Source organism: Papaver somniferum, chromosome 4 (assembly GCF_003573695.1).
Source record: "Papaver somniferum cultivar HN1 chromosome 4, ASM357369v1, whole genome shotgun sequence".
Lineage (NCBI taxonomy): Eukaryota > Viridiplantae > Streptophyta > Magnoliopsida > Ranunculales > Papaveraceae > Papaver > Papaver somniferum.
The window spans coordinates 135,683,616-135,755,704 of record NC_039361.1 but is presented as its reverse complement, the minus strand read 5'-3'; the positions used below and the strand labels follow the sequence as shown (position 1 = coordinate 135,755,704).

At 35.5% G+C, this 72,089-nt stretch overlaps 2 protein-coding genes, 1 long non-coding RNA gene and 1 pseudogene across 4 annotated transcripts; 1 reads left to right on the top strand and 3 right to left on the bottom strand.

The window, feature by feature from the left end:
- Positions 1–4,645: 4,645 nt before the first annotated feature.
- LOC113276676 lies at positions 4,646–4,745 on the bottom strand (annotated as a pseudogene).
- Positions 4,746–54,399: 49,654 nt separating this feature from the next.
- Positions 54,400–55,960, bottom strand: LOC113274292 (HVA22-like protein e). 2 transcript variants are annotated; one of them, XM_026523722.1, is made up of 5 exons: positions 55,944–55,960; positions 55,676–55,750; positions 55,291–55,413; positions 54,956–55,166; positions 54,400–54,636 (listed from the first exon to the last, which is right to left on the bottom strand). In XM_026523722.1, the coding sequence occupies exons 2-5, from the start codon at positions 55,720–55,722 to the stop codon at positions 54,619–54,621; spliced, it is 399 nt and encodes a 132-aa protein (XP_026379507.1). In that variant the 5' UTR covers positions 55,723–55,750; positions 55,944–55,960; the 3' UTR covers positions 54,400–54,618. The 2 variants fall into 2 exon arrangements, with proteins under 2 accessions (XP_026379507.1, XP_026379506.1); XM_026523721.1 differs by lacking the exon at positions 55,944–55,960 and adding an exon at positions 55,538–55,564 and having other exon boundaries at positions 55,676–55,756.
- Positions 55,961–58,529: 2,569 nt separating this feature from the next.
- On the bottom strand, positions 58,530–60,525 carry LOC113362744. The gene is made up of 4 exons (XM_026605232.1): positions 59,776–60,525; positions 59,407–59,647; positions 59,092–59,209; positions 58,530–58,986 (listed from the first exon to the last, which is right to left on the bottom strand). The coding sequence occupies exons 1-4, from the start codon at positions 60,399–60,401 to the stop codon at positions 58,895–58,897; spliced, it is 1,077 nt and encodes a 358-aa protein (XP_026461017.1). The 5' UTR covers positions 60,402–60,525; the 3' UTR covers positions 58,530–58,894.
- Positions 60,526–63,490: 2,965 nt separating this feature from the next.
- On the top strand, positions 63,491–66,454 carry LOC113274291. Its single transcript, XR_003322934.1, has 3 exons — positions 63,491–63,589; positions 64,175–65,201; positions 66,096–66,454. It is a non-coding gene; the product is annotated as an uncharacterized LOC113274291 (long non-coding RNA).
- Positions 66,455–72,089: the final 5,635 nt, after the last annotated feature.

Genomic DNA, 72,089 nt, shown 5'->3' with positions numbered 1-72,089 from the left:
GGGGATGAAAAACGTGTAGCATTCACAAACTATTTATTTATAGTGAATAGGTTAGCTTTCAAGCTACCTAGGGTTTAGGATATTTTCCTTTTTCAAGACTCTCCTAATTTTGGGAGTCTTTCCTAAGTTACAAATATTTTGCATAAATAATTATTAGCATATACTGTATTTATGTGAATAAATCACATTTTAACTTAGGCGGGAATTAAAAGTTATCACAAACACTTTAATATGGTAATCAAATATGTTTGGATTAATAGCCAACTTGCATAGATAAGGAAACATCACCAACTTGACTAAAAAAGACTTCTAGTCACGTAATTGGGCTCAAGTCCGTGAACCGTTACAAACAGTCCATGGATTTTTTCCTACTAACGAACTGTAACAATTACAACAACACTTATAATTGTTACTTTAATAAATCACTCATAACTTCATCGTTATAACTCGGAATTGAGTGATTCTTGGCTCGTTGAATTCGTAAGCTCATTCACTATAATATGAGAACCTTTCCAGGGATAAAGGTTATTGTCACAAAAGTCGTGGCTCAAATAACCTCGAGTATATATACATAAATGTACATTTATTGTCATAGGAATTGTTCCATAGAGTGAGCATTTGTTTCGATAGATTTAGAAAGGTAGAATTGAACAAGAATCCAAATGAAAACAATTACCACATACATTTTTTGATGAAGTCCTTGTTGATGTCTTCTTATAATCTTCAAACTTCATCCATCAAGGATAGCTTCGATTCTACTTCTTAGACTTAATCTAGTCTGAAACTATCTTTAGTATACAAAATCAAGAATGCATTTTGGCAACTAAAATTGACAACTAACTTGACATACCAACGCTAGTGGGTTCAACCGAGCAATGCTCTAACAATCTCCCTCTTTGTCAATTTTAGTGACAAAACCATTTTACATATGGATTGTACTTGTTAAAATCATTACAGCTCCAAAATCCGACATGCTTGATTTCCTTGGTTCATCAACTATGCATGTGTTCATCCTGTACTTGTTGAAGATCCACAATATTATTATCACGCAGCATCAAAGTTCAATCGTATCACAACTTTGACAATAATACTACGGTGATATGTATCACTCCCCCTTAGTCAATACTTCATCTCACAATGAAGACCACTCCCTCTTACATAATGATCCGTAAACCATATGTATTTGTAGTGTGAACTACACATTAATTCTCCCCCTTTTTGTCAATAAAATTGGCAAAGGTACGAAAACTAGTGGGATTCTAATGAAATTTTCATAAAGGTACTTCATGACCAAAAGAGAACATATCAACTTTACTTTAGATGATATCACAAAGTCGAAACTTAGTGATGATAGACGCATTTATATGTCTATTTTGATCTCGATTTTCTATTTTGTTAGTACCCATTTTTGTACTTATTTTGATATTTTATGTTTTTGTAGGTGTTTTTGGAGAAATAAGCTTTTGCGGGAAAATTGACTCGAAAAGTGGTATTTGCGCTCGTGGGAGAAAATTACTATTCGGACTCTCAGTTTGGATAAATGGTACTTCAATTACTAAGGGGCACTTACTGATAAGGGGTATCCTCTTTACTATTTGTTGTCGCATGTTATTTACACCCCATCAGAGGATAAAGGGAGGTCATCTTCAAGAATTCAAGTTCTGGCGGGAATTATTTTTACAGCGGAGCATATTTTAGGGTTTGATTTTGGAACGATTATGGAGAGATTCAACCGCTGAATTCTCTTGGGTTAGGCTTCAGTGGACTAAACAGGGCGTGTATGGGTATTTTATTCGATGAACTTGGGCTGGATTTTTAGTATGAAGCAAAACAGGAAAGTGATATAATCTCGGTTTTTTTTGGTGTTGAAAAGTTGCGTGGATTATGCTGGATATTTTCATGGATATGACTTAAATTAGCCCGTTGCTACAAAACATGGGTGGTAGTAGAGTTTGAATCGAACCAGGAGAAGTTGTGATGTGGTTCTCGTGAAAACAGGGCAAGAGAGAAATTATGGGAAGTTGATTTATTTTTAGTAAATACGTACAGAAAGGGAAGAGAATATCACCTGTTGGATTTGATTATATCCTAAGAAGAGGGTTGACGACGGAAACCAGAGAAGAAAATGGAAAAAATCCGTGACTTGCAGAGAAAAGAACGGGAAGATAATTGAAATCTTTCTCGAAATATCGTCACCTGTAGAGTATATATAAGTTGTTTCGAGTCTCATATAGGGGGTACGAAACCTTAGGAGAAGTTTAGAACACCACAGAGCTCCAGAGATCGAGTTGCAGGAAAATACAATATTCTGTTGCTGCTGCTGAAGAGGAAGAACACGAAGAACATTGACGCACAAGTATCTGTCGCAGAATACTATCGCTATTCAACAGAAGAACCCATCTATCGTTTATCAACAGTAATTGCATTAGGTCTTTAGCTACTGTTTCCTCTTTGTAACAGAGATTCTGCAACACCTTCACACTGTTGCGAATCGGCTGTGTTATCACTTTTTCACCTCCTTGTACACTTTTGAGCTATAAAAACATACTTTGATAACATGGTTAATATGAGGAGCTAAACCCCATCGCTGAGGCGCTGAAGGAAGCTATTTTTCCAACAAGAAGTGGTATATTCTCTTTTGTCTATTTATTGCAATTTTATTATGATTATTTTCCTTGAACTAATATCGAATACGATTTTTATTTGAGTAATTGTGATCTATTTTGATGGAGTATGCTTAGTTTAAGAATTTTGATGCTTCATACTTGGTATTTACAATTATTGCTTTTGAAAATCTACTTGTTGCAATAGTAGAATCAAATTGAACGAGAAAATTGCATGAATACAAAGATTGGATTAAATCACTTGAACTTGGAAAATAGTGGAATCTTAGCCTCAGTGTTCTTTTAATATTGATATCACTTTGATTGAGTTTGCTATAATTTTAGTGTGTTTTCTATTTAGTTTTGAATTTAAGTCTAAGTTATCCTTCACAAGTCTGAGAATCGAACCACTTTTACCACTATCTACAAACACATCAATTTTTGGCGCCGCCGACGCGGACTTGTTTTTAGGGTTTTAGATTATTTTATTTTTATTTTTTATTTGTTTTTTTTATGTTTTTGGGTATTTATCTTGTGTCTACAGGTTCTGGATCATAAAGAAAATTGAGCCAAAGAGTTTGGTGATTTCATAAAGACTTGGAGCTAAAGATTAAAGCAAAAAGAACAGAAAAGAAGACAATTTTATTTTAGACAATTTTAGTTTAGGGTTTGTTTATTTTCTTTTAGAAAAAAAAACTGTATTAGGGTTTATTATTTTTGTAATTTTTCTTTTCTTTTTGGACTTTTGGACTTTGGGACATTATTTTTTTATTACCCTGGAAGGGTACTTTAAATATAAACTGTTTGCAGAGAAGGAGGACAATTACGATATTGTCTCTGCACCTTGGGTTCGTACACTTGACATCGGAGTCAGTGGCCCGAGTCGACTACAACCGATTCATCCCCCGTCTGGAACGGGAGGTAAGATTCTAAACACTCGCGAATCCCCTGTCAGCGAGTTACTGGACTCCTTCGTATGCATATATGTTGAGGACTGAATACGGACATTTATTTTTCTAGTAAAGGGCAAGGCCTGGCCATACAAGATAAGGGTTCGGATTTCATCACCGTTCTCTTCTTGCCCGCTTTAGGAACACGTAACCTACGCGAACCTAAGCCTAAAATTTTGACTAGAACGAGACCGATAGGGTAACGAGCTTAACAGGAAAGTCATTCGAAAAATATTGGTTACTCTTTTAAGCATACTTCGAAGTTCTTGACGGTTTCTGTAAGTTGAATGCGTGACTGCGCCGCCTTGTAATACCGGTGAGGCCTTGGGTATCAAAGCTCCACCGAGCTTCCCTCGCCTCTATTCAACTTACTTTAACTCGGATTGATTCCAGAGGGGTTTGCTTAAATTGTAACGAATTCCCGTTCGAAGGATTAGAAGCTGGTCTAGAAACAATCTAAGTGGAGCCATCATGCTTTTTGTTTGCTAGAAATCAATAGGTTTGATTTGGTTGAGTCGGCCTTGATCTGTGTTTGCTTACCCTTCCAATTTAGAAAATTCTATTGTATGCCTGAACGTAAAAGAGACGCACTAGGTAGATTTGTTAAAGAGAAACCTAGTAGTTCGAAGCGTCTCGATTACCTTAATCTAGAGAGTCCGACTTTTGAAGAGTCTGTTTTTGAACGTCCTTTGACTGAGGAGAGAATCCTGTTGCTCCGATAGCGCCAGAAATGGCAACTTTGAAAGCTTTGTTGAATCCAACTAGGACTACTCCCCTCATGTATCAGGTTAGCTGAGACGGAAGCAACTTATGAACTTAAACCTGGGACCTTACAGCTGCTCCCAATCTTTTTAGGGAAAGAAAATGAAAACCCCTATTTCCATGTTAGGGACTTTGAGGAAATTTGTAGTACCCTCAGGATTAGAAACCTAGATGATGATGCTTTGAAACTTAGGTTATTCCCCTTTTCCCTGAAAGATAAAGCTAAATCGTGGCTATATAGTTTGGCTTCCGGGTCAATCGAAACGTATGAACAACTTACATCTGCCTTTTTGAACAAGTTTTTCCCTAGGCACAAAACATCGTCTATTAGGACGCAAATATGCACGTTTTCTCAACAGGAGGGAGAAACTTTGTATAGGTATTTGGAAAGGTTCAATGATTTATTAGACCAATGTCCTCATCATGGTTTAGAGAAGGTTAGGTTAGTTCAGATCCTTTATGAGGGTTTAGATTATCCCACCACAACCACAGTAGAATCTATGTGTACTGGTGGATTTGAGAACCAAACAGTTGATGATGCGATGACATATTTGCATGAAGTCGACGAAAAGACCAAACAATAGTAAAGTAGTAGGGGACCCCAGAAAACAATTCTTCTCGGCAGAGGAAACGTTAATAGGGTAGAAGGAGGCTATGAATCAGATGCCAAAATTGCTGCTATTTAGAAGTGGGTAACACTAGTGGTAGAGTGGAGCCTTTTTGGGAAGTCCAGAATAATGAAGAGCAAGCCAATGCTCTATATAATAACACTAGGTTTGATAATCGTCAGAAGTTTGACCCATATTCAGAAACCTATAATCCTGGTTGGAGAAACCATCCGAACTTTTCATGGTCTAAGGGCCAGAGTCAGGGTCAGTCTAATAATTCTAATGCTCCCCCAGGTTTTGGCTACACTAGGAATACATCAGGCCCAGAAAATAAAACGACTAGCTTAGAGGAATCTATTAAGATGTTAGCAAAAACTCAGGAAATGTTAGCACAGAGCCATGTTAGTTTTCAACAGGAAACCAAGCAGAATTTTCAAACTAATGCTCAGAGCCTTGCTAAGTTAGAACTTCAAGTCGGCCAAATAGCTAAGACCTTAAGTGAGAGAGATAATGGTAGGTTCCCTAGTCAGACTAATCCCAATCCTAGAGGAGTTCATGAAGTAGGTACAAAACCATCGAATCAATTGAATGCTATTAGAACCCTTAGGAGTGGTAGAATAGTAGACAATCAGGTAACCATGCCCGATAGTGAACATACTGTAGTTCACCCCTCAGGACCACTCTAGGAAACTAGGATGAAATTTCTGATGATGCCAACTCAGTTCCTGAGAGGTCTGATTTGTGCCTAGAGCCCCATTTCCTCAGCTATTAGTACCAACAAAGAAGGAATCGAACTTTAATGACATATTGGAGGTTTTTAAGCAAGTTACCATAAACCTTCCTTTATTAGATGCAATTAGGCAAATTCCTGCTTATGCCAAGTTCCTTAAGGATATGTGTACGCGAAAGCGAAAACTTAGCGTCCATAAGAAAGCCTTTTTAGCTAGTCACGTAAGTTCAATTATTCAAAACACTACAACTCCAAAGTACAAAGACCCAGGTTCCCTACCATTGCTTGTACAATAGGTAACCCGGGTAGAAAAAGCTTTACTTGACTTAGGAGCCAGTGTGAACCTACTTTCCATGTACTTACAGCTAGGACTTGGTGAAATGAAACCTACTCAGATAACACTGCAGTTAGCTGATAGGTCTGTTAAAATTCCTCGAGGTGTTATGAGGATGTCCTTATTGAGGTCGACAAGTTTATCTATCCAGTGGATTTCGTGGTCCTAGATACTCAACCTGTCCCTGACCCAGAGAACCAGATACCTGTGATTTTAGGTCGCCCGTTTTTAGCTACGTCGAATGCGATCATTAACTGTCGAAATGGTGTGATGAATTTATCTTTTGGTAATATGACTATAGAGATGAACATTTTTAATGTCAGTAAGCTACCTTATGAGCTAGATGACACATGTGTTGAAGAGGTGAACATGATAGAAGCCTTAGTTCAGAAGTCATTACCAAACATTTATTTGAAGACCCATTAGAAAGTTGTCTATCCCATTTTGGTTTAGATTTTGATGACGATAGCACTATTGAACAAGTGAATGCTCTATTAGATTCTACCCCTGTGTTAGACACTGATAGATGGAAAGCTAGGTTCGAACCGTTACCAGTTTCTGAGACTACCCTAATTCCTTCTTTAGAAGAGCCCCAAAGTTGGACCTTAAACCACTACCCGATACTCTAAGTATGTGTTTTTAGGCCCATCTGAGACTTTACCTGTGATTGTAGCTTCCGATTTGGATAGTGATCAGGAAAGTAGGCTAGTAAAGTACTTCAAGACAATAAGGAAGCTTTAGGGTGGACTAACAGACATTAAGGGTATAAGTCCTACTGTGTGTATGCATCAGATTCATTTAGAGGAAGACTCCAAACCTTCTAGGGAGATGCAACGTCGACTGAACCCTAACATGAAAGAGGTAGTTCGAAAAGAGGTGCTTAAGTTGTTAGATGCGGGTATTATTTACCCAATTTCAGACAGTAAGTGGGTCAGCCCTGTTCAGGTTGTCCCCAAAAATCAGGTATCACTGTAGTCCAGAATGATAATAATGAATTAATCCCAACCCGAGTGACCACGGGATGGCGTGTGTGTATTGACTATAGGAAATTGAACAAGGTCACAAGGAAGGATCACTTTCCCCTTCCTTATCGACCAAATGCTAGAGCGATTAGCTGGACATAGTCACTATTGCTTCTTAGATGGCTACTCCGGTTATAATCAGATCGTTATTGCCCCAGAAGACCAAGAGAAAACCACTTTTACCTGTCCCTTTGGTACCTTTGCGTATAGACGCATGCCTTTCGGGTTATGTAATGCCCCTGCGACTTTTCAGCGTTGTATGATGAGCATATTTCTGATATGGTAGATCGGTTTTTAGAGGTATTTATGGATGATTTTTCAGTGTTTGGTTCATCTTTTGATGAGTGCTTGCATCATTTGACATTAGTGTTGACTAGGTGTAAGGAAAAGAATTTAGTGCTTAATTGGGAAAAATGCCATTTCATGGTTGAATCAGGAATTGTCTTAGGGCACATCGTTTCTTCAAAGGGTATAGAGGTAGACAAAGCCAAAGTTGACCTTATTAAGACTTTACAGGTCCCAAAAACCGTAAAAGATATTAGGTCATTCTTAGGGCATGCAGGTTTTTACCATCGATTCATTAAGGATTTTAGCTTGATTTCTAGACCTCTTTGCAATTTGCTTGCAAAAGATGTTAAGTTTGTCATTTATGATGCTTGCTTAAAGGATTTTGATAAGCTTAAAACTTTACTCACTACTGCCCCGATAGTCCAGACACCTAACTGGAACCTACCCTTTGAAATTATGTAGGCATTGTGCTAGGTCAGCGAGAAAACAAATTACTCCATGTGATTTACTATGCTAACAAAACTCTGAATGATTCCCATATGAACTATACAACTACCGAGAAAGAATTTCTAGCCATCATGTTTGCCTTGGATAAGTTTAGATCCTATTTATTAGGTTCTAAGATCGTAATCTATATTGATCATGCTGCTTTGAAATACCTTTTTTTCTAAGAAGGATACCAAACCTAGATTGATTAGATGGATCCTTTTGTTACAAGAATTTTTTCAAGACATTAGAGAAAAAAAGGGTGCAGATAATGTAGTAGCAGACCACTTGTCTAGGCTAGTTGTTAGTTCCCCTAATAATTCCCTTCTTATAAGGGATAGTTTTCCTGATGAACAATTGTTCTCTGTTTCCCAATCACCTTGGTATGCAAATATAGTGAATTATCTTGTTACTGGTCGAATGCCTCAACATTGGGGTAAGCAAGATCGTTCTAGGTTTTTAGCGAGGTTAAGCATTTCTTTTGGGACGATCCTTATCTGTTTAAGTATTGTCCGGACCAGATTATTAGGAGATGTGTATCTGAGAGTGACCAGTCTAGTATTATCTACTTTTGTCATGAACATGCATGTGGGGGTTATTTTAGTTCTAAGAAGACTGCTGCTAAGATTTTGCAGTATGGATTTTACTGGCCTTCGTTGTTTAAAGATTCCCATAGTCATTGTGTTTCTTGTGAGCGTTGCCAGAAGTTAGGAACCATTTCCCGTAGAAATATGATGCCTTTGAACCCTATTTTAGTGATTGAGGTCTTTGATGTGTGGGGCATTGATTTTATGGGTCCATTTCCTATTTCGTTTGGTTATCTTTACATACTTATCGTTGTAGACTATGTGTCTAAGTGGGTTGAGGCGGTTCCGTGTAAAACGAATGACCACAGGGTCATAGTCCAGTTTTTGAAAGAGAATATACTTACACGTTTTGGTACGCCGCGAGCTATAATTAGTGATGGAGGTTCAAACTTTTGTAATAGATCGTTTTCTCTATTAATGAAACAATACAATATTACCCATAAAGTAGCAACCCCATATCACCCACAAACTAGTGGTCAGGTAGAGGTCTCCAATAGGGAAATTAAGCGTATTTTAGAGAAAACAGTTAATCCTAATAGGAAAGACTGGTCATCGAGGCTTACTGATGCCTTATGGGCTTATCGTACTGCGTTTAAGACACCCATTGGAATGTCACCTTACCGTGTAGTGTTTGGAAAGGCATGTCACCTGCCCGTTGAGTTATAGCATAGAACCTATTGGGCTATTAAGAACCTAAACTTTTCACTTGACAAGGCAGGAGCTCACAGAAAACTCCAGCTTAATGAGTTGGACGAGATTTGTAGAGATGCATACGATTGTGCTAAGGAGTATAAGAACAAAATAAAACTTGTACATGATAAGAATATTTTACGAAAGTCATTTTCTCCAGGTCAAAAAGTTCTTATGTATGACACTCGGTTGCATCTATTCCCCGTGAAGTTGCGTTCTTGGTGGACCGGTCCTTTTGTGGTCCGTACTGTTTTTCCTCATGGCGGTGTTGAGATTGAGACACCAGATGGTAGTAGTTCTTCGAAGGTTAACGGTCAGCGATTGAAGCCCTTTTTAGAGCCTTTTCCTACAGGTGATGTTGAGGAGGTCCCTCTGTAGTACCATGTTTACCTTGATTGACCATCGAGGCGATTTTGTATGTTGTATAATATTTTTGTAGGTTTTTGGTTACACTTCACCCAGGTACTATCTTTCCGACTTCTCTCTTTACTATTTCCTCATGTTACTTATATTTTTGGTATTGTTCTTTAATTAGAAACATTGAGGACAATGTTAGATTTAAGTTTGGGGGTGGTAGAACTTTTTGTTACCTTTTTGTTGCAATAAATAAACTCCACAGCCTAGAAATTTATCCCTATTCGGGATGGCACTAACCAATCTAAGTGGATGAAAGCATTTTGGTTGTAGGAGTTGAGGAACCAATCTGACTAGATGGCAACATCTAAAGAGTCTATTCATAAAAGCACAGAGCTCAGGTGTTAGAAATAACATGATAGTTTCACCATATCTCATTGAGTCCTTTTCACTTCTGTTTTTATTTTGTTTTGTTTTTAAACTATGTTTCTCTAAGTGATTAGGTGGGGCTCACTATTCAAGTTGTTACCAATGCTAGGGTGAATTAGAGTGATTGAGATGAAAAAAAAAAAGAAATTGAGACCAGACCATCAGACCAACTGGAATAAATTCAATAAAGTCGACCACTGGAACCCTTGTATATGCTAGTTGTGTTGACCTAGAGTTAGGATTATCGACCACTGGTACCCTTGTATATGCCAGTGTGTTGATATTAGTCAGACTAGTATCTCAGTCCATTAGGATAGGTTTATTTTGGCGGAGGCCTTCAGACAGATATGAGAAACACCGTTCACCTAGTAAACATCAAAACCATCTATGTTTTTCTCTGAAATCCATCTTCTTGATCTATCCATGTGATTAGTTTTGACTCCGGATATTGATGTCCATAGTGCGACTATCTGAGTAGAGCTCTGTCACTTCATATGAATTTTAGTATGCTTGAGTGCGAACTCGTGTACAGCAATTGTAATTTCGCATCAGGGTACTTCCTCCTGTAGTCAATAAGTATGCCAAGCAAGGAGATTCTTTAGTGCCTTCCAAAGTTCTGTGTAGATAGCTAGGGTTTGGAGTATAAAGGTTTTGTGAGTATACCTCTGGTAAGCCCTCCGGAGACAATACTCCGCCACTAGAGACACCTAGAGGTTTAAAGGCTTATTGCATACGCTAAATGCAATCGACGATGCCTGCGACAGTGAGTTAGGATTTTATTTTACTTGATTTGCTCGAGGACTAGCAAATAATAGGTTTGGGGGTATTTGATAGACGCATTTATGTGTCTATTTTGATCTCAATTTTCTATTTTGTTAGTACCCATTTTTGTACTTATTTAGGTATTTTATGTTTTTGTAGGTGTTTTTGGAGAAATAAGCTTTTGCGGGAAAATTGGCTCGAAAAGTGGTATTTGCGCTCGTGGGAGAAAATTACTATTCAGACTCTGAGTTTGGATAAGGGGCACTTCAATTACTAAGGGGCACTTACTGATAAGGGGTGTCCTCTTTACTATTTGCTGCCGCATGCTATTTACACCCCATCAGAGGATAAGGGGAGGTCATCTTCAAGAATTCAAATTCAAGTTCTGGCGGGAATTATTTTTACAGCGGAGCATATTTTAGGATTTGATTTTGGAACGATTATGGAGAGATTCAACCGCTGAATTCTCTTGGGTTAGGCTTCAGTGGACTAAACAGGGCGTGTATGGGTATTTTATTCGATGAACTTGGGCTGGATTTTTAGTATGAAGCAAAACAGGAAAGTGATATAATCTCGGCTTTTTTTGCTGTTGAAAAGTTACGTGCATTATGCTGGATATTTTCATGGATATGACTTAAATTAGCCCGTTGCTACAAAACATGGGTGGTAGTAGAGTTTGAATCGAACCAGGAGAAGTTGTGATGTGGTTCTCGTGAAAACATGGCAAGAGAGAAATTATGGGAAGTTGATTTATTTTTAGTAAATACGTACAGAAAGGGAAGAGAATATCACCTGTTGGATTTGATTATATCCTAAGAAGAGGGTTGACGACGGAAACCAGAGAAGAAAATGGAAAGAATCCGTAACTTTATGTGAAGAAAAGTCCGTGACTTGCAGAGAAAAGAACAAGAAGATAATTGAAATCTTTCTCGAAATATCGTCACCTGTAGAGTATATATAAGTTGTTTCGAGTCTCACATAGGGGGTACGAAACCTTAGGAGAATTTTAGAACACCACAGAGCTCCAGAGATCGAGTTGCAGGAAAATACAATATTCAGCTGCTGCTGCTGAAGAGGAAGAACACGAAGAACATTGACGCACAAGTATCTGTCGCAAAACACTATCGTTATTCAACAGAAGAATCCATCTATCGTTTATCAACAGTAATTGCATTAAGTCTTTAGCTACTGTTTCCTCTTTGTAACAGAGATTTTGCAACACCTTCACATTGTTGCGAATCGGCTGTGTTATCACTTTTTCACCTCCTTGTACACTTTTGAGCTATAAAAACATACTTTGAGAACATGGTTAATATGAGGAGCTAAACCCCATTGCTGAGGCGCTGGAGGAATCATTTTTCCAACAAGAAGTGGCATATTCTCTTTTATCTATTTATTGCAATTTTATTATGATTATTTGCCTTGAACTAATATCGAATACGAGTTTTATTTGAGTAATTGTGATCTATTTTGATGGAGTATGCTTAGTTTAAGACTTTTGATACTTCATACTTGGTATTTACAATTATTGATTTTGAAAATCTACTTGTTGCAATAGTAAGAATCAAATTGAACGAGAAAATTTTAATGAATACAAAGATTGGATTAAATCACCTTAAACTTGGAAAATAGTGGAATCTTAGCCTCAGTGTTCTTTTAATATTGATATCATCTTTGATTGAGTTTGCTACAACTTTTAGTGTGTTTTCTATTTTAGTTTTAGAATTTGAGTTTATATTTTATCCTTCGCAAGTCTGAGAATCGAACCACTTTTACCACTATCTACGAAACACATCAATTGACCTCATCAAGGAGTTTTTTATGATACAAGTTAACCCCTATATGTTCCACAACCGCTTCTCCCCACAAAGATTTGGAAATTAAGCACAAGTCCAATTAAGAACTCTTCTCCATAAAAAGTCATTCCCGAAAGAACAACAAAAGTGACCTTTCTCCAGGAAGAAGGATTTATAAAATGGATTTTAGAAATCCCACAAGGAGATACGAGCTAAGGTCCAATCATTAAAAGTTTCTCATGAGGATCAAGTATTGTGATCATCTTTTCTAAGATACAAATAAGAATTTATATGCTTAGAGGAAGAATAACCCTTTTCATAAGGATTTACACCAAGAATGGTTACATCCAATGATTTTGATTATTGCTTCTAACCTGTTATGCTTAAGATTTTTAATAACAAATCAAGTTAGGTAATTAAGAATCATACGTGTGGTATTTAGCCATATTCATCTTAACCATAACTAGTTCAAATGACTCAAATGAAACTAGTTAGAGAGTTGTTCAATTGCTTAGATATCATATAAGTATACAAGACACAATCGAAACAAAAACAGTTTTGATTCACTCGAATCAATTCATGAACATTATAGCCACGGTTTTCAAAGATTGCATTCCTAAATGTATAAATGCTTAGTTCACGAATTAAAATTTTTTTAGATAATAACCTACTTAAGTACGCATCCTGGTACGCGGACTTAAGTACCTGAAATAAGTTTGTTTTCAGTTCACAAACTCCAGCAGAAATTCACGGGATGTGAACTTTCGACGGTACGCGTACTGGTACGCGGACTTTAGTTCTGGTTATCCTGAGCAGCAAAGTACGAATACTTTGGTTCAAGGATATTGGACTTACACACATATGAGTTATCTCATAATGTTTATATCCAACTACGGTTATGTATTCTAAACTCTCATTTCAATCATTGAAACATTCTTAGAGAACGTTATATAGTTGTTGTTCACAAACTGTTTTTCGTCAAAGCGATTTTCAAGTGATTGAAACTAATATGACTTTCGTCACTAGTAAAGATGAACTTGGTCAAGCGAAAGCTTACCAACACATATTTCGAGAAATAGATAAGCAAGATAAACTCAGCTCGAAACAACAAATTGTTCCACATATTCAACAATTACCCAACATAATATGTGCGCCCCAATTCTTCTGCAATCCTCACCGTATTTACAAGGGCTTCTTGGTGAGAATGCAATTTCAACACAATCAGGTTGTGTTAAGGTGAACAGAATCTTGCTCACCACAGATATTCGAAACAAAATCATGCATGGACTCTAGGAATTTAACAACTTCCTCGAAACTTTCAATAACTGTTCCATACCTTTTTAAGATGTTATCCCTTGTCGAACCCTTGTCTGGGAGATCCTTTTTAATAGTACTCGTTGCTTTATTGGTCTTCTTTGGTACCCATCTCTGAGTATCTTTTGGAGCAACGTATTTATTTTTCTCCCCAATATAATTATTAAAGTTCTTTGAGGGAATCCTAGAAGAACTGTAATTATGAGACTCAGTTTTTCTCCAGTTTGGAACATCAGATCTTGTCATCTTAACAAAATCAGATCTGGTTTTATCTTGTTTAAGATAACTGCAATTCCTTTACAAGTGACTTGGTTTTCCACAATAAAATCAATGTTTAGTAGAGTGGAAAAATTTATATTTAGTATTACCTGAATGTATATGTGCTTTCTTTGGAGCTCGACAGAATTTCCTCTTTTCGGCAGTTGGTAGAGATACTTCATTTTTGTTAACCGTGGAAGGTTTTGGTTGAGAAAAATCTTTAGCTCTGACAAATTTTACCTCTTTGAAAATACCAGGAGCGTCTATTCCTTTATATCCCAATCCTCGTGTATCACGATTAATTCTACATGCACCCAATATTGAGGCTAATTTATCTGAGCTGCTATTTCTAGACAAGCTCTCTTTTAAGATCGAGTTTTATTCTTCCAACCTTTTGACCATTTCAAGCGCAATAACTAGATCATTCTTGGATGATTCACATTGAACTTTGAGATCTTCTCGTTCCGAATCAAATAACAAGTTCATCTCAATGTTCTCCAAGTTATCTAGCTTTGCTTGAAGAATAATTTCCTGATCTCGACTTCCGGCAATTTATTCTTTAAGATTTCGTATTTCGTTGAGATAATCTCTTGCACCAAAAGAATCAAGTTGGTTTTGCAAGTCTTTATTCCGATTACGAAGTCTGTCATATTTAACTTTCTCACTGAAAATGGTGCTTTCAGCTTCCGAGAGTTTCTGATGACATTCCTTAAGAAGATTATTAGCAACTAGATCTACATGGAACACTTCTTCGTTAGAATCAGAATCAGTATCCGAAAGAATTTTTCAGAAGCTAATGCAACCTCTCATGCGTACTCTTGGTGATCATAATATTCGGGTCCATCATTAAGAGTAGGAAAAGCTGATGCATACGCTGATTGTCTACGGCTCCAGCTAGGACATACTGAAGAAAGGTGCCCGCAACCACGACAGTTAAAGCATTGTACACCATCATTAGAAGATGTTGCACCTTTAGAAAAACTCTTTTTCCTGTCTTTCAAGAATTTTCTAAATTGTCGTGGAGTAACATCCTTAGTATCTGGCAAACCAGATTTATCCTTAGAGGATTCAGATTGTTTGCAGCTTTAAGAGAAATCACCTCTTCTGTAGATGCGTGTTCATTATCAAATATCTCTCCAACAAGAGTATTTCTGGAGAGAGTGTAGAAAGATCGTTTGTGAAAAAACGGGGGTCTAACAACACCACCCAATGTTTCGCTTAGCAATCTGTATGAAAAAACTCGAATATACTTTTAAGAAAATCAACAAGACTCAATCAACTAAAAGTATATCAACGAGTTTATATCTCTCTTCTTGATTTGATTTACTCAAGCAAGAACTGCGAGTTCTAATCAAATACAAGGAATAACTTGGATGGTACCAAAGACCAATATCCAAGTATCAATAAATATCAATCAACAACCAAAGGTCGGATTTCCAATTGATTGATTCAAACGCACAATCTGTATTATTTCAATTATATAAACAAATATAATGCGGAAATAGAAATAACACAGACACCAGAAATTTTGTTAACGAGGAAACCGCAAATGCGGAAAAACCCAGGGATCTAGTCCAGATTGAACACACACTGTATTAAGCCGCTACAGACACTAGCCTACTCCAATCTAACTTCAGACTGGACTGTAGTTGAACCCCAATCAGTCTCCCACTGATCCAAGGTACAGTTGTACTCCCTACGCCTATGATCCCAACAGGATACTGCGCACTTGATTCCCTTAATTGATCTCACCCACAACTAAGAGTTGCTAAGACCCAAAATCGCAGGCTTTGACAACAAACAAATCTTTCTCACACAGACAAGTCTATCAAAAGATCAATCTGTCTCCCACAGATAAACCCTAAAACACTACACCATTTTTCGGGATTAGCAACGGCTGCTTGCAGTTGCAAAAGGGACTTGCAACAGCAGCCAGCCGTTGCGAAATTATTTTTGCAAGGTTTTTCGGTTCAGCAAACTGTTTTTGACTTTCCTTTGCAACGGTTTTGGCCGTTGCGAATAGGTATAGCAGCATTTGGATGTTGTTGCTATATTCTTGTCGCAACAGCCTCGAGCAGTTGCGAAATTTAGAACCAAGAAAACTTAGAACGACTAATCTTAGCCGGACCCGGTTTATTATTCTGGTTCTAAATTTAGCAACAGTTAAAGTCCGTTGCTAAACTTTTGCAACATGAAAAAAAAGTCAAGTCAATTTGTCGTTGACCTAGTCAAGAGTTCCCTGCAACAAATCCAGGCCAAAAAAAAACTACTCTGGCATATCAATTACTCTCTGTATCACATAAATTATGTTCAGCTAAACTCTGCCAAACCAGCAATACATAGTACTTACACCTTATTGTTGGAAAAAAATGTATACATGAAAGATAAGTTGAAAATACATCACAAAGAGTAGGCCTACTTCTGCAAGCACCAGTACTTCAAGTCCAGAGCACCTTCTACTTCAAGACTGTTATCTGAGATCAAGTTGCTGACATAATCAAATAACTGCTTGTGAGATTCTGATAAGGCGCAACTCGTCCCCAACTTGTTGCAACCAAAAAATTCCAGATCCTCTTCTACTATGTTTCCAGTGGTATCTTGCCATGAGGAGATATTTTCATTTTAGATCCCTTCCTATCATCACTGCTGTATACAGCCTCCGTAAGGACAAGTCTTCAAACAAATCTGGAAAAAAGAGAGTAAAAGATAGCATAAACTATGAAATATATCTTTGAGGAATAGATATGCAATCTAACAACTACGTAAATATCAACTACATGAAGCCAATGTACCTGAAGAACGAAACATGCGTAGTACAAAACACTTGTGCTGCCCTATTTTCTGCAACAATTAAGAACAACTAATTCAGATAGGAGAAAAGAACCAACAAATACACAGAAAAACATCTAAATCAGTTTAATATGACCATAAGTTATGCATATAATACAAGTAACATATTAGTTCAGATTTACATCAAGGACAAGTTATTCACCTCGACCAGTAATCGCTATTACAGGATCAAGCAGTAGCCAGTATCGCAACTTGCTCGACTAGCTGGTCTAGAAGCACCGATTCCCATGGCTTGTCGAGCATGAAGATGATGATGCATCATTGTTTCCACCTGAGAACTTTGCCACTTCCCATCTTGATTAATAACGACGAACCAACTATCATCTCCTTCGTATTACCAATGCAATCATCATCTTCGACTGGGAGTTGGTTAAGTTGTTTCTATCACTTAGAAGATGTGTTACCTGTATTATGTAACAGATGCAACCAGTCAAATGGAGTAGTAAAGTTTAAGTGAAGGAAAAAATTTAGCATCTGTACTCCTGTCATTGTATTCCCTAAAGTACCATTCTGATCCATTGACAAAGTTGTCTTCCTAGGAAAATCATTCTCATTTAGTCATCTTCCAATACAAAGTTGATATCAAGATATATGACATGGAACACTTAAAACAAACCACCATTATCGTTCATAAAAACTAATAAAGGTTATGTATAAGTAAGGAAAGTGTACGCAATAAAATAGTTGAACAAACTAACCTGTCTAAGAAGTCATGTACCATCCTTGAACTTTATTGGCTTTGCATGAGCTTCTCAAAGCTTTCCAATCTCAGTAACTTGTTTAACCATTACAAACTTGGAAGTTTAGTAACATATCAAACAGACCAGAGGAAAAAGACTGGAACAAATGCAAATCTGCACAAGTACCCGGATAGTTTACTGATCCTCAAACACTTTTACAAAGCTTTACACAATAGAGAACTTGAAAATATTTCATACAGTTAAGCAGCATTTTACCCGAGGACTTCTCCTTCTATGCCTTCAATTACTCAAACACAGGTAGAAGGTTTTACCATCCCTACAGGAAATCAACCAACATATATCTGATCACAACAAAAAGCCAGTAATTATTAAGTACAAAGACGTACAAAAAAAAATCCGGTCTTATATTCCCGAAGAACAGCCTAGAGTTACCAATCACCTCACAACAATATTAATCGTATGGTAGAGAAACAAGATGTTGCGGAATCACAAACAATGAGACGAAGATGTTTGTGATTACTTTTTATATCTTGCCTATCGGAGATATCAATATCAAGCCAATCAATCTGATTGTACTCGTACGATAGAAGATGCAAGATCAGATCACACAACTACGATAAAAGTAGTATCGGTCTGGCTTCACAATCCCAATGAAGTCTTTAAGTCCTTAACCTGGTTTTAGAAGAAGAAAACCAAAGGTTAAAGGAGAAACGACTCTAGCACGCATCCTAGTATCACTTGTAAGGTGTGGGGATTAGTTTTGCACAATACCAGATGTCTCCTTTATATAGTCTTTCAAATCAGGGTTTGCAATTAGGTTACCTTGGTAACAAAGCAATCAATATCCGCCGTTAGATGAAAACCTGATTTAGATTCAAGCTAATATTTCTTAACCGTTAGATCGAAAACTTAGCTTGTTACACAAACTTGACAATGCACGCTTCAAGGTTTGTTAACCGTACCCAAACGTATGCACTTGTTGGTTCAACAATAGTTATCCAAAGGTTAGCCATATGAGCATTTCATATCAACCATGTTCTTCTTCACCATAACTAGTTCAAATGACTTCAAATGAACTAGTTAGAGAGTTGTTCAATTTCAAGGAAATCTTATGTACTACACAAGACACAATTGAAGCAAAGATGATTTGATTCACTCGAATAGGTTCATGAAATTTTTTAGCCACGGTTTGCATACTGCATTCCTTAGTCTTTTTAAGTTTAAGTTCAAAAATCATCTTCAGATATATAACCTTCTCAAGTTCGCAGACTAGGTTCGTGGACTTAAGTTACCCGGCAGAGTTTACAAACTCCAGCAGAAATTCTCGAGTTTGAGAACTTCGCCGGTTCACAGACTGAGTTCGCGGACTTAGATTCATGCAAGTAGTTTGTCAACTCCAGCAGAAATTCGCGGGTTTGAGAACTTCGATAGTTCGCGGACTGAGTTCGCGGACTTGGGTCACGCCATTCTTCCGGTTCTCTTGATCAACAAAGTTCGCAAACTTTGGTTCAAGGAATATGACTTATACATAAATGTGTTTCCACAATAATGCTTATGTCCACCATTGGTTATGTAATCTAAACTCTCATTTCAATAATTGAAACATTCTTAGAGGACGTTATACAGTTGTTACACCATTTCTCGTCAAAGCAATTTTCAAGATGATTGAAACATATCATGACTTTCGTCACATAGTAAAGATAAACTTGATCGAAGAGAAAAGCTTACCAACACATATTTCGAGATATAGATAGGAGAGGTATACTCGGCTCGAAATACCAAATGTATATAATCCAAGTCTATATATATAGCATACGACTTCTTGTCTCAAATAGTAGGAGATAGAGTAGATAGACTTTTGAGTGACAGATAAGTTCAAGTATTCACATACCTTTTTGTCGAGAAGTTCCACCGGTTCCTTGAGTAGTTCTTATACTTGTATGATGAATCGCCATGAAGTCCTTGAGCTCAATTACACTTTCTATCCTAGTCCGAGACTTAGCTATAATAGACTAGAAATCAAGACTTATAGTTTTGATCACTAACATTGACAAACATGCTTAAGATAGCAACGTAGCGAGTTCGACCGAGCAATGCTCTAACAATCTCCCCATTTATCAATTTTAGTGACAAAACTATCAATACATATGGAATACAAAAAAGATAAAGAAACTTTAGTAGCTCTTATTCCACATGTCTAATCTTCAATATTCCTCGAAATCTTCGTCACTTCCAAGTTCTCCAATGATCCCAAAGGTTGTAAGTTTAGCATTACCACTGTTGAAGATCTGTAGCTATAAAAATGAGAAAACATAGTTCTCGATCATTGTTATACAGTGTCATAGTATTATTACACAACGTCAAAGTTCAATTGTATCACAACTTCAACATTAATACTATGGTGATCGAAAACCATATGTATTTGTAGGGTGAACTACATATTAATTCTCCCCCTTTTTGTCAATAAAATTAGCAAAGATACAAGAACGGGATCATAATGAAATTTCCGAGAGAGACATTTCATGATAAAAGGAAAAAATACATACCAACTAATTTAGATGCAATCATAAAGCCGAAGCTAAATGCATTCATCAAGGAGTTTAAAGATACAAGATAACCCCTCTAAAATTCCACAGCCGCACACCCCTCAAGATATGACCATTAAGCACAAGTTCAAAAGAACTCTCCCCCATTTGATGTCATTCCCGAAAGAACAACAAGAGCGACCTTAATTTCAAAAGAAAAGAAAATAAGGATTTTTGTTGGACACCAAAAACCATAAGAATGATTTCCTATATCCAAAAAAATCAATCAAATTAATTACAAGTAAACCCATGACTAATTTAATCGGAATACGCAATCAAATTAAACACAAAAAGTGATCAATTCAATTGATTATGCTCAACATAATAAAACTTATGGAGACACGAAAATACTCAACTAGATTAATTACAAGAGAACCCACAATTAATCTAATTGGAATACACAGCCAAACTAATTACAAAAGTAATCAATTTAATTGTCATTTGTTTTGCTCGACATAAGAATACTTACGGAGCAATAACTAAATAACCAAACAAGATGATTAATTTAGTTCAATATGCTCGACATAACATATCTCACGGAACACCAACTAAGCTAATAAATCAATTTGGTTGTACAGTTCTCAACATAAGATACATTACAGAGCCTCACAGTAATACATAAAAATATGGATCAGGGATGATCAATACTGCGGAATACACAAGGATTCATTCTATCTTCAATCACTATTTGCATAACGACAATTAATAGACATAATCCTTAAAAACAAAAGATTTTAACCTATCTTCCATCAAAATATTTGACAATATAGGATTAACTTTTGTATTTGTCAAAAGTCTATTCATTCTTTTACCAGTACGTGAATGCCGACCACGAACGACTTTACTTTTGACAAAGTATGGGACAAATATAGTTCACGGACGTAAACACCAACCCATAAAAAATTGCAATATAACAAATCATAAAGATTAATACTGCAAAAACATCATCCTCCAAATATTTTTAGAATTTAAACCAATAAACCTAAAAAAGAACAAGAAGATGAAAAAAATAATAGCTATGTGTAGTCACAATCATTGCTATTCAAGCACTAGTTATTCTTCCAACTAAACCAAAAAAGAAGACTTACTAGGCAACTAATAAAAAAAGCTAAAGGAAAACAGACTCCAGTGTTATTCAGAACACGAACTAAGATCATATGGACAGTTCAGAATCCCCATGAGACAACGGGTCTTTGAGCTTGTGAACAACAACATTTATTGTAGCATTAGAGAGGTGATTATCTTTGCGAAGATCATTTATGTAACACTTTATGAGACCAAGGTAAGCAGTAACCTTTTCCAACTCAGTTTTCAATGCATCAAGATTTTTCAGAGTAACAATGAGCTCTTGTTTTGCTTCCCCAAAGTACTTAAGAAAGTCATGAACAACTTCAGCAGAAATCATATCATCCTTTTCAACATCCTCATGAATATAGGAAAAATAACACGAAACATTATGATGATCTTCATATACAAGGGTTCTTTTCTTCTTGGACTCAACAACACATTTGTCAAGGAATCCTCTTGCAAAACCACCATACCAAGATGATGAAGAAGACATTCTTGACAACCCAGAAACCAACCTAGAGTATGCGTACGTGACTGTTGCAACTCAATAGGTAAGTATATAAGGGTTTCCTGAGGAAGGGATTTTAGGGTTTAAATAGTTGACTCGTGCCAGAACATGGATACCCGTTTGAGTGCAACATTACCCAGAAAACAAAGGCCCACAAAAAAAACTTTTGCTACAAACACAAGGTTTGAAAAACTCCATAGCACAGAAAAGCACTTTTGAGCATAGTTGTAGCAAGAAACCAGATTCAAAAGAAGACTTCCTAAAGATAATGAGAAGACACTTTAGACACAAACAATACTTTTAAGCACAGTAAGTCTGCAATCAAGAAGCTTTGCTATGGATGATAAGAAGATAGCTCAACTCAACAAACGCAGATGCCAAAAGTATACCTGAATATTAACACATCTTACTCAACAGGGTTTTTATGAGTAAGCTCTTCAACCCTTGTGATTAATTAGCACAAGTATGAGCCACAAGCTCATCAAGATATTTGTGTTTATGGTCAAGTCTCTTTTTTCTTATGAATATAGAGAGGTACTCCTTTTTATTTGAGAAATTATCATAAAACTTACTGTCATCAAAATACGAGACATAGTTTTAGTTCTTACGGTTTGAGGAGGAGGACAACCTGTTGACGAATCCTTTATACCCTTTAATTATGTTTTTCAGATTATCTCTCATTTCATCAATTTTTCTTTTTTCTTCTGAACTTCCTTTCTCAACAGGAGCAGCGTTATTTCCAGAGACCACGACACAATCTTCCTTTAGACGATGTTTATTAAGACGTTTGTTTTGTACTTGTATGTTCGAGGAACTCATTAAACTGACTTTCCTGGTAACATACACAGGGTAGGTACGAAAACCAATTGGTTTAGTAATACGAATATTAGTTACACCTTTAAGAATTAAATCTAAGGTGTGTTGAAGTTGAACCAAGGAGTTTTTCTTGAACCTAGAGGTTCCCTTTCGTTTAACAGAACTCTTTGTCTCACAGACAAGACATACTTTCTGATCATCATAATGATTAGATAGTACAGTCTAAATATCATCGTTAGAAGACTTCTTCCCTCCATTTGATGTGCAACATCCTTGAGTGTTGGTGACTTCAGGCACATCCGTTTTACTAGAAGGGGATTCCATTATTATTTCTGAGCATGAATCATCTTTAGTTGTTTCAGAAGTACTTGGCATATTAGATTGCTTTGAGCATCCTTGAATAGAGAGCTTACTCAAGCGATGGTCAATTTCCAAAGCATCTCTTCTGAGGCTAGCTTCAAGAGACGTACACGAGAATGAGCTTCAGAATTACCTTTGGGTTTGCAATCTCTTATTATACCAAGTAGAACATTGACATGGTGCTTCAACCGATTGAATCTATCAGCTTGGATTCTAACATTATTTAGAACCAATTCACTCTCTTCAGCTGAATCTCATTCATTAATAGAGAAGATCTCTTTTGAAGGATAATCGGGATCACACATGTCAGTGTTTGTTTGTCTCGTCAGTACAGAAGATTCATCTATATTCGAGATTGAGGAACCTTTCTCTTTAATAGAGTTAGACGAGATAGAACTTTTATTTCTGGTAACGCGTTTATCAGAGATAGTACTCTTGTTCATAGAGTCAGATCACTACAAACACAGACTTGTAAGGTCTTGAACGTGTTTGCATGCTCTGATACCAATTGAAAAGGCGGGGGTCTAAAAACACCACCCAATATTTCGCTTAGCAATCTGTATGAAAAAACTCGAATATACTTTTAAGAGAATCAACAAGACTCAATCAATTAAAAGTATATCAACGAGTTTATATCTCTCTTCTTGATTTGATTTACTCAAGCAAGAACTGCGAGTTCTAATTAAATACAAGGAATAACTTGGATGGTACCAAAGACCAATATCCAAGGATCAATCAATATCAATCAACAACCAAGGTCGGATTTCCAGTTGATTGATTCAAACACACAACCTGTATTATTTTAATTATATAAACAAATATAATGCGGAAATAGAAATAACACAGACACAAGAAATTTTGTTAACGAGAAAACCGCAAATGCAGGAAAACCCCAGGACCTAGTCCAGATTAAACACACACTGTATTATGCCGCTACATACACTAGCCTACTACAAGCTAACTTCGGGACTGGACTGTAGTTGAACCCAAATCAGTCTCCTATTGATCCAAGGTACATTCGTACTCTCTACGCCTCTGATCCCAGCAGGATACTGCACACTTGATTCCCTTAGCTGATCTCACCCACAACTAAGAGTTGTTACGATCCAAAATCTCAGGCTTTGACAATCAACAAATCTGTCTCACACAGACAAGTCAATCAAAGGATCAATCTGTCTGCTACAGATAAAGCCTAAAGGTTTTTTTCCGTCTTTTGATAATAATCAAGGTGAACTGGAACCAATTGATAATCCGGTCTTATATTCCCGAAGAAGAGCCTAGAGTTATCAATCACCTCACAACAATCTTAATCGTATGGTAGCGAAACAAGATGTTACGGAATCACAAACAATGAGACGAAGATATTTGTGATTACTTTTTATATCTTACCTATCGGAGATATCAATCTCAAGCCAATCAATCTGATTGTACTCGTACGATAGAAGATGTAAGATCAGATCACACAACTACGATAAAAGTAGTATCAGTCTGGCTTCATAATCTCAATGAAGTCTTTAAGTCGTTAACCTGGTTTTAGAAGAAGAAAACCAAAGGTTAAAGGAGAAATGACTCTAGCACACAAACTAGTATCACACATAAAATGTGGGGATTAGTTTTGCACAATACTAGATGTCTCCTTTATATAGTCTTTCAAATCAGGGTTTGCAATTAGATTACCTTGGTAACAAAGCAATCAATATCCACAGTTAGATGAAAACCTGATTTAGATTCAAGATAATATTTCTCAACCATTAGATCGAAAACTTAGATTGTTACACACACTTGACAATGCATGCTTCTAGGTTTGTTAACCGTACCCAAACATATGCACTTGTTGGTTCAACAATAGTTAACCAAAGGTTAGCCATATGAGAATTTCATATCAACCACATTCTTCTTCACCATAACTAGTTCAAATGACTTCAAATGAACTAGTTAGAGAGTTTTTCAATTGCAAGGAAATCTTATGTACTACACAAGACACAATTAAAGCCAATATGATTTGATTCACTCAAATCGGTTCATGAAATTTTATAGCCACGGTTTGCAAACTGCATTCCTTTGTCTTTTTAAGTTTAAGTTCAGAAATCATCTTCAGATATATAACCTTCTCAAGTTCGAAGACTAGGTTCGCGGACTTAAGTTACCCGGCATAGGTTACAAACTCCAGCAGAAACTCGGGTTTGAGAACTTCGCCGGTTCGCGGACTGGGTTCGCGGACTTAGATTCACGCAAGTAGTTTGTCAACTCCATCAGAAATTCGGGTTTGAGAACTTCGACAGTTCGCGGACTTCGCTCACGCCATTCTTCCGGTTCTCTTGATCAACAAAGTTCGCAAACTTTGGTTCAAGGAATATGACTTATACATAAATGTGTCTCCACAATAATGTTTATGTCCACCATTGGTTATGTAATCTAAACTCTCATTTCAATCATTGGAGCATTCTTACAGGGCGTTATATAGTTGTTACACCATTTCTCGTCAAAGCAATTTCAAGATGATTGAAACATATCATGACTTTCTTCACATGGTAAAGATAAACTTGATCGAAGCGAAAATCTTAACAACACATATTTAGAGATATATATAGGCGAGGTATACTCGGCTCGAAATACCAAATGTGTATAATCCAAGTCTATATATATAGCATACGACTTCTTGTCTCAAAGAGTATGAGATAGAATAGATAGACTTTTGAGTGACAGATAAGTTCAACTCTTCACATACCTTTTTGTCGAGAAGTTCCACCAGTTCCTTGAGTAGTCCTTCTACTTGTATGATGAATCGCCATGAAGTCCTTGAGCTCAAGTACACTTTCTATCCTAGTCCGAGACTTAGCTATAATAGACTAGAAACCAAGACTTATAGTTTTGATCACTAACATTGACAAACATGCTTGAGATAGAAACGCATGCGAGTTCGACCGAGCAATGCTCTAACAGTTTGCTTCTTCAATGGCATGTTTCTTAGACTCGTATCTTGATGGTAGAGACCTGAGAATTTTGCACACAATAACTTTCTCCGGAATAGTTCTTCCTAATGAATATGAGGAGTTAACTATTTGAGAAAGTCTTTGGTTAAACTCATCAAAGGTTTCATCATTATACATGCGAAGGTTTTCCCAGTCAGAAGCTAGATTTTGAAGCCTTGCTTCTTTTTCTGCGGCGTTCCCTTCGAATACGGTTTCTAAGATATCCCAAGCATCCTTAGACTTTGTGCAAGTAGTCACATGATGCTGGAGATCTGGAGTAATGGCATGGAAGATAGCATTTAATCCTTCATAATTTTTCTTTGCAGCAAGAATCTCAAGATCATCATAATCACCAATATCCTTTGCAACAGTTACACCGTCAACTGTAACTGATGGAGGATTATATCCATTAAAAATACGAACCCATGATTTAAAATCTCGCGCTTGAATAAAAGCACGCATAGCAATTTTCCACCATAAATAGTTTGTTTCATCGAAGGCTGGTGGTACGTTTATAGAGATAGCACTTCTGTCCATATCAGATCGCTACAAATACAGAATTATAAGGTCTTTAATGTGTTTGACAGCTCTGATACCAATTGAAAATGCGGGGGTCTAACAACCGCACCCAATAATTCGTTTGGCAATCTGAGAGGACTTTCTTCAATATACTTTCAAGAGAATCAACTAGACAGTCAGACTCAATCTATAGGAAAGTATATCAAATAACTATATCTCTATTTCAACACAATCAGAGTTAAACAAAAACAAGTCCGTAAACTTGATTTTAGTGTGAAGCTCTTGAACCAAAATCTTTTGTGTCAATCACAACCTATTCAATATCCACCGTGTATAAAGCTCTTTAAGATACAATCACTAAAGGAATATTTCAACACAGTATCCACTTGAAACAGGGTTAGTCCAGACTGGTCTAACAATGTGAAAATAACAAAATCAGTTGTTCAATATCAATCAAGTCTTATCCAACAAATAAGGTCGGATTTAACAACTATGATTGATTAACGTACAACCTGTATTATTTCAATTATATAAATAAAATATAATGCGGAAAAGAAATAACACAGACACCAGAAATTTTGTTAACGAGGAAACCGCAAAAGCAGAAAAACCCCGGAACCTATTCCAGAATAAACACACACTGATTATAAGTTGTTACACCAATTTCTTACTACCTATTCAGACTAGATGTAATACCTGCTTCAGCTGTATTCAAGCACTTATAGAACTCCTAGCAGAACACTGATTCTCATTATGAATTCTTCTCGTAAATCTTCTAGCAGAACCCAAGGCTCTCTTTAGAAGATACAACAACACGATTGATACAGTTCGATCTTTTGTTTGCACAAAATACCGGTTTGATTTCCCTTTAGATGTGAATCAAGGTTTTGGAAATCTTGTGTTTGTTTTTGAACAACTACCAAATAAAAAGTAGTGAAATCAAAAAAACCCTGTAGATTAGGGTTTTAACTTACAATCAGTATGCGCACTCACAAGAAGTCTGTGAACCTGATTTTCGTATGTGAACTTGGGTGATTCCAAAGATCAATTTCCAAGTTAAGAAAACCCTAATAATTCTACAACAAGAACAACTAGAATAAATCTAGAGATATCTTGTTTAAAACTTCTTAAGGATTTTTACGAGATGCCTTAATCGAAGTTTTTATATCTAGCTTCCGATTTCGACTAACAAGTGTTGGTATACGATCGGAAACTGAAATATATCAAAACCTAGGGTTTATGATCAACAACTCTTGAATGGTCTTATATTAGAAGAGAAGACCTTAGAATAGACAAGAGGTGAAAAACCTAGATTACAAGTTGTATGATCAATCACGAAGATTAAATCCAACTCGGCTATGTGATCCCCAATACAAAGACTTTTATCTCACTCTTGTTAACGAAGAATAAAAGACATGGAAAACAACCTTGCGAGCTTACACCAATTTTCCAAAGGGGATGAAAAACGTGTAGCATTCACAAACTCTTTATTTATAGTGAATAGGTTAGCTTGGAAGCTATGCTAGGATTTAGGCTATTTTCCTTTTTCAAGACTTTTGGGATTCTTTACTAAGTTACAAATATTTTGCATAAATAATTAGATAAATAATTATTAGCATATACTTTTTTTTTGTAAAAAAAATAAAAGAAAATAAAAGTTATTACAAGAAACTAGATGGGAGCCTAGTAACAAGTTGGGCTCCACACCTTTTTAAATAGTTAAACCAATTCTAATAAAAATAAAATTACGAACATTTATATTTACATCGTGCCTAGCTATGTAATGCTTCAATCGTTTCAAAAATTCAATATTTTCGATACAAAGTTCACCTGAAGTAGTAAAAGCTAAGGTACCAAAATTATAATCATTGGAATTACATACATCAAGGTACTTAATCTTCTGCGCTCAACGGCTTTAACCAAGGCGAGGCCCGATGCAAAAGCTTGCACACCACCCCCAGCAAAAGGGGAAACCCCGTCACATCAAAACACGTATCACTCCCTTCCTACCAATTGTAGACTAAGATGTCAGCCGGCCTAGAATCACCGCCATCATGAGAAAGAAACCCCAAAGCAGCTTCAACTCTAGAAGGTACACTCGCACGATAACAAATATTCGCAAAGGTATCTCTAACAAGATCATGTCTAAATTTATAACTAACTTCACTAGCAAAATGAAGTGCATGATCACCATAAACATCCATACCCTTATTGCAGCAAAGACAAGAACTATTAACAACAAACAAAGGAATACCAAGACGATAACCAAGTACTGCACTAAACTGACGTGGCCCAATTTTCTGTCCAAGTCCATCAGCTGGAATAGTAAGAAGATAATCCTGAGCATGTGGAGTTTTATTACATTGCCATAATGCTAAATCTCGCCTTGACATACTGAAAAGAGACGACATATTCTTAGTCACACCTGAAAAGTACTGAACTGCCAAAGCATGCATAAGATGGGGGGAAGTAATGAGATTGACGATGTAATACCGCTAACCTGGAGGAAATTGTCAAAGGCAGTTTGATATGCTAAACCTTTAACCGGAAAATCTAAACCTTGTAGTATATTCTCCTGTAGATGTAAGGTATGTGAACAAGATGCTAAGTAACAATACCGCATAATATCGAACATAGAATAGATCCCTAAGCCACCATCTCGTATAGGTAAAGATACAATCCTATGTTGAAACAAACCATAACCTGGACCATCACCAGTTACCAATTCCCTCATGTATTTGGTCAAATATGTATCAAAAACAACCTGAGCAGCTTGCACATAACAAGGGGCAGTAGTACGCAAACTAAAGTAAAGTTTAGACACACCTGCACAATTTCGAAGCAACAATAATTCACTCTGCGGATCATGTAGCCGATGAACAACATCCATTAACTGAGTAGTCTTGTGCACCTTGTCAAGAACAAGCTTACTGCAAGCATCCAAACTTACAGGACCACCAAGAAGTTTAACCCCCACAGAAGTTCTTCCAATGTCAGCTGAAAAAACACCGACCGTAGTACTCCTCTTATCAAAAGAAGGCCAAAAAAGTTCAGTTTTTTGAATGTTTAGGTCAAGTCTTACAACAGCACCTTCACTCTTGATGATGTGAAAAGCCTTGGAGACCATCATTGTATCTCATATAATAGTACCATCATCTAAGTACCAAGCCTGCAAGTCAAGTTTGCACTTCTTAGAGATTTTCAACACAATGGGATGCAACGTTAAAGCGAAAACGAGGGGACCCAAAGGGTATTTTGATGTATACCATGTGCATATGACAAAGTAGAAGTGCCATAATACAACTTGGCAGGAGAAGCATAACAAAATTGAACCCATATATATATAGACTAGGACATTTAAGAAGCACAACACACAACATAGCAGATCTGTCTACTAGATTAAAAGCATTTCTGAAGTCGACCAAAAGCATGGACATGGAATTCAAATTATGTTTCTCATCTAAGATGCGGTTTACAGAGTGTAAAATAGCTTCTCCTCCACAAGGTACACCTACACCGAATTGGAAATCTTTCAAATAACTTTTCATTTCCTTACTAACAGTAAAGGCAGCGACTTTAGAGACTAACCGTCTCCATATGGTACCGACAGCGATAGGTCTAATCCCACCACCAGGTTTAAGCAAGGGTGTAAGAAGGGCACTAGCAATAAACATACCAAGTTGAGGTGGGTAGTTACCAGCTAAAAGGAGATTAAAAATAGCATTAATAGAAGCTAGCACATCATCAGCAACAGCTGCAGCAGGCCCACTAAGTGTATCGAGAAAATGTTGAGCATGGAGTCCGTCCCTGCCACATGAAGTACCCTTGGGAAAACTTCTAATCCTGCTGAGAACAATATCTGCACTAACATTTACAGCAACAACCTCATCAGATGCATCAGGCAAAGTAGGCGCCGGTACGAAAGGATGTTTAAACTGCAATTCCTCCAAAGTCTTACCAGAGAAGGGAGCTACACCATTGGAAGTAAGCACCCTAATAGCAGCAGTATAGGAACCCTGACTTAACTTCCTTTTACACAAGTAAAGATTGATATCTACTTGGTTATCTTTAGGAGTGAAAATCTTATGCTTAGTAGCATTATCATATTCAGCCAAAAGATCCAGAATTAAGGAAAAACAACCATCTGCCTCATGCCATTTAGCTAAGGCCTGATTTATAGAAGCAATTTGTAACCTCTTACGCATACCAGATCTCTCTTCAGCTTTGCATTTAGGAATGTAATTTCTCAGAACTCATATCGGAAAAAGTAATAATTTAATCCAGCAAGAAATGTCTAAGGGATTAAGTATAACTTTGTTCATAGTTTGTTTGAAAGTCCTAGAGAAACTTAACCTACATTTGATGGGTATATGTCTAATAATATGGAACTGAGCTTGAAACACCTTGTCTAATAAGTCAACATCAAGACATTGCATATTATGAACACCATCAGTTATATCTTCATCAACACAATGACTTACCTTATCAAGTGGTTTAAAAATGCCATGGATAAGGAAAGATGCCTCCTTGCCATTAAGAGGAGCAGAAATTGCATCACCATCATGTGACTTACACGGCTTACTCCAAGCTTGGATATGCATACACTTGGTACACGACCACATTTTAAGTTGCAGAAGAGCATCTTCTCATAAAGCAAAGATCGCATCATTCTGCGAAATTCTGTCCCTGCATCTATCATGTTCAACACCATGGACTAAATTTTTATCTTTTATGTGTGGGAATAAAGAACACCTTACAAAACCCTGCCTCTCACACCATTTTTACAACCATTAAAATCCCTGAAAGGGAATTGCAAATAATTGTCAGTAGATTGTGAATCAAAACTTGAGAAATAGGACTCAAGCACTGCTCCTGGCTGGACCTAGTAACTCTAGGCATAATGAAACAGAAAATAACCACCCCCAAAAATGTGAATTAGAGATAAGTGGATGGGAATTCAAGATTTCAACACTAATGAAACCTCAAACTACCATGCAACAGCTCCCTAAAAAAACACCTCCACAGAGAGTGAGAATCAGACAAAGCTTCATAAACACCTGAATCAACAAAAAAAAATACCCCACTCCCCAATTGAAGCTATACAGAAACATAACAATAAGAATCCCCAATCACTGGGTAGAATATAAAGAATTGAAAAAACAAAACATCACCACACAAACCTCTCAAAAACCAAGTTAAAAGCAACACACGAGAGTTGCAAAGACCCCAATTATTGTGCTACACAAAACCACCTTCCCTGATCCAACTGCCTCAGGGTTTATGAAGAAACAATCCCAGAAAAGGACCCAGGTGTTGAATTGAAAGTCGATAGATTAAGGCTGAAAAACAAATCTCACTCAAATTTCCAACAAACACTTCCTCAATTCACTATCAGCTGAATCAGCAACAATCACCATCCCAATTTTTTTTTAAATTCTGCTTATTAGAGAAGAAGATTGACGAACGCAAATACAAAGGCCCTAAGCCAGTTCTTCAATCAAAGAACCCTACAACCTCAAATCCCCAAAATCGAAAACAAATGTTGAAAAGAAAAAAGAGACTGCCAATCTCTAATTGAAATTACAGAGAAAAGAAACAGGACCCTAATCGAAGCCCCCTCTACAAACTGCGAAATGAACACCAAAATTTAAAACCTAATTGAAAAAACGGAGAAAAAGAACCCCAATTCCAATCGACGAAATACCCACTGCAAACTGAGAAAACGGGAGTACAAAACCCTAATTGAATCAACGGCACCGATGGAGAACCGAACAAAACTACCAGTGATTTTTTTCCTTCATAAATCACATTTTAACGTAGGCAGGAATTAAAAGTTATCACAAACACTTTAATATGGTAATCAAATATGTTTGGATTAATAGACAACTTTCCTAGATAAGGAAACATCACCGACTTGACTAAAAAAGACTTGTAGTCACGTAATTGGGCTCAAGTCTGTGAACCGTTACAAACAGTCCATGGATTGTTTCCTACTAACGAACTGTAACAATTACAGCAACACTTATAATTGTTACTTTAATACATCACTCATAACTTCATCGTTATAACTCGGAATTGAGTGATTCTTGGCTCGTTGAATTCGTAATATAATTCACTATAATATGAGAACATTTGTCACAAAAGCAGTGGCTCAAATAACCTCGAGTATATATACATAAATGTACATTTAATGTCAAAGGAATTGTTCCATAGAGTGAGCATTTGTTTCGATAGATTTAGAAAGGTAGAATTGAACAAGAATCCAAATGAGATAAATTACCACATACCTTTGTTGATGAAGTCCTTGTTGATGTCTTATTGTAGCCTTCAAACTTCATCCATCAAGGATAGCTTCGATTCTACTTCTTAGACTTAATCTAGTCCGAAACTATCTTTAGTATACTAAATCAAGAATACATTTGGCAACTAAAATTGACAACTAACTTGACATACCAACGCTAGTGGGTTCAACCGAGCAATGCTCTAACAAAAGGTATGTACTATCAAGAGAATTATATTCTCTAACTCTTCCTATGATGCATTGACTTTTGAGAAGTCTTAATGAATTCTGTAATTTTAATTTTAGATTTAAGTGGGGTGTAGCAGTAACACTCTTGATATAACTCATTTATCGGATTTAGAAAATGGGATGCTTCCCATGAGAAGATGAGAACATTCTCTTGAGCATTTTGAGAAACATGATATTTGCTCTGGGCCAAAAATGAGCACAACTTCACGAGCTTGGCAACAACCTTGGAGATATCACGCGTTGTTGTTATTGTGAATTACACCAAACGCTAGTAGTTCAAGGCATCGCGTTCACTGTCTCTAACAATTAGTTCCGATAATCTCTCATTAAGTAAAGTTTCAAGACCTCATGGACACCCCTGCCTATAATGGTACTTCCTGCTTTTTATGTGGTTTTTTTCATTTTTTTATCGAAGTTTAATTCATTTTGATAAGATGAGCTTCATGTTGTTTTTGGTATTACTGGAACTTCAGATTAAAGGTCATTAAGGGTTCACTGGCTCATTTTCACACGTGAGAAACTAAAAATGAAAGCTCTCTGTATTATTATGAGGACTTTGCTGTTTAGTCCAGTAAACCCGACCCGGGTTTCTGGCTAGTCCAGCGGCAAAATATATTTACTCCCTAGTCCAAAAAAATTTTGAAAAGAGTAAAATTACTCTACTAGCCCTAACATATAATATTACGTATATTAATACATATGTTATGTAGTATGTAGTAATAACATATGTAGTATGTAGTATACTAGTTACTAGTATACTAGTAGTAACCAGTACTAGTAGTAATATGTTATATATCGTCAATATGTAGTATGTAGTAATAACATATGTAGTATGTAGTATACTAGTAGTAACTAGTACTAGTACTAGTACTAATATGTTATATATTGATACTACATATTAATATGTTATATATTAATACTACATATTAATATTGATACTACATATTGATATGTAGTATGTTATATATTCATACTACATATTGATATGTAGTATCAATATGTTATGTTCATCACTGTTATGTTATGTATTGATACTACATATTGATATGTAGTATGTTATATATTGGTATGTAGTATATTATATATTGATACTACATATTGATATGTAGTATGTTATATATTGATATGCAGTATGTTATGTATTGATACTACATATCAAAAAATTGTTATGTATTGATACTACATATGTTACTACTAGTACTAGTATACTAGTAGTATTAGTAAAGTAGTTACCTAATTTACTAATAACAAATTAGTAAGATATTTTTGTTACTGCTAGTATAGTACATATTAATATGCAGTATCACTGTATTGATATTACTAGTATGTAGGAACATACTACTAGTAACATTTACATGTGTTGATACTAATTAGACCTGGAAGGGTATTTTAGGCATTTATAAAATACACTTTATAATCTCCATGAAGTTTTTGGACTAGAGAGTAAGCATGTTTTTGGACTAGGGAGTAAATGTTTTTCACGGGTAGACTAGCCATTAACTGCGTCATGAAAAAGTGGACTAAACAGTAATTCCTAGTTTTCGCAATCCATAATATGACTTTTGGGACAACACAATTTTGTGTGAGGGAGAGGACTTTGGAAATGGCTAGTATGACTTTAATCCACACATGGTTCGCTTGTACGTTCGCTCTAGCCAGGTCGTGGGATTAGAGTGTTGGTTTACCAAGATTTGTTTATATTTTCCATGTTTTACCGAGGTTTTCATTCATGTGGGGGTTGTTGAAAACAAATAAAGAAAAGAGTGTTAAAGGTATTTAAGAAAATAAATAACTTCTTGTTTTCTTTTGTGAATGAAAAGAACTCATTATTCCCACGTCAAGGAGTTCCAACAATTCTATGTTGTTTTAAGAAACTATATAAACTTATTAGTCTCATATCAGGGAGTTACCACTTCTTAAGTTATATTAGAGATTCTATAAACAAGGTCCTCTCAACCTATAGGAACATCCAAGGAAAAGGATTTTCCTATATTTTTAGAGAGACGAAAGAACAATATTTTATATTGTTTTTCTTAAGTTTTTGAAACTTTCCTTGAAGGTTTTTTCTAAGTTGCCAAGCTCAGGTTGAGCATTCACTAGATACTATTAGTAGGTGTAGTAGGGTGTTTTATCCAGAAAACATCTGTCATGTGGGGCTATAGCATCTCTTGAATGTAGTCGGGCATTAATGTCTTAACGACAGCCTGTTGAACAGGTGACTCATTCTGTTTTCCAAAATTTTACTACATATTATGTTACCTTTACGGAGAATTGAAGAACTCATCAGATTCCGATCACTACTGTTGCAAAGGAGCTAAGAATCAATTATTTTATTTAGTTGATTTTTTTCTCATATTGATTATTGCACATTTGCACCAAACATAAGTTTGGCTTCCTTCATTGTGTCCTTCTATGAATGCATTTATCTTTGTTTCTCTTCCAAACTTATGACCGGGGCGGTTGGCATAGGCATGAAGTTAGCTATAATCTTTAGCCCCCTCATAGGTCTGTGACCCCTCTTGGTTTCGAAACCTAAGGTTTTAGCCATGCTTCCATGTATGGTTGTTGCCTTGTTGCAGCTAACAATGTTAACCGCAAGCAGCAGTAGTGACATGGCATGCACAACGTCTGGACTATGTTATACTACTTCTGATCGACTGTACTCCAAACTCGACTATTTATACAGCTGCTCTAGCTCGACCTCCTCTTTCTCCGGATAGAGGCTCAGATACTAAAAGGTTAAGATGCTTTTTGCCCACTGGTTTTGAAACCACTTAGCACTGTGTAAATGAAAACATGGGTCAAAGGGATTAACTATTTGGAGAAAGAATCTGGTCACAAACATATTCTTGATTTGATGGGTTTCAACTTTGAAGATCTTTTCACCATCCTCCACGAGGGAAGGGAAGAAGAATAAAATCTCTCGGATTGATGAAGAGGGAAGGGAAGAAGAATATCATTTTCGACACCCCCCTGCAATCAACTCTCCCACTCTCCTTACTTTTGGGGGGTCTCAAATGTCAGCATATACCAATTTATGACTGTGGTCAGTTCGACGTATCTCTCTTATGTTTGTTTCTTTTGAAAGATGCTGGTGAGTTCGACTAACTCTGTTACTGGTTAAGTCGAAGCTGTCTTAGCTGGTACTTGGTTGCATAATGAACGATGAATTTAAGCAGCACGTGACAGGGTGCTCGCGTATCCTATGCTCGTCACTCGCCGCTGCTGATGCGGCAAGCGATCAGACGCGTGTTTTTCATTATTTTCCAATCAATTTAGATTATACCAGCAATCAATTTGTTAAAGTTGGTCTAATGAGTATTTTTTAAAAGTTAGCTTATGTCTACTCTCTTTTTCGTTTTCCCTATTAGTTAGGGTAGATTTTGTGTGATTGATTGAATGACTTAGGTGTTAAGGAAGTCTCATTTGAAGTGTTACAATTACAGACAAAAGAAAAGCGAACTCAACCCCCACTATTCAAATTACCTACTCTCTTTTTCTTTCTTCATTTTTTTTTTTTTTTTTTTTTTTTTTTTTGTTGTGATCTTCCTTTTTTTTACCTACTCTAGCCTAGATCTGTCTTGATTAATATGGCGAACACAAAATTGGTTAAAAAGACCAAAATCAACAATTTCTAGGTGAAAAAGATATTTAGATTTTGATACTGTTTAAATGGACAAAAATGTTAAAATAGCTAGGATGTAAACAGTTTCATCCTACCCATTTTTAAATATTTTTTCTTATTTTTAATTTACATCAGGATGCATCCAGTTTCATCCTTGCTATTTTTTAAGTTTAAATCAAGATGAATCCAGTTCCATCCTTACTATTTTTTTGGTATCCATTTCACCCGTAATAATTTTTACTCGTACATTTGAATCATGTTTTACCCGTAATGGACAAATGACCCATTTTCATTATGGCCAAATGGTTGTGTTCCATAATCCATCAATTACTTCGCACTTCTGCCTGATCGGCCGAATTTGATCTTGATCACACAGGGTCTTAAACTTGGTTGCTACAAACTCGTTCGCAAATCGTAGCTCGTATTAGAGTCCCTGTTGTGCATGTCTCGCAACTAAAGTCCATTGTATGAGTGGAACTTATTGCCATGGATGCATGGAATATTAGAGTCAGTTGATCTTCATTTTCAAAAGAAATGAGAGCAAACTTTTATTTACTGTGTCAAGATCTTCCATCTTTTTATACAAACAAAGATCTCTACATTCTACAGATGCTAACAACAACAAAAATGTTTTTGGGATTTTGTTAACAGTTTAGCTAGCTAAAACTACTCTAAGCCAAGGAAAAGCTTGTTTTCCCATACTAATTATGTTGGAGTGATTTTGACTCACTCACTGCTAATATTCTAATTAAGAATTTATTGGGTTAATTTAGAACTATCTAGTAACAACAAACTAGTGATCCAGCTTCAAGCCTTCTTTGCTTGTTCATCCTTGCAATAAAATCTTCAACCCTTTTGGTTAGCTCCTCTTGAGCCAACCCTTTCTCTTCTACTTCCTCCTCTTCTTCCTCTTCTTCTTCATAATCATCAAATGCTAACATCTCTTCCTGTTCTTGCTCTTCTTGTTGTTTTTCAGCTGTTTTTTTGACTTCTATATCGGTTACACTTTCAGCAATAGCATTCACTTCTTCATCATTAATCGAAGAGACCTCCAATTTTTTCACCTCCATTTCTCTCTGCACAACTTGAGTAGTACTAGTAATGGTTTGTTGATTTCTACTCCTTTTTATATATTCATCGTAAAGTTCGGTATCCGGTGACGGCTTCCATTTACCAACAAGTTTCGACTCTCCAATGAGAAACGCAACAATGATGTTGCAAACTATGAACAAGCATTTGGGGCTTAAGATGAGAGCTTTTATATTTGGAAGAGAAACAAAGAGAAACGCATTCATAGAAGAACACAAAGAAGGAAACCAAAGGGAGCTAGAAAAGAAACATAGTAAAGAACAAGTCATAGCTATGAAGGAACAATAGTAGAAATTGTTAACAAACTGATTCTTTTGATAGTTTTTCCTGGCTAGAATCTTTTCTATATCGATGGTATCCATTTTAAATGTTTGTATGAGGAAAGAGGTTTGCTCAAATGTTTTCAAGTTGGTATTTGGAGGGAAATAGAAGAATTTAAAAGAGGAGTAGCTGGATAATGAGAAGAAGAAGAAGAAGAAGAAGAAGATTGTATGTACCAGCTAGATCAGAGGATTATCAAATGACTGAACATTGAACATCACTTATATGTAGTGATTGAAAAAAGAGAAAGAGAGAGAGATTGGTGGGGGTTTCCATCACATGCTCGCCTACTTTCTTTTGTTTGAACTTTCTTTTCTTTATGGAAGAGCGAAGGCTTCTTTTCAAAAGCTTGGGCCGATATTTGTTGGTGTTACTATAGAGATTATTTGAGTGCTCTTTTCTCTTTTGGCCAACAATTATTTCTTAGTTGATGGTTTTGCATTGGACCATAGAAAACAGTGACTATATGGTACGTGTTGGTATGATTCATCCATAATAATTCATCCTTTATGCTAGCTTAACCATGAAGTTCAATCACACACTCTAGAGGCGAAAAAAGAAAACCAAGTTCGGTATACAAAATAAATCAACATCAATGATACCAGATGCCCAAGTACTCATAAAACGAGTATTTAACTTTTCGGCTTCTAGGAGAACGTCTTAAACTGTATCCAAAATATCCTAAAATTTCTTTTTAAGTGTTGATGATATTCAAAATCAAAATATAAAACAACCAGATTCCGTATGCGACTAAATAAAATGTTTAACCTATATTAATTGGGTATTACTCACATGATTTTCTCATTTTTGCTCTTGTTATTAAGGATTAAGCAACGAACATATAAATGTACACTTTGTGCACTGTGGGTTTTTTTTTCTTGCTCTTTTTAGGTGTTCGTAGAAAAACAAAACAGTTTTGGTAGGAATGGTTTGCTTTTGGTTCTTATTATTGAAGTTAGTAGGTAACACGTGTGATGAGTGGAGAAAAAGATAAAATAAACGGAAAGATGCAAAACCCTAAACCCTAAATCAAGGATGAAAACAGAATAGAATGTTTTGCTCGTTTCTCACACACTCCTAAACTTAATTTGACTAGAAAACTAGTACTGTATCCTCTAACCAAAGTTTAGTTCACGCTAAACCATGTCTTGATTGGGTAAACTTAGGTCTCAAAACTTGCTAAAATGAGCTGTGATCACACAGCATGTTTACTCATATTTTTTGAAAATGTAGCTGCATTCGATTCTTTAAACCAATGCCAAGACCCCTTCCCTTGATTACATTTCCCATATACGACATGATATCCTATTATAAAGTACACGAGTGTTTTTGATACCGTTCATACTCGGATGTCGAAATGTATTGTACACCTGTTGAACGACAAACAGTCGACAGGTATACACATCTTCGTACTATTTATACGCGACGGTACGTAACCTCGCTTACCTTTTCCAGGCAAAGTCATTAAACAAAGTATACCAAGAACTTGATTAGTTTAGTCATTAAAGAAAAATTTATCAGAGAAAACCAATTAATAAAGAAGGTATAAGTAATGACTTAACGGATTAAACAGTCATGGTGGAATATACTATAATTTTGTAAGCCTTAAAGTGTTTGTTAATTAGACACCATTTCGCCTCTCCTCGCAACAAAAGCTCTTGCGATAGCTGGCTGGCCCTTGGTTGGTCATTGACAATATGTGTATAGGTGAAATGAATGGAACTGCTACTTTGATGTAAAGAAAACACTTATTTATATAGTTATCTTAAGATTCTACAAACACATAATTAGTAGAGAACGGGAGGTGCACGGTACACAATTGTACAAACTGGAAAGGAAGGCACAGAGTACACAATTGTACAAACTATAGAAAGCGAGAGAAGAGATGTAGTAATGGCAGCACATGAGTTGTGTTTGATTTTAGGGAGTAGGAAATTTCATAGAAGCTCTCGAAAAGATACGGGGATGATGATGAACAAAGTAGATTCTAATGCTACATTATAGATTCGGAACTAGAGAGGTCTTTGCTAGACTCTTGGCATAGCATTTGGGAGTAAAGTATAGGGATTGGCTTTAAGCTACTTGATTTGGATTTGACACTAGGCCAACGAAGGATAAGTATATCTGCTCTTTGCTTGTGGCCATTGGCTGATCCAAAAGTATGAAGTAAGTATTGGAACAACGTAATAACTTAAGTAAGTATTGTTCCAATACTTACTTCATATTTTTGGATCAGCCAATGGATTAGTTGAACGTAGGCATCGCCACATTCGTGAAACTGGACAAACATTATTGTCTACGGCCTTTATACCAACTTCTTATTGGTATGATGAGTTTTTTACTGCATGTTATCTAATGAATAGGGTACTTTCATCTGTTCTTGATAAAGCATCTCCGTATGAAATTTTGTTTGGTTCCCCTCCTGGTTACTCTTCTCTTCGAGTGTTTGGATGTCTTTGTTTTCCCCATCTTCGTCCTTATAGAGCTCATAAGATGGATCCATCATCTTCTACATGTGTGTTCATTGGTTATAGTCCACAACATAAAGGCTATAAGTGTCTTCATATCCCAACTAGTCGTGTATATGTTAGCAAGCACGTAGTTTTTGATGAGACCACCTTTCCTTTCGCGGCATCGGTTGAACCATCTCCAGCATCAACTTCTACTGATCAGGTGATATCTTCTCCTTTGCACATCATATCTTCTATTCCAGTGTCTGTTAGTTCTAGTCCATCATTGCCAACTAATACTCAAGGAATAGAGGTACATGATGTATTACAAAAAGAGCAACCATCTGAAGATAATATTCTCCAGTCTACTCCGGTGTCGTTTGCATCAACTTCTGCAGATGTATTGTCAGATTCCTCCTCAGCATATAATACTCAAGGGAATATTCAGTCTCAAGAAAATTCTACAGTGCCAACTAATACTAATTAGCAGTCTACCAATGCTCCAGTCATTCAGTCTCACCCTATGGTTATTCGAGCTAAAGATGGAATTTTTAAGCCAAATACTTGCAGGTATGCTCTTATCAGTAATTCTCTTCTTGAACCAACGTGTTATTCTCAAGCTCAAGCTGACCCTAACTGGCGTCAAGCATCTGATAATGAATATAATGCTTTAATCAAAAATGGTACGTGGATATTAGTACCTTATCATCCTTCCATGAATCTGGTTGGATGTAAATGGGTGTATCGCATAAAGCGCAAAGCTAATGGTGAAATTGAGCGATTCAAAGCTCGCCTTGTAGCAAAAAGAAATCATCAACGGGAAGGTGTTGATTATGGTGAAACTTATAGTCCTGTGGTGAAACCATGCACTATTCGTATCATTCTCACTCTGGCCTTGTCTCTTAATTGGTCTATTCATCAACTCGATGTTCAAAACGAGTTTTTGCATGGTAATCTTGAAGAGGAAGTCTACATGAAACAACCTCCAGGCTATACGGATCCTAATTTCCCAACTTATGTTTGTAAACTTCAAAAATCACTTTATGGACTTAAGCAAGCACCACGTGCCTGGTATCACAGACTCTGTGCTTTTTTGCTTCAACTGGGGTTTACTGCTTCTAAATGTGATTCTTCACTGTTTATTCAACGGGATGTTACTGGCATTATTATTTTTTTTTTGGTCTACGTTGATGATATCATCCTCACTGGATCCAATACTGCAAGGTTGGATTATATTCGTGCATCTCTACACAAAGAATTTGCAATTAAGGATCTCGGTTCCTTATCTTACTTTCATGGAATTGAAGCAACTCGTAACTCTTCTAGTTTGTTTCTTACACAAAAAAGGTACACTCATGATCTTCTTATTAGAGCAAAAATGGATGGGGTTAAGCCGATTCAAACTCCAATGAGAACTTCTGGAGATATTTCATCTGATCACAATACTTTATTAACATATGCAACAGAATACATAAGTATAGTAGGAGGATCACAATACCTGACATTCACTCGTCCTGACATAGCTTATGCTGTCAATAAAGCTTGTCAATTCATGCATGCACCAACAAAATTTCATTGGGCATTGGTTAAACGAATATTAAGGTATCTTAAACATACTTTCACTTATGGAATTCTTCTCAAGCCAGCTGATAATCTTCAGTTATCTTTCACTGCCTACACGGATTCAGATTGGACAGGTTCTTTAGAAGATCGGCGTTCTACCAGTGGACATTGTATCTATTTAGGTTGTAATATTATTTCTTGGAGTGCTTGTAAACAGAAGACGGTTTCTCGATCTAGCACTGAAGCTGAGTACCGAGGACTTGCAATTGCCACTGCTGAAATCATGTGGATTCAATCTCTACTAAAAGAGTTACAGATTTCTACACAATCTCCACCCATTATGTGGTGTGATAATCTTGGAGCAACCTATCTTACTGTTAATCCAGTCTTCCATGCTCGAACAAAGCATATAGAAATTGATTATCACTTTGTTCGTGATCAAGTTACTTTAAAACTTCTTGATGTTCGATTCATTTCATCTAAAGATCATATAGCATATATTTTTACCAAGCCACTCTCTAAGGATCGTTTCAATTCACTGAGATTCAAGCTTACAGTTCAAGATGACCCGTTACGCTTGCGGGAGGGTATTAGAACAACGTAATAACTTAAAGAAAGTTCTAGAACTATGTTTCTAGAACTCTGTTATACATATAAGTCTTTGTAACTTAGGAAACTTAGTATACTTGTGTTGCACGTATCTTTAGAAGTCGTACATATATAAATACATAGCAATCTTGTGTATTTAATTCATTCAGTTAGGAATCGATAATTCAATCAAACCTTTGTTTATCTTCTCTTATAACCCTAGTCTGTTATTTAAGCTAAACCTATATCTCAACTGTAAGGATGAATGCTCCAAATATCAACCGTCAAAACTATGTTTCATGCACCATATCAGTCTAATTTTTATTTAGTGCAGTCAGGATTTAAACTGAAGCCCATAAGATCGAAGTAGGTGCTAGTTGGTTTCTATGGATACTTTAAAATATCTTTGCACCCTTATACATGTAGTTCTCGGGAGGAATTAACGTATTAGATTAGATGGAATAGCAAGTCTCTACTTGTTGTAAGATGAGCATTAATCTTATCTGTATCCAATCTCTATAAAAATTAACGCCTAAGATTTTATGTGTCCAACCTCGTTATTATCGAATACACGTGGTAGCCATCCTGAATGGGAGGTCAGGATTAGTTTGTGCTTTGTTATTAACGTGTATGGTAAACTCTGACTTAATCTACTCTATAGCATTGAAATTGGACGGTTAAGATGAGAGTTGGGTTGACTAATAGGCGGAAATGGAGAAGGAAGAGACATAATCTTTCAGTCTCTTATATTTTCCTTTCGCCTCTCTATTTCGCTTCATCTCTCCATTTCTCTATGATTGTCTTTGTTTCTATTCTTCTCTCATATCGATAATAAACTTAGGGTTACATAGATTGGAGTAAAGAAGAAGCCAGATCGTGCAATCAAATGACGAACTATAATTGGTTTCGCAATCACCAGATGAGAAACGAAGAACTAAAAGATAAGTGACAAACCATAATTCAATGTCTATGGTTTATAAAATTTGATTTACAAATCGGTTTATTGATTTCAAATTCATCAGTTTGTTTTCGTTTCTTCCCGAATAGATCTTTTTAGGGTTTGTATTTTTATTTTGTATTTTTTTTAGTTTGTATTTTTTTGCTTTTCTGACTTGATTTATTTGATTGTTGTTGAAATGATGTTGAACATGACCAAATTCCTATCAGAAATATTAAGGTAAAGGTGTTGCTAACTCACCAATGTTTTGAGTTCAGAAACATGGCTAGAGCTGAGATGGGTCTTGATAGGTTAAAGGACATGAGTATGCCAAATTTGAGATTGAGGGGTAATGAGATTATAGGCATATTATGGTTTGTGTAACCTTGTTCACCGGAGTCTTTGATTAGGGAAGAAGAGTTTTGGTATTTTTTGGGATAATGTAGAAATAGATGAGAATGGTTGGAGTCTGCATATGCAAGTGTTTACTAGGATTAACACTGGTGAGGTTTCTAAACTTACCTATGATTCAGTTCCTCCATGCAAGTAATTGACTCCAATTAAGAATATGGAGAGGTAGAAGGTAGCACTGTAGGAAGGAAAAAGCAGTATCCAAGGGTACACCTAGTAGTTCAACACCAAATAAAGTAGTATCCAAGGGTAATACACCTAATAGTTCAAGAAAAAGAAGAAGTCTAAGGCTAGCAGCATTATTCAAGAAACAAACTGCAACAAGAAGTAAGAAGATGTTATTCATTGATTTATCAGATAAAGAAGAAGTTTATGTTCCCCAAATCCCCGAACAAACTCAAGCAACACAAGCAAGTGTGGATGAAAACATACCTGAAGAAGAAGTATATGTTCCTCAAGTCTCTGAACAAACTCAACCAATACAAGCAAATGTGGCTGAAAACATAATTGAAGAAGTTTTATTTATGATTTCTGGTTTGAAACTACAATTTTATTGAAGATATTTACAAGATGAGTCAAGAATATAAGAAAAATGATGAGTTTGTTGTTCAGCTTCCTAACTTTGAAGAGGACGAGTGTCATTCTGATGAGGATTTGAACAATGTACCTGGATATGAACAAGAGGATCAAGATGACATGGATTACAAGAAGCTTCTGAAGAAGGTTGAAAATGGGTATTCATCAAATATGGGCAGTGATATTGATGGTGATGGTGATATTGGTGATCCAGAATTGGTGAAGTTGAGGTGGATTATGACAAGGAAGGTAATGTTGTGTTTCTTATATTTGTTAATTATTAAAATTGGATTTGGATTTGATATTGGGTACAAATGTTGCTTTTTTTATCTTGTTTTCTTTATTTAACTGCAGAGGACCATTATGGGGACTTACTGGGCCCTGACTCTGACAAGGAAGGTATGATGCTCATTGTTTACATTTTTTGTTTGTTTACATTTGTTGTTTATTCATTGTTTTCTTGTATGGTACTTAAACTTGATAATTCATGTTATTTGTTTGTTCTTGGATCAGACTAAGATGAACCAGTTGGGATGGAGCTTATAGTACCATCTGTTGGGCCTTAGTGTAATAATTCTAAGTTTAATGTGCCTCCTCATGATAATTCAAATTTTGAGAAGGAATATGCATAACACTTAAAGGAAGATGATAATGAGAAAATTTTCCTAGATGAAGAAGACCAACAAATATTGGATAGAAATGCTCACATAATTGGAAGTAAATTGTGAGTAAGATATATTTTTACAAGCATGTGAGAAAATTCTGTGTAAAGAATGGCCACCAGACAATATCTATTAAGAGTTGTAAGACCAATCTAAAGGTTAAGTGCATTGATTGCAAGACTCAACAATGCCCATTCTTCATTTATGGCATGGTCAAGAAAGGTAAAGGACTTAATTTCACACTTAGAGTCTTTAAACTCACTCACAACTGCAATGATGAGAAAGATGATATCGACAAGTGTACGAATCGATCATATGTAGCTGATTGGTACTATGAGAAGATGAAGACTAATCAAGCGTTGCGATCTCCAACTTGTTTTTCAAGTTTAGTTGATCAAAACTATAGTCTTGATTTCTAGTCTACTTATAGCTATGTCTCGGATTAGGATAGAATGTATAGTTGAGCTTTAGATCACGGAGTTCATCGATTGAAGACGAAGATCTAATGAGGAGAGATTGGAGGAACTTTATCAACAAAAGGTATGTGGAGACTAAAACTTATATATCACTCAGAAGTCTATTCTATTCTATCTCCTAATGAGACTAAGTCGTATAGATATATAGACTTTTATATTATACACATTTGATATTTCGAGCTGAGTTTAACTCGGTTATCTATTTTTCGAAATATGTGTTGGAAGCTTTTTGCATTAGCTACGTTCATTATATTCTTGACGAGTTTAGTTGGAAATAATTTATTTTCTGGAAACTAAACAATAAGTTAAAATATGATCATGTGAAAATTTCCTTGAAACATCTTACATTATTTGTATGAGACAATCAATTGATGTCGACTCGGAAAGTTTTATAGTGATCATTCGATCACTTGAAAATTACTTGAAGCTAATAGTTTGTGTGAGACAGTTATTGTCATCTTCTAAGGATGTTTCAATGATTGAAATTGGAGTTTAGAACAATGAACCTTTGTCTGGATACAGCACAGTATGCGTACCTAGCATGCAAACTGTTTTGGTATGATTCGGGTCCGGGAACCTTGTTTGCATACGTAGTATGCGAACAGTTTTAACTGTTAAAGTCCGGGAACCTTGTTTGCATACTAGTATGCGAACTGTTCTACCTGAGTTAGGCTGTTTGCAAACGATTGGACAAGACCAAAATCCGGAAGCTATAATTTGCGTACCTGTTTGCAAACTTAGTGGTTAAATTTCTAAAATCGGTTAAGTATGTTTTTCATACTCATGAAAAAATACATTTATGAATTAAGGAATGCAATCTTTGCAAACCTGGGCTTAATTTTCATGAATTGATTCTTACGAATCAATCCGATTTTGATTCAATTGGTTCATATATATTGCTATGAGATAGTGAACAATTGAACAACTCTATGTGAAATACAATTAGATTCATTTGATTATCTTTCATGATTGATTGATCATCATAGTTGATCTAGATGTGTTAAATGAACGTGGTTAAGACAAAAGTGTTCATATGGCTAATTTCAGTTAACTGTTATAGAGCCAACTCAATATACACGTTTAGGTACGGTTACCCATATCTAAATGAAGGTATATTTCATTTTTGTAACAAGCTAAGACCATCTAATGGGGGAGAGATGTTGCTTTGCTTTTAAGCAGACTTAGCTTGAATCTTAAATCAGATTTTCATCTAACGGTGAATATTGAATGCTTTGTTACTAAGCTATCTTATCTATAATTGAAAGCAAACCCTGATTTGAAAAACTATATAAGGGAGAACTCTAGCAACTGGAAAACCTAATCCCAACGCTTTCTTGTGTCCTAGTTGCGACTAGAGTCGATTCTCCTTTAACCTAGGTTTTTCCAAAACCATTATAGGTTAACGACTTGAAGACTTCATTTGGGAATCGTGAAGCCAGACCCAACTATTTTCTCTGTAGTTGCGTCTTCAGATCTTACTTGTTCTATCGTATTGAGTACTATCTTCTCTAAGATTTTCTCGAGATCTAACTCCGATAGGTAAGATATAAAAAGTAATCACAAAGCTCTTCATCTCATTCTTTGTGATTCCAAAATAACTTCTTCTACTACTATATAATTAAGTTATTGTGAGGTGATTGATATTTCTAGGCTGCTCTTCGGGAGTGTAAGACCTGATTATCAATTGGTTCATGTTCACCTTGATTTATCAAAAAACGGAACAAAAACTCCATAGGTACTTTTGTGGGAGACAGATTTATCTATCAGAATAGACTTATCTGTGGGAGATAGATTTGTTTATAAATCTCCGACTTTGGGTCGTAGAAACTCTTAGTTGTGGGTGAGATCATCTAAGGGAATCAAGTGCACGGAATCCGGCATTGTTCTAGAGGCGTAAGGAACATGGAAGTACCTTAATCGGTGTGAGACCTGATTATGGATCAACTACATTCCAGTGCGAAGTTAACTTGTAGTAGGTTGTTGTCTTTAGCGTCTTAATACTGAAAAAGCGGGGGTCTAACAACCTCACCCAATATTTCGGTTAGCAATCTGTATGGACTAACTCCAATATACTTTCTAGAGAATCAACTAGACAGTCAGACTCAATCTAGATTAAAGTATATCAAAAGAGTTAATATTTCAATCTCTCGATTTGATTTTTACTCAAGAAAATGGAAATATGCGAGTCTTTATCAAATACTAGAGAGATAAACTTGGATGGTACCAAAGACCAATATCCAAGTGTCAATCAATTTAAATCAACAACCAAAGGTTGGATATTCTAATTGATTAAAGGTTGGATATTCTAATTGATTGATCTTAACGCACAACCTGTGATATTTCAATTATATAAAAAAAATATAATGTGGAATCGAAATAACATAGACACCAGAAATTTTGTTAACGAGAAAACCGCAAATGCAGAAAAACCCCGGGACCTAGTCCATATTGAACACCACATTGTATTAAGCCGCTACAAACACTATCCTACTACAAACTAACTTCGGTCTGGACTGTAGTTGAACCCTAATCAATATCACACTGATTCAAGGTACATTTGCGCTCCTTACGTCTTTGATACCAGCAGGATACTACGCACTTGATTCCCTTAGTTGATCTCACCCACAACTAAGAGTTGCTACGACCCAAAGTCGGAGACTTTAATAAACAAATCTGTATCACACAGAAAAGTCTACGATGATAGATAAATCTGTCTCCCACAGATAAACCTATGAGTTTTGTTCCGTCTTTTGATAAATCAAGGTGAACAGGAACTAATTGATAATTCGGACTTATATTCCCGAAGAATAGCCTAGTATCATAAATCACCTCACAATAATCTAAATCGTATGGTAGCGAAACTAGATATTGCAAAATCACAAACGATGAGACGAAGATGCTTGTGATTTGTTTTTATCTTGCCCTATCAGAGATATAATCTCAAGTCAATTATTCAATTGAACTTGTACGATAGAAAATGGCAAGATCAGATCGCTCAACTACAAGAGAAGTAGTTTCGTCTGGCTTCACAATCCCAATGAAGTATTTCAGTCATTAACCTACAGGGTCTCGATAAGAAACCTAAGGTTAAAGGAGAATCGACTCTAGAAAAACCAACTAGTATCACACAGGAGGTGTGGGGATTAGTTTTTCCAGTTGCTAGATGTCTCCTTTATATAGTTTTAAAATTGGGGTTTGCAATCCAAGTTACCTTGGTAACAAAGTATTCAATATTCACCGTTAGATGAAAAACTTGATTTATTCAAGCTAATATCTTTCAACTGTTAGATTGAAACTTAGCTTGTCATACACAAATGAAATGTAATTCATTTAGGTTTGAGTAACCGTACCTAAATGTGTACACTTAGTTGGTTCACAAATAGTTAACCAATGGTTAGCCGTATGAGCACTTTCATATTAACCATATTCATCTTCTTCACATAACTAGTTCAAATGACTCATAAGAACTAGTTGAAGAGTTGTTCAATTGCTTAGGTCTTTATTCATAGACACAATTGAAACAAAATCGGTTTGATCCATTTGAATCAAATCATGAACAATATACCCACGGTTTGCAAAGATTGCATTCCTTATAATTTATTGTTTTAATTTCATGAACTACCGATTTGAGAAATTAAGAACAACTTGGGTACGCGTACAGGTATGCGTACCTTAGCTACCGGATTTGAATTTACAAACTCAGCAGAAATTTTCGGTTCGAAAACTTCTGTGGGTACGCGTACCTAAGTTGACTGGTTTACTAGTTTGCAAACTACAAACTCATCAGAAATTTTCGGCTGAAAACTTCCGCTGGTACGCGTACCCAACCTGTCTCCTTCACTAATACCGTATGCACACATATGCACACACTTGGTTTCTGGCACATGGATTTATACACTAATGTGCGAACACGCTATATATGCTTATATCCATAGTTGGTGATCTCAACTCTACATTTCAGTCATTGAAACATTCTTCTATAATGTTATAACAATCCTTATTCACGACTATCATCATCAAAGCTATTTTCAAGAATGAAACGTCATTATGACTTTCGTCACGCGTAAATATGAATTTGATTAAAGCAAAAGCTTACCAACACATATTTCGAGAAAAAGATAGGAGAGTAAACTCGGCTCGAAATAGCAAATGTGTATGTATGAAAACTATCATACTTATACGACTATTATCTCAAGAGTAGAAGATAGAGTATACTTTGAGTGATAGATAAGTTCAAGTCTCCACATACCTTTTTGATCGGATAAAGTTACACTGGTTCCTCGAGTAGTTCTTCGTATTCGTAAGATGATCACCATGGAGTCTGGATCTCAACTACACTTAACTATCCTAGACCGAGACTTAGTCATAAGTAAACTAGAAATCAAGACATATAGTTTTGATCAATAATATTGACAAACATGCTTGAGATAGCAACGCATGCGAGTTCGACCGAGCAATCCTCTAAAAAATACAATGTGGTGTGCAAATATGAACTAGGTCCCGGGGTTTTTCTGCATTTGCAGTTTCCTCGTTAACAAAATTTCTGGTGTCTGTGTTATTTCTTTTCCGCATTATATTTGTTTATATAATTGAAATATCATAGGTTTTGCGTAGTTCAATCAATTGGTAAATCCGACCTTGATTGTTGGATAGGAATTGATTGACACTTGGGTATTGGTCTTTGGTACCGTCCAAGTTATTTCTCATATCAATCGGGTTCACATATTTCTATCTGTTCGATTGCATATTGTATTGAGAAATTGAGATATAACTCTTTGATATCTTTCTTGGTTGAACTCGCTTTATAAGCTGGTTCTCTCGGAATTATATTGGAGTTAGTCCATACAGATTGCCAAACGAGTTATTGGGTGTGACTGTTATACCCCCGCTTTTTTACTTGGCACTAATGAACCAATACCATGTCCATATGACTTAGCATCACAGTTCAACAAATGTCTAAAGTTTAATATTAGATACCACACTGCATGGAGAGAAAGGGTGAAGGTGTTGGAGAGACCACCAACTAGTGCGTACATTCTGTGACATGGTCACAGTAACACTTTTCTTTAAATTTGACTACTTTTGTTCAAGGTAGTTGTGTTTATTTTTATTTGTTCACTTTTGTCTAAGTAGTTTTCATATGGAATAAATCCTGAACATGATCGTGTGTGTTAGAGCATTGCTTGGTTGAACCTAGCAACGTTGGTATGTCAAGGTTGGTTGTTATATTTTAGTATCAAAACTCATAAGTCGCTTGATTAGATTACCAGAGTCAACTTCGTTAGGTTAGACTAGGAAGTCTAGAAATGTTGATACATATAAGTATTATTCTGAAGACCTGAAGATTCTGAAGACGTATCGACATCAACGATGACACCATCCTTCCACTTGAGGTTAGTAAACATGACTTAACTTGTTTCCATTTCTATATCTTAAGCTTTCAAGTCGTTTCTGATTGAAAACATAACATATGAAGTTATATCCATGAAACTCTAGTATAAGAGATTTGATCATTATATTGTGATCAAAGTATCAAGGAACAATATATCACTAGTGATGAGTGCTTTATTGGTATATTGAATTAGGATGTATAACACTTATCTTTTGAACTTCGTAATTGCGACACCGACATAATCTTTGTAACTTGATTAAATTGTGTAGTTAACATAGGTTTTATCTCATACCTAGAAAACTGTGTTTAATTACATAAGTTTAAGGAAGTATATGTATGAACTTATTTCATAGTTGATAGGAAATCAATAGGATTAAGGTCCGGTTTTCATTGAAGATCTAAGGTTGGACCGATCCTAACCTATATAGGGAATCAAGGTAGAGCGGATCCTAACTTATGTTGGGAGTCAAGGTAGAACCGATCCCTACCTATATTGGGAGTCAAGGTAGAACCGATCGTAACTTGTTTTAGGAATCAAGGTAAAACGGTCCCAATAGGAGAAACCGATTTCTCCATGTCACGTATACTTTAGGGTTTTTGTGGTTTGGAAATTGGGTTTGAAAAATAGGAAAGTTCAAGATCTCGACATAATGAGTAATTTGAACATGTGCTGAAATCTTATTCCTTAATTATTCAAAGATATTCCTTCATACTCAAGGTGAGATCCCAAACCGAAATAGTAGAGAATCTTTTTGAGATTTTCGAATTAATATGTTTTGTTTTACCAGCAAGCAAAACATATCTCTGGAAAGATATATTAGTTAACTGCTAGCTAATATTGAGTTTTCCAACATAGATTTTGTTTATAGTGTCGGATATTGGCTGGAATTAGACAAAATCGAATTTAGGTGCTTTATTGCATATCTTAAGAATATTTTCGATTATGGAAATTCCTTGGTATTCAAACTACTTTAGTCTATAAATACTGAAGTTTGTTCTTCTTACAAACTTATCCTGAGGAAGACACTTCGTTTCATAGTCACATCTATAGTCGACTAGTAGTATTACTTGTAATACTATCTTGGAGAGGAGAGTAACCTAATTAGGCGAAATCTCTTACGTATGCTAGTTTAAATACTTCTTTAGAATCAAGAAGCGTCTATTAGTATCATTGGTGGGAAACTAGAATTATATCGTTATTTTAGTTTTCAATTAATTGATTTGATGCAAAATGGAAGGATGGTGACTTAGTTCCAAAAGCAATGGATCTGATTAAGAAGATGTAAGACTTGACCACTAATTTTTGAGGGGAAAATATATGAAGTTAGTAGTGTTCATGGAGCCATCTTTTTTGTCAATTTGCGAAAGAAGACATGTAGATGTTTGCAATAGCATCTAAGGGGGTTTGTTTGCCAGCATGATGTTTGTGCCTTAAAGTCACTGAGACATAATTGGGCTGAGTAAGATTTCTTTGTTTGCATTTGTATCATTTGTTTGTCCTTATGTATAAGATCATTTTGTTTTCAGTTGTTTGTCCTTATTATGTTTGCACGTTGTTGTAGCTATAAGAAAACATATGTTCTTGAGTTTAACCCATTGTTAGGTCCAGATGACTAAATACAGGTACAATTGAATATGCTTTTGTTCTTATTGTTTTTTTTTCTTCAATATATTTATTGTTTGTCGTGCAATAAATATAGAGTATCAATAATTGATTTTTTTTTCTTTCATCTTCATATGTAGACAACAAAGAAATAAATGTTGAAGCCTCCAGTGAACATCAGGAAAAAAGGTAGACCAAGGGGAAAGAAAATCAGAGCTTATGATGAACCTCACACTGTAAAGAAGACTAGAAGTTGCAAGATATGTGGATGTTCAGGTCACTATGAGAAGACTTGCGATGGAGGAGTTGTTGGATCTAATACAAAGGAACCGAAGGATAGAACATGTGTTGATGGTGATAATTACACATCTTATTCATAAGGTCCATCAAAGAGGAACAAAAAGATGTAAAAGTTGTTCATGGTTCATCTGCAGGTGAAAGTACCAATGCTACGGGTGGAAAGAAGACTAAACCAATTTCCAAAGTTGTGTTAGTGAATCTTCTAAGCAAGCTGCTGCAAGATTTGGAAAATGTGTTCAGGGAAAGGCACAACGAAATGTTGGATCTTCTCATAATTTCAAGCAGGTTGGTTCCATAGCAACAAAGTCACATTTACAGTATCAGATCCACAACGAAAGAAGAAACCAAAGAAGTTCATGAAGAGCTGAGTTTGTTTTTGTTGATTGTGTTTATCTTTTTGTTTATAAGTTATAGGTTTGTTTGTTGACAATATTTTGGATAGTGCAGTTTATGTGTGCAACTTTGAATGGAGGAAGTTTATTTTGCAGAACAGGTTATGAAATTTAAACATTAAAGACTTATCTTTTGATTACATTTGAATATTATTCTTAAATCAATTACATATTTCTAGTACTTTTCCTTTCGGTGTTTCTTTTGTTTCAATTACAAGTACATCTGAAGCCCATCTCAAAGCATCACAGTCTTTCTTCTTACATACCAGGTAAGCCATATTGAGATTGTGTCGACTCTTACAAACCTTTAGTTCTAACTGTGAATTGCAGTTTTATTTGAAGCATGGTTGATTGTGTAATGGATAGTTATTGAAACAGTGATATTCTTCTCCACAGGAAACGCAGCTTTGTGGGCTTGGAAGCTTGATTTGAAGTGTTATAGTTGGAGAAGAAGCAAGATCAAACTACTCAAAGTAGTTGCGGGTGGGATTCAAGCATTGAAGAAGGCCCTTCCATTTGATTAGTTTTAGATATAGACAATGCTCTAACTCCATTACAAGGTACATGTTTGCACCTTAAGTAAATCCATGAACAAATCTTTGTTTCATGGTCTTCTTTATCACACATAAATCACTCAGTCTTAATGCTGCTATTGCTAGAACTTGATGAATGTTTAACACCGCCACCCATTTTTTAGATCTGAATGAAAAAGATGAAGAAAATCTATGGGAGGTGGATATGTTTTTATAGAAGATTAGATTATCATTGAGTGGTGGGGACCACCGTGTTGGAGACATGTGTCAATTTTGATGACATATACAAAATACACACGTGGATTCGAGCCTAGCCGGGTTAAGATTTTGATTCGGCGAGTTACAAAATTTGAAGGATTTGGAAGTCCTTTTTATCTTACCCTAACGGTGACAGAAAGGCGGATAACTGCCATTTGCCGAATAAAACGGTCACAGCCGTCTTAATTTTGCAAAAAAGAAACGGGCCTAGTTTTGTTTGCGTGAGAAAAAAACAGGCCTATTTCTGTTTTTTACCCAAGTCTAACATTTCCTAGCTATGCTAACTGTTGGGATGATTAAACACAGAATGCACAAGGAAGTTAATACAATTTCAATCAAGCATCAAGAAGATAATGAGAGTGAACCCATTCAACAATAAGGGTACTTCAGTATGTTTCACATCAGTTTCTTCATTCAAATTCCAATACATTTACATGTGTTTTACATTAAAAGAAAAAAAAAAAAGAAAAAAAAGGTTAACAAAGGAACAAGAAAGAAAAGAAAAAGAAAAAGAGGGTTTAATTAAGATATTAAAAAAGATTGACATTGTTTTCTTGAATTCTACTCATCTTGCTCCCCCTGCAATGAACATTCACAAAACCAATTAAAGTTCTTCCCTTCTTCAAAAATTAAGCTTTTAAAACATGAAACTCCAAAATCAAATGGTGAAGTTTACAAGGAGATGAGCTCTAGCTCTTCGAAATTTAAAAAAATTGCAGCAAAAGATTTTTATGTAATGTTAAGGGTAATAGGCCGTCTTTTGTACCACAATATGTGATAAGTCACGGTAACATGAGCTAACATATCATGCCATAATTCAACGCGATAACGGAAGATAGTCTGGTAACAACATTAAACCATATTGTTCTATCAAAAGCTTAAGAGTGAGGAAACTTACTTTCTTACTAGTATTAGATTTCATGAAGTCCATAAGCTTTTTCTTGCTATTTGGAGAATTGTGATCCTTGACAGGATAAGCTGCTGAATCAAAATATTTCATCAACAACTTTTCTCTGACAAATTTGTCATATATGAAAGCAGCCCCTCTCAACTGTGGAAGCACCAGCCAAGCAACCAATAATAGCTTTATGTCGTACCATATTGGTATCCTAATTGAAGGTTACACAAAAGCTTTTATCAAAACAAAGCTAGCTACAAAAATTGTTCAAGAATCACTTGCTACAAAAACTGTTTTTGCTACAACATTTATCGCATAACTGTTTTTGTTATTACCAATTTAAGACTGGTTCTAAGACCATCTCCGTGAGTGTAAGAAATGAGTATAAAATCCAATAAGCCAACCATTGTTCATCGTCAACCTTTGTAGGGCTCTCGATTGCTTGAATTGATGCATATCTAAATCATATATCAATGAGAAATTCAAACTAATGAATTCCTTATATTAGTTAAAAGAAATTTAACTATGACATAAACTTTCATACTAACAGCAAGAACATGGGTGTATGAACAATATACTTACAAAGGGTAGACAAGCATCATCACAGGTCTGTATGCAATATGTTTGCACAAACAAACAATTAGTAAAGAAACCATGAAAAAAGAATTAAGAAAAAAAAAAGATTGAAACATAAAAGAAAGTTCGGGTATTGAAGTTTACCCCGCCAAAGAGTGAATATAGGTTGCCAAAGTCCATAACTGACCCATGCTTTGTGTCTTATTTGTCTAATTGAACCTGAAAATGAGCAAGAAAAGATGTGATCAAGGAGGGGAAGGATGTGTATATATATAGAAACAGAGAAGAGAAGAAAGAAATGGGGATGGGAGATTAGAAGTAGCTTTCACATACTACTAACGTGCCTTCAAACTACCAATAACTAGCTACCATGTGTACCAAAAACAAAGAAAAAGAATGATCTAAAACCGACCAGTATCCTAATTTTAAGTTCCAGTCTTCCAACTTCAACGTATCTTAGTGATCGTCGACACATTTTAATATTTAAGATTTGGGACCAAATCAAACTAGTGTCAAATGTTTCATCAGCAAACTACTAAATTAGGATTTGAGTGGGAATAAGAAAGCTAGTTGTTTAAAGCTCTAAACTACCACGTTGAACAATCTTGACCATTTGTTCCTTGGGATGTTTATAGATTCAGGACACACGGACAAGAGTGATGACATAACTTATGAGTGTGACATATTTTTGCTATTGATGTCGGTTGCCCATTTGAAGATACTAGGTGGAGATTTCTCTTTTTTTGGTTAGGTATGGTGTGGTTGTCACAACCGTCATTCTCTCCTCGTGCGTTCAAAAAGTCGATATGGACGACAGCAATGGAGCAGTTATTTGATTAATTCACTCAGCCGGAAGTCAGATTACAGAAAAGCTGTTTTTAAGTAAATGAATGTTGGACGCTAAACCGTTGTTTCAAAGGCTTTCAACACTACAACCCACTCTGCAGGCTTTTTATTGGTCCCAATTCATGAACTCATGACACCCAATTGCAACAAGTTAAGGTGAACAAAGTCTATCAGCAGATTCAGCACCGAACTTGGACAGAGAGCCAAATTCCTACACCTGGACCTACCCATAGTTCCTGCTAGAATCAACATCCTCATGGGTATGACAGGATTGATAAAACAAACAGTTCACGACCAAGAGCTATTTATTACCTCGCCTAAAATGCTGAAGTTCTAGGAGGAATGTGAAATCTTTTGCCTGTCTCGAAAGCATGCATCATAATCAAAACCTGCCAAAAAAAAACCATACTTGACCATATCAGCTGTAGCACATGCAAATAAAACGCCTAAACCAATAATGCAGTTACCACAAATCAGAACATACTTTGGAAACAAGAAGAACCTCGATTTTGGCATACCTAAATCTTTCTACGCATACAAAACAATAGTCCCATTTTGGGTGATCTTATAAGGGGTATCCTATGGATAGTTCAATTACCTATATATCCTTAATACAAAAATCTAAAATCAGTTTTCTGAAAAATCAAAATCAGTTTCCCTTAACATCTCTTCTTCTTCCTCCTCCTCTAGCTGAACTCTTCCCCCTCCTGCGAAAAAAATAATTCATCATTGTGATTAATTGTCGATTCGTAAAAATTTGATCGTCGATTAAACTCAACCACATAATGACTCATACAAAGAAAAACAGGGATTAGGCAAATCAAATCGTCTTCTAATCCATCAATTGAAGAAGAAGAACCAATTGAAGATGAAGGTGTAGAAACTGAAAATCAACCACCAATTGAACCAGAAATTGAACCAACTCATCTCCAACTCCGGAAATGAGGATAAGAAAGTAAGTTTTACAAACCCAATCTCCTATTAGAAGTTTTTCATCAATTAAATGACGCTTACAGTGTTGGGTTCGGCTCAAAATTGAGTTGCGTTTTTAGCCGAACTGTTCTTCACAAAAGCTTCCTGTAAGTGTATATGAACAGTTAGGCATGAAATTTCATGAAATTTTAAGCCGAACCTAGTCACAGATAGAGATGCATAGGGGTTCGGCGTATTTGATAATCATAATATGTGCCGAATCTAGCACATTTACGAGGTTCGGCTATTACGATATTCTCAATATGTGCCGAACCAATAACAATATTTTAACCCAAAAAATAACAAATTGATGTTCGGCTCATACGATTTTGGAAATATAAGCCGAACCAGTAATTACTTTTTTTCCGGGCTATTCAGGATGTTGTTCGACTTACTATGAAACTTTCATATAAGCTGAACTAGTGTCTAGCAAAAGGGTTGGAATTGAAAATTATAGGTTCGGCATGCAGTAAACAAATTCAGTGAGCTGAACCGTTCATCAATTGGTAGATTCGGCTCATAGATGTGAGCCGAACCTCAACTTGTTTCGCCGAACCATGATCCAAAAAATCATCTAAACAACCTTTATAATTCTGAAAATTATCTTAATCACTAAAAAAAATATTTAATCACTAATCAATATTACTAACACTAATACGTAAAGGACATATTTGCCATTGAAAAAAATTTGGGTTAAGGAATAATCTGATTTTGCTATTTCATAATCTTTTTTTGTCTTTATATAATATGCCTAGTAAGATTTCAGTATGCCCAAAATCAGGGTTCAACAAGAAGGAAATGGCACACACCTTGACTTGACATCTAGTTGATGCAAATGGTTAACTTGGATCACTTCTTCCTTGCAAGATGCATCCCAACAAACATCTCGAAAGTAGTAGTGTCTCAAGTGCTGGTATGTGCGCAAATAAATAGAGAATGGGACAGAAGATTGTAAAACCACATGAAATGCAGTTGTCCTGTTTTCTTACAGATGTCTCTACAAGTTCCTCTCCTGCTATACCAATGTGCATGTTCAACCAGTGTTGAAATTCTCATCATCAAAGATTCCTCAAGTGCAGTTACAATGGGTTACAAAGGGATTATCAAGAACATTACATACACAAAAATGAAAAAAAATGGAATCGTTCCATTTTGATCATAAATATATCCTACACTGGTATTAGCCAAAAAATCACTTCTACCATTTCATATAGAATGAAAAATTGCCAAAGATACAAAATATGGGTAGCATTCAAAATGTTCCAACCATAAAGTACAAGGACAAAAATGAGCTCTATAACTCAATAAACTCTCATGGAATTCAACCAAAAGGGGGCAAGACAACAGGGGGGTGCTTAAGTGCAGGCACATTGACCTGCAAGTTAGATTAAACACAAACAAAAGCTATGTTGCTAAAAACTGGATGATATGCAATGGAAATGCTCCATAAACATAAAAGAATCGCAATAACTAGATTGCAGGGGAAAAGGAGAACCCTAACTCTTAATCAACCTCTACGGCACAAAATTGCAGGATAATTTATCCTCAAAGTACAACAGCAGCATTCTCTGGGGATACAAGCGGACTGGTATGAGCTATCAAGGGTTCATAGTGATCTGCTCCAGCACCACACCAACCTGTGTGCAGGACAATAAGTTTTGGTAAATATGCATACTAGTCATAGTACTTCATTAGTTACACAAATGGGAGACAAATATATCCAGCAAACATATTCTGATTACCTGTTCCCTTCATAAAGAGAAAAAATGGAGGACCACGAATTTGGCTTCTAGGACAATGAGGCAGGAAGAAGACACAATTATCCTCATCAACCATTGCATCAGACCCGTGAGATTGCACCTATAACACATAACAACATGGTTATACGAGAAACTTCAACCAAAAATTTTACAGGAAAAAAACACAAAAATACTCATCCACTTCAGGCAACGTTAGGAAACTAATAGAAAGAAGGCAAAGCAGTGTAGCTGGAACAAACAATGCCCTCAAAACACAGCCAACGACGATATTAAAAGGCTTCTGAGATTTATACTTACTACGAAAATCTCTCTATTAAACTCAGTTGCAAGACTTTCAATAGCAATATCATCACCAAATGCAGCAGCACGACCATCGAAATTCTCATCGACACTTAGTAATCCTTCTTCTGTATATTGCAAAGTGATAATATCATACTCATCTTCAGCAGAACCTGATATTGACATGTATTTAGCCCAATTCTGTCCATCTTCAACTGCAATACATCTTTCCTTATATATCGATTCTGCTGCAACTTCCCTTCAAAAATGACAGGAAAAAAAACCCAAAATTTTAAAACCCTAGCTTTTCAGATCTAGAATCCCCAAATTAAAAAAGATACTAATTTTGATGAAAATAAACAATAAAATCTCAATAAAACTCCATACCTCTGTAAGCCTAAATCAACAAGTTCTTTAATAGCAAGATCCAAACTGCACCGATCTTCTTTCCTAGCTAACAATTTAATCTCTTGAACAACATGAATCCCCCACCCAGTTTTCAGATCTGGACAATACAAGTGTTTAATAACACTATCAATCGTCACTCTGTCTAATCCATTACCATCAGATCCAAAATCCTCCAAAAATCTCTTCACAGTTCGTCTCCTCAACTCTCTAGAATCCATATCCAACTCCAGACCCATCGCTTTCACTGAAGCTGTAAATAAACAATTCCCATCTGCTTCCACATCTCCACCATGTGACAACCTAAATACCATTGATTCTTCCAAATTTTTGCATTTCCATAAAACCCCTTTATTGTAAAGCTTCTGTAAATACCTTTTCTGTTGTTCTTCTAATCCGCTAACAGTGAACCAACTATATTTCTCTCCTGCCTCTTCTTCTTCATCGACAGGGGTATTTTCGGCAGTATTTTTTAAAGATACAAATGAAGAAGACGAAGAAGAAGTGGCAACTGCAGTTGGTGGTGGCGGTGGTGGTGGTTCTCTCCATGGAAGAGCAACCGGTGATTCAGTAATCGTAGAAGCAGAATCACACAAGAGTTTTCCCATTTCTACAGGGGCAGTTTGGGATTTTAAAAAATTGCCCTAAACTTTCTCTCTTTTCTCTTCTTCCTGTTTGATTGATGGAGTTACAGAGGAGAGAAGAGACGAGGAGCAGAGAGAGAAATTGTAACGTTAGGATGAATTTAACGGATAGATTAATGACGCGGGAATTAAGTCACACGTGTTGGGATCTTGAATCGTCGGATTTTGCTAATGTACACTTACTCTGACTAGATTTAGTAGTAAACTCGTACAGTTGGCATTTGTCTTAATTTATATACTGCATAACGTTACCATACAGCATGCACCATTGAAGATTACAAATGTCGCAACCAGACGAAATCCCAGTCCTCTACTCAGATTTACGTAGATGAAGATGCGGGAAGCCATAGTTAAAACGTCTAACCTAACTGTAGCTAAGTATTATTTCACACACTTTAGGTCTTTAGGTGCTGCCAACTATTCGGATTTATATGGTCTAGCTAGCATTTCATTTGATCTGAGTTGCTAACATGTGCCGCTATTTGTTATCTTTTGACCGTTAAAATGGTCGTCAGCAGTACTGTACGTGTCATCTATATATTACAAAGGACAATGATGTTTTTCCATATGCACGGTTATCTATATTTGGGACACATAAAGGACAGTCTAGATTTAAGTTTTTCAATTTACGTTTTTATCATATAAAGAAGAGTTGAGATTGAGCCCCAGATTTAAGATTTTCAATTTACATTTTTAGTATACAAATAGTGATTTAGATTGTGCCACATATTTAATACTCTCTCTGTTCCATTTTAATTGCTTTTTTAGGGGTTTTTTTGTGTTCCAAATTAGATGATAATTTTAGTTTTTTTTCCCAATTTTCACTATTTCACCTCTGCTTTGGAATCACACCAGAGAATTAATTCTCATGATAATCAACACGGAAACATTTATTCTATAATTTTTAAATACACCCCATGAAGGATATATACTCAATCTTGTACATCCAAGTATATCATTATGGGATTGATAACTTTCTCTATATTCTAGAAGGGACAATGGTGTTTTTCCATATGGACGGTTATCTACATTTGGGACACATAAAGGACGGTCTAGATTTAAGTTTTTCAATCTACATTTTTATCATATAAAAAGGGTTGAGATTGAGCCCCAAATTTAAGATTTTCAATTTACATTTTTATTATCCAAATAGTGATCTAGATTGTGCCACATATTTAATACTCCCTCCATTCCATTTTACTTGCTTTTTAAAGGTTTTTTTTGTGTTCCAAATTAGATGATAGTTTTAGTTTTTTTTCCCAATTTTCACTAATCTACCTCTGCTTTGGAATCACACCAGAGAATTAATTCTCATGGTAATCAACACAAAAATATTTATTCTATAATTTTTAAATACACTCCATGAAGGATATATACTCAATCTTGTACATCCCAAGTATATTATTATGGGATTGATAACTTTCTCTATATTCTAGAAACACAAAACTAGGTTATTTAAATCTTTGAGTAGGAATTAATATGAGTTTTACTGGAAAGATTTTACTCTCTCTGATATTTCTTAATATTCGTGAAAAATTCTACAACATCAAGTAAATCTGAACGGAGGGAGTAAGTTTTTGAATTTCCTCTCAACCCTCTTAATGTCATTTATTTAGGAGTTACTTTTCCCATTTAATGTGAAACCATTTCTTTATTCAAAATTAAATTCCCTTTCATAATCAAAATCTATATTTTTAGCATATAAAAGAATGGTGGTGCCTCATGCCTTAATATTTTGGTCATATATGCAATTTGATTTCTTGTTTTTTATTCATTAATGTCGTATTTTGTGATAAGGATTTTGTTTCTTCGTTTGAAGTTAAAAGATATTCAAATATGATTGTTCTCTATTCAATTTACTCTTATATTAGGTTTTCTAATACTCATATCATTTAATCTTTTATTTTTTTATGTTGTCCAATTTAACTTTGACTTCTTCCGCAAAAATCAAGAAGATTTTCATGGAGTGAAAATAATTAACGAAGAAAGCCCCGGTTCCTTGTTATTGCCCCGGTTCCATTGTTCTTTGTATCTATATTATAAGGGACAATGGTGTTTTTCCATATGGACGGTTATCTACATTTGGGAAACATCTATATTATAAGGAACAATGGTGTTTTTCCATATGGACGGCCCTTTACATTTCAGACACATAAAGGACGGTTCAGATTGAGTCATATGTTTTTGTTTTTCAATTTACATTTTTAGCATATAAAGAAGGTTTGAGATTGAGACACTGATTTAAGATTTTCAATCTACATTTCCAAGGGTCCAGATCGAGCCACATATTTCAATCTCCACTTCACCCTTCCAGTGTCATTTATTTGAAGTTATTCTTCACATTCAATGTGCAAACGTTTCTTTTATTTTAAATTAAACTCCCTCTTAATTCATGCTTCAAAAAAAATTGATTATTTTCTTTCATCTTTTTCATTTCTTTTTCTTCTTCATCGTCTTTTTTTTTTCATCAAAAAATAAATAAATCAAAAGATCTTCTTATGCCCATAATATTTCAATTTCTCCATGTGTAAAATATTTCTACCAAAGAAGATCTCTTTATCATCCACTAGATATTGAAAAGACGTTTGTTATTATATTTGTTCTCTTACAGTTTGTATTTTTTTTATAGTTTATCAATTTTCATCTAAATTTCTTTTCATCCAATTGGTGTTTTTAAATCTGGGTTATTGAGAAATGTTTCAGATTTTTTTTTTTATTTTGTGGTTTTAGGGTTAATTTGTGTAAAGATTAGATTAACGCTCATCAAATTCATCAAATGGTTTTAAAGCGCAGTAGCTGCAGCGTGTAACATTTTCAATCTACATTTCCAAGGGTCCAGATCGAGCCACATATTTCAATCTCCACTTCACCCTCCCAGTGTCATTTATTTGAAGTTATTCTTCACATTCAATGTGAAACCGTTTCTTTTATTGTAAATTAAACTCCCTCTTAATTCATGCTTCAAAAAAAAAAATTGATTATTTTCTTTCATCTTTTTCATTTTTTTTTTCTTCTTCATCGTCTTTTTTTTTTCATCAAAAAATAAATAAATCAAAAGATCTTCTTATGCCCATAATATTTCAATTTCTCCATGTGTAAAATCTTTCTACCAAAGAAGATCTCTTTATCATCCACTGGATATTGAAAAGACGGTTTGTTATTATATTTGTTCTCTTATAGTTTGTATTTTTTTTATAGTTTATCAATTTTCATCTAAATTTCTTTTCATCCAATTGGTGTTTTTAAATCTGGGTTATTGAGAAATGTTTCAGATTTTTTATTTTTAATTTGTGGTTTTAGGGTTAATTTGTGTAAAGATTAGATTAACGCTCATTAGATTCATCAAATGGTTTTAAAGCGCAATAGCTGCATCGTTTTCGACTTAATTTTTTTATTTCTCTCTACTCTCTGAATTAGAATTTCATTTTTAAATTTGTATGGTGAATATTTTATTTTCCCCCAATTCATTTTATTTTAGATTATTAAGTTTTGTTTGAATTTGATTTTGTGCATCCCACTTCCTCTTTACAAGAATTATAAAGGTTGATTATTTTTCAAGTTCTATATTTTATTGTTAATCCTGTAGATTTACTTTTTGGTATGATTTCCAAGTCTCACTTGAATTGTTAATACGTGAGCACTGCCGGTTGAATTAGCTTTTAGTTCATCGTACTTCTTTTTCTGTTTATAGCAATCTTGCCGGCTTTAGCTAATCCAAATTTTTTCACTTTTTGTAGACTTCGAATATGGTCAAATTGAAGTTGATTCTACGAACCAAATACCGATAAATAGACATTTTTTGTATCCAACTGCACAAATCATTTTAAGGTATTATATTATAATGTGAATAATTATAGAGGCGATCCAACTGGTAGATTAGGTTCTTTGTTTTTCTTATTTTGATTTAACAAAAATGACGTTTCAAACATTTATAAATTAGTCTTACTTTGTTGTCCTTCGTTTACTTTGGCACTTTTGGATTTACAATCTTTGGTCCATTTTTGTTGTATTGGTAAGTTGAAGTCTTTTGGTTGTTTTTCTTTTGTTGTATTTGTTGTTCTGGTGGGTATGTGATGATTTTAGTCCTTTTTTTAATTGACTTAGATCTGTTAGCAGTCTAATTAATTTCTGAATTTTAGGTTAGTTTATAAAATGTTTTAAATTCTTGCCTTTGCATTTTGCTCTATTATCATTCCAATTTTTCAAATTTGCAAGTTCCTCGAAACTTTTTCGGAAATGAAATCCCACCTAAAGCAAGGGAGAAGGGACACAGGTTGGTTTTCTCTGTCGAGGTAAATACCAATATTTGGTTATATACATTGAGGTTTGGTAAAAATCTTTTCATTACGTATTAATTCCGGATGAATTTAGCACTGCTAGAGTCCATTGTAGCAATGTTCACGAAGTATAATATAGGATATCGTTATTATTAACATGTTATTTAGGGTGTTTGCGCAAGGTCATATTCGTTTGCCAGATATATGTAAGGTCGGGTGAAAGGTTTATTCGCGTTTCTGTACTGTTGGTCTCACCACAAGCTACTTTTGGACCCTTAATACCAATATTTGAGCTTGGATGAAGTATAAAAGTTCAGTATTTTTTTCCAGGGGCCTACTATATGTTCAGTTCGTACAATTCTCAATAAGTTTTAAGCTCAGTTTTGTATAACATCACAGAGGTTGGGGAAAATGTAAATTATCAATTATGTGAATGCTTTGACAGAAGGTCTACAGATGTTGACAGGAACAAGGAGTTTGTAGTATTGTAAGTTTTCTCATATTATTTGGCTCTTTTAACTCTTTATGCATGTACTTCGAAATAATATATTTTGTTATTAGAGATCCAACACCCAACACATTGGTTCTTGCAACAGTCTCTATATTTCAATTTTGATAGGATAACTGAAAGTCAGAGTTTGTGTTATTAGTATGTTACCTGATAATTATACCGATATCAGTCTGTGAAATCTGTTTGTTGGGAATTCGTTGAACAAGGAAAAGCTAGAAAATATTTTATGAAAAAATGTTGGTAGTGTCCAATGGCAACATAGAATATGAATTGCGATTGTGGTGCCGAACGTCGGTTGGTTCAATAAAAATTCAATTTTGTTAGGGAATAAAATCAGTAATCGGTTGCTTGATGATTTATGTTCACGGTAAAATGATGGATGAAAAAAATAGATGGTGGCATGTGTCGTGTTAATTAATGAGACTATAACTAAATCTTACATCTCTTTCCAATATCGTACTTAGTTCCCTACCTTTTTTTTATTCTGAAGTTCCTATGATTCAATCGGGATAAGATCATGTTGATTTAGTGTGTCACTTTCTTACAGATTAGTCGTTTGAAATCAATTATGTAGAGTAATTTATTTTGATATTGTAACAAATTAGAAAGCATGTACGATAGCCATGAAGAATTTCCTTAGGCACAATCTTTCCTTATAAAAGTTAATTTGTAACACTATTTCATAATGAGTATGGATATGCAACTGGAGAAAGTTTAGAACACCAACAACACTCATCTTACATTAAAAATTACTTTCTCTTGCATTTGGTCGTTGCAGCAGTCTCACATCAAGCTACTCTTTAAATAAGCTATTAAATTTCATGTCTTTTTAATATAATGTGGAACTGATATTTTTCTCAATTTATACAGGTGAACTATTGGAACTCATGCTTTTGTAAATAATTTTTTTCGTTTGATCGTTGGCATGTTGATATCAATGAAAGATTTTCCTAACAACAATCCACTTATACAAATATCGGCAATCATTCTAGGTATGGAATGGGTTATCTTAAATAGTTGGTTAGACATAGGTTAAATTTGGCCTCATGTAGTCATCAAGTATTAATGTTCCTTTCAAGGTTATGTACAAAATGGTGTGTGTACATGTATTCTCTTTGATTTCTGAAGTAAGTTGGATGTTAATCCTATATTTTTGTATGTATAAGCAAAATTGAAAAAGCGTGTATGGAACCGCGACATGTTGGATTTTGGGAACATGAACACCAACATATGCATCACCTCTTATATTATTTTTCTCCATGTATACAATTTTAGAACTTCTAATCTAAAATTTCAAAGAACTTTGTAACGGTATTGGAATAGTATGGGGTAGTAGTCATGTAACAATTGTTGTCGTTCAATTTTAATGTTTCCATATTTTACAAATATTTACGTAAAATTCCACAATTCCGCCATTTATTAGAGGTTTACATATTTTTGGTTAATTATTAGTTTAAAAATATGCATTGAAAACAAATTTAATTAAGTATGCTTCATCTAGGAAAAAATGACATAATATAATAACACTAGAGTTAGATTTAACAGGACATATGTCGAAATACGATAAGAAACAATCTTTCGGCAACACCAAGAACAAATTAAATCCCTTCCCGTCTTATCCTAGTATTTTATAAGTACCAAAAGTTTCAGACATCCAACGGTTTCATTGCGCTTCTTTTTGTGTTACTATGTGGTAAACGGTAATGAATCTAAGAGAAACGTGCAAGTGCTCTGTTTTTGATGTACAGATGCACGGATGCCGTTTGATATATTCTAATGTACAGATGCACGGATGCCGTTTTTAATGTACAGATGCAGAAAAACGCAAAGCGGTTTGATATATTCTATCCTGGCGAGATTGGGGTATACCCAGATTAATTGTGGTATATCCATTTTATTCCTATCCAAACTAGTGTGTTAAGGGGTGTCTAAAAGGTGTTAAAAGACCAAATTTCCCATACAAAAAAACCTTGCCGACCAAAACATATTTAAAAAAAAATCAAAATCTTTCTTCTACGCTCTAACTATACATGTGAAATCAAAAAAAAAAAAAAAAAAACGAAGAATCAAAACAGACCAAAAGTCGGCAAGGTATTTTTTGTTGACCTTGCCGACTAAAATATAGTCGGCAGGGTATAAGGTTGAATACCATGCCGACTTTTCATCTCTGAAATTAGCAGTTACAGGGTCGGCAAGATATCCATCTCTATACCTTGCCGACTATATTTTAGTCGGCAGGTTATGAAATTAATACCTTGCCGACTAATCATGTATTTGTAATACCTTCTCTGTATGTCAAAAATCCTATAGTCGGCAGAGTATTTCTTTATCGACCTTGTCGGCCATAAGTTGTCGGCATGTTCTTCATCCGCAGACCTTGCCGGCCAGATATAGTCGGCATGTTCTTCATCCGTAGACCTTGCCGACTTTTCATATTTTCAGAACTGAAAATGTTGATTCCTTCTATAATTTTGGGTATAAAATCGCTCAGCAGCTCTACAAATCCATATTTATAAGTGTTTGGGTAGTACGATTTCATTTCCGTTACAAGTAGAATTCTTAGAAGAAAAAAAAATCTCAAAAATCTACCCACATCCATGAGTTCAATCTAAAATAAAACCTAATTTCAAAATTTTAATCAACTAATTAACTAATTAAATTAATTATCCTAATCACATTTATTAGTGTTAATTAATCAAGGATAGATTAGCCATTTTTGTAAATATGTGGATAAGGGGCTTTGCGTTTTACTTCAAAATGACCTTATTTTGTCTCGTTTGGTATACCCCAATCAAGTCAGATATTCTATGATGAAATTTTGGATTTAAGGTATAAAGTTTTTTAACTTAATTCCGATGTTTGCCATTATTTTATTTATTTTTATTTTATTTTTGGACGTCTGCACGAACTGGAAAAAGAAGGAAACAAAAGGAACAAAACAATCAGCTAGATATTCGGGCTAGCATGATCAAGAACAAAAATAGTGACTTGAGAAGATGTCCACCAAGCTTGGACATTGTGGTTTTTTGCGTGAGCTGCCAGAGTATGAGCCATAGTATTGACTCGTTTCGGAACAAAATTGAACTCAAATAAGTTCCTAGTTCTTGCCAAAGATCCAATCTCATCAACATAGTGCTGGATTTTCCACGGGATGGTCTTTACCTTCTTTTTGGAGAATGTACACTCCCTGTTGGCTATATCACCTTCCACAATAATATTTTGTTTATCAATCCTCTGAGTTAACTTGAACGCGAGGACAAAACTGTTAACTTCAGCAACAAGTGGCTCTGTAGTGTCAATAGTGACTGCACCTCCTAACACTTCCCTTGAATTACTTCTAACAATCGCAGCAGCATGAGATCTATAGGTACCCACAACAGCGTCGACGTTGATTTTGGTGTAGTTTACGGGGATGGTAACCAATGGAGAAGCAAACAGAATCGCTTGAGTTGCCTGACACTGAACAAAAAGATGGTCATTAGTCTCCATGGCGCTATGACACAAATGACAATCGGTATAAACCCCAACAATGTGACTGCCAATCTTAGCAAGAACTTCCAAACCATTCCTTAATACTCTCCAAATAAATTTATGGATCTTCGTATTAGTACACTCAACGAGAGAATATTCGCGAAATATTCTAATGCTATATCATACACACGACCAATTGGTTTTGACCGATATTTTCCAATTTGACCCTCACATTAATTTATTTTTCGAATTATAACGTATTTTCGTAAAGGAATATCCTACGAAAGATTTATTCATTTTGATTTCACTATAGGATGAATAAACAGTAAAAATGGATGACCAAACCAACAAATATGATGGTTTATGTATCAGGTGCAGTATTTGTTGCGCGATATATGTAGGTTCGCCAGACAGATGTTGTGTCGTGCGTCCTAAGTTGTATCGCTGGGTTGTCAAAGTTCAGTTGCGTGACCATACTTATATTGCTTAACGGTTACATCTAATAATTTTCTTTTTTAATTCCCTATACATACAAACCATTTCACTTATCTCAAATTACACCTTCACCTCAAATGTCATAGTAAATCATTTCTAATTTCGATTAAGCTTTTTCTAATCTCGTGAAAGTTGGCTTGATCCCGAGTTCGTGTTCCCAAGTATACTCTAAACGAAGATTATTTATCTACAAAAAATTTGTATTATAATCTCAGTTTGGTGTAACACCGAAGAGTATGAATTTCTGGCAAAGCCTTCATAAAACTTTTTGCAATGACACCGGAAATCCTAGAGGGAATGATGCATCTAGCTTAAACCATCGTTTTGATATAATTAACAAAGAAATTAACGAATTTGTAACTTTAAATTTGACAACAAGCTTGAGATAGCAACACTCGTGAGTTCGACCGAGCAGTCTCTAACAATTAGTTTAAGGAAAAGGTGTATGAACTTGATTCATAATCGAAAAGGAAATCATGATTGGTTCGGTTCTTTTTTGAATATCTTTTCAATGACCAGTCAATATGACAAGGTAGAACCTATCTTAAGTTAGGTTGAGAATTGAGGTATAACCAGTCATAGCCTATAATATGTAACATGTTGTAATCGGTCACAAGATATTTTGGGAAGCAAGGTGTCACCGATCACAAGCCAACTTGGGAAGTAAGGTGTAACCGATCACAAGCTACTTTGGTAAGCATGGTGTAACCGGTCACAACCTAATTTGGAAAACATGGTATAATCGGTCACAACTTAAATTGCGAATCATGGTATAACCGATCCCAAAGAGCAAAATCGAGTTTCCAATATTCACATATATCTTTATGTTTTGTGTGATCCTGAAATTAAGGTTTGCTGAGAGAAACTTCTAGATGTCGACATTATTTAAACATGTACATAACTCTTATCATTAATTGTGTAAACATATTCCTTGATACTCAAGGTGATCCCAAACCCAAATATTGGAAAGTATTTAATTATGGTTTTCAAATATATATGTTTTAATTACCATCAATTAAAGCACAACGTCTAGAAAAGGTTATTAGTTGATGTGCAAAGCTAATAATAGAAGTCTTCTAAGAAAGATTTCGGAAATATGTTTTGGCATTTAATTGGAAATAGGAAAACGAATTAGGTACTTTAGTGAAATATCTTGAGAATATTTTAGGTTTTGGAATTTCCTTGTTGTCCAAGCAACCTTGGTCTATAAATACTTGAGTTTGCATTTTTTGCAATCCTAAGAGCCAAGAAAACTTCATTCGTGTTGTTTCTGGTGGAGCCGTCTATCCGGAGAGGAAAATACCCTAATTAGGCGAAATATCTATGACCGCTTGTTTAAGGACTTCTATGGGATCAAGAAGCTCTACGAGTACCGTTTATGGAAAACTAGATAGTTGCATTATTATTTTAGTTATCGATTACTGATTTGATTGACTTACGGTTGTTGAAACTTTGATTGCACCTAGTTTGTTTATTCTTGAGAACCTTCTCTTCTGATATAAGGGTCACTCAAACTAGATCAAAGCATCGACGAGATATTTTCCTCTCCGGATACAACCTTCTTTTCGTTGAAAATACGATGTCCGTTTTTTATGATCTACCCCAAATTTTTGATGCTCAGGAAATTTGATGAGTGCCAAATATTGTATATATTTATCCCTTTTTGCTGGAATTTAACTCATCTTTTATGCATTAATTCTACATTTTATCCCATATTCTGTATTTTCATTGTTTTCAAGAATAAATATTTTTATTAATTAATTTTGCATTTTTAGGTAATAAATAAAGTCTGGATGACTTGCGGAGCAGAAAAGAGCTGAAGAGTAGTGAAAAGCCGGAAGAAATTACGCAAGGAAGCCGCGAAGAATGGTGCGCATAAGCCCAAAAGACTAGAAATGGGCTCAAGAAGGAAGAATTGCTCTTAAAGAAGATATGGGCTTGGCATACCCAAGGCCCAAAACCCTTACCCAAACCCATTTTCTATAACCAAAACCGCCTCCATTCTCAGCCGTCAGATTGGATCCAACTCATCATCCTACGGTCGCTCATTCATAGATCATCAAAATCTGAAGTCTCTGCCAAACACCACAGCGCTTAAATTCCAAGCCTTCAGATTAGATCACATTTAGATCCTACGGTCGATTCTTTGCCTGCGCATCAAATCTCGATACTTCCGCTTAACACTACAGTACCTAACATCATCTAACACCGTTGACTTCGTTGTGTTTCAAAATCCAACGGTTGCATCGATTCATCTCTCATCTCACCGTTAGATCTACCAACCATCTCCGCATCCCGCAGCTCAGAGTCACAGAACATCAAAATTTGATGAAGCCGCTCAACACTCTAAAAACCTAATACCTATACCCAAAAACCAAACAAACCCTAACCTATTTTCTATCGGGCTCCTTCTTCTTCCTCCCCTCTTCTTCACTGCAAACCCCATGACCACCACCTGCTCCGCCACCCACTCCATCTGCCACCACCACCAGCTCAGTACGAGCTCTCAAATCACTCAACAACCCTAACCCACATCATTACTTCCCATTTCACCAACTCTATGTCCTCCTAATCACTCAATTTCACGCCTCTCCCATGTCAGGAACCCTAGAGGTGAAATTGACAAATTAGGTGAAATAGAATTGCAATTGGAGGCGTGGATAATATCAGGAGAACAATTAGAGGCGTGGGTCGAAGTCAGTAGCGTGTAATCACATCACTATGGGTAAGAATTACCAAACCCTAAATTTTCTGATTTGGGGGAATTTATTAAAGAACCCTAATTTTCTGTTAGGGAGAGTATTAGAAGATATGGGTCTGATTTGTACTGTCAAATTAGGTAGAAACAATTTACCTAATTTCTGTTTGATTTTAGGGATTTTTTGGGAAGAACCCTAA

What these genes read in the sequence shown, in the direction of transcription:
- LOC113274292 (XM_026523721.1), bottom strand. Translation starts at nt 55,722, where the DNA reads ATGGGTCAGTTATGGACTTTGGCAACCTATATTCACTCTTTGGCGGG. An exon ending in ATGATGCTTGTCTACCCTTT is followed by an intron (nt 55,414 to 55,537) that starts GTAAGTATATTG and finishes TATATGATTTAG; the next exon opens with ATATGCATCAATTCAAGCAA. An exon ending in TTAGAACCAGTCTTAAATTG is followed by an intron (nt 55,167 to 55,290) that starts GTAATAACAAAA and finishes ACCTTCAATTAG; the next exon opens with GATACCAATATGGTACGACA.
- LOC113362744 (XM_026605232.1), bottom strand. Translation starts at nt 60,401, where the DNA reads ATGGGAAAACTCTTGTGTGATTCTGCTTCTACGATTACTGAATCACCG. An exon ending in GTTGATTTAGGCTTACAGAG is followed by an intron (nt 59,648 to 59,775) that starts GTATGGAGTTTT and finishes TCATTTTTGAAG; the next exon opens with GGAAGTTGCAGCAGAATCGA. An exon ending in TCTCTTTATGAAGGGAACAG is followed by an intron (nt 58,987 to 59,091) that starts GTAATCAGAATA and finishes TCCTGCACACAG; the next exon opens with GTTGGTGTGGTGCTGGAGCA.